General features: G+C 41.8%; 1 protein-coding gene and 1 pseudogene across 1 annotated transcript; both read right to left on the reverse strand.

Moving 5' to 3' along the window:
- Positions 1-30,855: 30,855 nt before the first annotated feature.
- On the reverse strand, positions 30,856-59,294 carry CTCFL (CCCTC-binding factor like). The gene is made up of 10 exons (XM_067468205.1): positions 58,752-59,294; positions 54,716-54,962; positions 53,124-53,291; positions 52,231-52,364; positions 49,712-49,832; positions 46,298-46,447; positions 39,268-39,428; positions 35,206-35,388; positions 33,804-33,921; positions 30,856-31,098 (listed from the first exon to the last, which is right to left on the reverse strand). The coding sequence occupies exons 1-10, from the start codon at positions 59,292-59,294 to the stop codon at positions 30,977-30,979; spliced, it is 1,947 nt and encodes a 648-aa protein (XP_067324306.1). The 3' UTR covers positions 30,856-30,976.
- Positions 59,295-63,166: 3,872 nt separating this feature from the next.
- LOC132780468 (V-type proton ATPase subunit B, brain isoform pseudogene) lies at positions 63,167-64,237 on the reverse strand (annotated as a pseudogene).
- Positions 64,238-72,089: the final 7,852 nt, after the last annotated feature.

The raw sequence follows: 72,089 nt of genomic DNA on the forward strand, positions 1-72,089 counted from the left end.
ATTTTAGATGTGATTGTGCCGTGTTGCAGTTCACCAATGCACAATTATCACATCACTCCATAAGTGTAAAGTTATATTCTATCTCTTGAAGGTAGGAGCTCAGTCCTTGCTGTTCAAATGGACATTTTCTTTTATACGGTTCATTTTTGACAGCCTCTCTGGTCCCTGGAGGGTCCCACAGGCAGAAAATGGGTCTCTGGCCCTGGTTTAGTGAACCCCTAAGGAGCGCTTCATGATTTCAGATGACCCCAGTTATAGTTGGCTGAACAAACCAGATTATCATCTCCCATTTTGTTGTGTTTTGTTTTCCATGCTAAGCTCAAGCACTTTTGCCGATCCTATTAGCAGATCATGGCGAGACCATCAGTGTATTCCAGCAAAGAGGATTATCCTTTGCTTGCCTGTTGGAGCTGAGAACCGAATAAGGATATTAATCTTCTTGAAACTGGACACTAGCAGAGCTCCCAACATCTAAGCACATTTATGTTTTTATTAGTGGTCTCAACAACCAGCTGTCTGGAATTAAAAGAGCTGAGGCGGGGGTGGCAGAATTGTCAATCTCCTGATCCTCCTTTGATATCAGGACCACAACTTTTACAGACGATCAGATCTGATCTCCCTGTGCGTCCAAACGATGCCTCAGGTAAACCCAAATTAATCTGGGGTAATTTCCCAGTTTACTCTGGATTAATTTGACACTGGAAAGATCCAGACCTTAATGTAAGGTCTGCATTATGCATGTATTGGCCTGTAGGGATTGACTACTGGCACCACATCCTGCAATTCCAGGGGTCAATCCCCATTGCCACCTTGGTTCTTCGAGCTCTAAGAGCCCAAAGGAACAGTGTGGCACCCTCATCCTCCCCTCCCAGCCCTTCATTTTGCTCCAAAACTTACTAGAGGGGCATGGCTACATCCAGCCTAAGTGTTTTCTATCTGACACCCTTGCACACACTCACCTTTCCTTCCAATCTGCTGTACCAAATTGTTCAGTAATATGTGACATGTGCTTCATACAAACCATATTTGGAGGGAATAGGTTTTAAACTGAATACTTCAGGAAAAAATAAATACTTTCAGGAAATAAAGCTCTGAAGATTATGATCAAACATTAATCATATGTTAAATTATACATCTAGGCAATCAATGAATAGTTAGCTGTATGAGCTGGTGAGAAATTGTTTTTCAGATCAAAGTTGTGAGCTGGTAATCCTGTAATGAACCATTATTTCTTGGAAATAATTATTACTACTGATGGTGATTTTGCAGTGAAATCCATCAAGTTGGTGTTACAAAATCACAGAGGTGCAAGGGACCCAATGGATTAATTCGTTATTTTTGCCCCAAAACCTTGTATGTGTATTATGTATGCCTTATGCTGTGTATACACTGTAGAACTAAGGCTGGATCTACATTACCCTATATCCCAGGATCTGGTCCCAGATTATCTACTTTGAACTGGATTATATGAGACTACACTGTCAGAAAATCTGGGATAAGCAAATAAACTGGGATTAGATCCTGGAATATAGGGCAGCATAGATCCAGCCTATTTCTGTTTAACACCACTTTAACTGCCTTGGCTGAAACGTTATGTAATTATGGGAACTATGGTTTTATAAGGTCAAAGAGTTCTTGTTCCTCATCAGACTACAACTGCTACACTTCCATAATATTGAGCCATCACAGTTAAACTGATGCCAAACTAAATTGATTCTACAGTGTAGATAAGTGGTTCCCAACCTGTGGTCCATGGACCACCAGTGGTCCCCAAGAATTAAAATATGGGCCGTGGCCTCACCATTACTACACCATTACAACGAGAGCAACTGGTCTCCATGAAACCTTCTAATAGTGCAACAGAGATGTTGGGAAGGGCTGACTATTACCCATGAAAGGCAACAACAAGCCTCATGACTGTTGCTTCTCCTCCTCCTCCTTCCCCAAGTGCAGCTATTCCATATGGTGCCTGGAAGAAGGGTGCCTTGGTGTCTTCATTTTTAGACCTGTTCCTGGTGTTATTTGGGATGCTGATTTAGAAAATTGCATTTGATAGACCACATCAACTCTAGATTATTAAATATGGTTTTCTGTGGGCAAGCACATGGTGACTACTGGGTGACATATTATCTGAATCAGAAACTACAGCTGATATGGTCTATCCAATGCAATTTTCTGAACTGGCACCTCAAATAACCAAACTGAATCTAAAGTTGGCCAAAAACAGACCCATAACCCTTTTAGTACTAATGTTGGAGAGTGGTCCCTGATCAAAGTGGCCCCTGTTTTTTTTTTTTAAGACTGGGAAGCACTGGTATAGATGCACTCTATGTTGATTTCCTTAGTTTGTATTTATAATTCAGGACATAAGTTTTTGAATGAGACATTAAAAGGAAAAAATTGATTTCTGTGGCAGATCATGGTATTTTACCCAATCACATCAAATTTGCCAACCTTCATCCCAAAACAGTATAATTTGACTCTTATATGGCCAAATCATAAATGGATATATACAACGACATCCTGGCAGGGCTTCGAGTTACAAAAAATCTTTCAAAGCAGAAATTGGAAAATACTGTGTAAGCAGCATTTAAAAAAGTAACTAGCTGATCAATCTCATGGTCGATGGCCACTTTTGATTCTGTTTTGAGTGAATCCAGAGTATTTGGTTCTTTGGGAATTCTAAAACGGGGACCCTGATCCGCAATGAACCTTTTCCTCCTTCTCTGAAGGCAAATTGAGTAAGATGAAGACAAAGGGGAAAAATGGGAGGTGCAAGAAACCAGGACATTTTAAAAAGCAGCTGAAAAATGGAATGACAAAAGATTAATTAATGTTGCCTTTGTCAAACAAGGACACTTGAGGGTATGATCATTGGCCAAGTCAGTACAAGCAAAGAATGAAACAATGTCCTCTTTGACTCCAGGTATAGAAGCTGAATGGACCGAGAACTTATTTGTTTCTCAAGCCAGGATGATGGGATAGCTAGCTTAGTAAGAACAGGACACTTCGTTGGGCATCTCACTTTGAAAGCAACCCCCCCCCCCCCTAAAAAAAAAGCCTACAAAAATGATTTAACAGTACAGTACATACAATTTTCCCCAAAGCACCATAAAGGAAAGTGGCAATGGTGACAAATCATGGCCAATATTTTTTTTTTCATGTCCCAGGTGCATATAGTTTACTAAGCCTTGACTCTTGTCACACATGAATAAATTGGAGGAAACAAACCATTTCCTTTACTGTTAGCCTGTTTCCTTTTCTCAGTTTCTTGTTTCATCACAATCCTTTCTTCTGGTGGTGAAATATAAGAATGGAGAAATAATTTCATTATATACATCAGATAGCTGAATTGCAAGAACCCTGAAAAACTTAAAATATCTCAAAAAAAAAGGGCATGCTTAATGGGAAGGTTATACTGCTTTGAACCTTCAGTGCAGAAAACTCTTTCAGGAGGAAACGATGGAATAGATCCAAAGTTATTTTGAGCAAAATTGCCAGAACTATCTAGAATCAATTGGACTCTCTCATGTAAAGGGACTATCTATATCAAGTTGATGTGAGATGCATGAGTGTTTGCACTAATTCAGTTTTGTATAGAATTTAGAAAAATAACAGTTTAATTTTGGACTTAATCTTCTGATCCTGAGAGTTGTGGTCCAGATAAGTAACTTTTTTCTAGATCTGGTTTTAACATAAACTATGGAGATGAACGGGCTTCCTAGGCTTGTTTTTAAGGTGATGGTGGTGGGGCTCAACATTTGCAGGCAGGAGTTAGCATCTTTTACTAACCCATTCATGAATTATATTTGGAATGTAGTCTAACACATCCTGGACCCCAGAAAACATTCCCTCCAACTACCATAATCCTCTCACAACAAACTGAAAGACATGAGGAGAACACATAATAGATTTGTGCCAGAGCCCAAGGTCCTTTTCCTATCTCCATCTGATATGATCTGGAAATGTTTCCTTCTCCTATGCACCAGCCAGACCGACCCTTGTGATGCCCATTGAAACGGTCATCTCCCTAAAGCACCCATTGTTTATCTTGGATCAACTTCATTGTACCGACCAATATTGATTGCAAAACCGCATTACTTTCTGATTGTGCCCCTTTCAGGAGTGTAATGATAAATGAACAGACACTTGAAATAATCCAATATGAAACAGTTTATTAAAATTTCCCATCAATGCAAGAGCCAATCAATGATTTTGGTGGGAATTTCTGACCAACCACTGAGTGGATCCTAGCCAGACACTTCCTGGACCAGTCAGGAGTTAGTGCTAGAGTCTCAAATAGCTGTCAAAATACAATACATATACTCTGTATTAATCATTGCTATATGTCAGTTCTTAGGAGTGCTTTGACACCCTTCTGACTTTGCCTTTCACCCACCTGTGTCTCATTCAGCTTTCTGGAAAGCTAGACATGCTGGGCCCCTGAACCCATGGTTCTTGCAGTAGCAGAACTCACGTAAGAGCATGAAGTTATTGTTTGGGTGTTGCACTGTGACTCTGGAAACAAGGGTTCAAATCCCTACTTGGACATTGAAACTCATTGAACAATCCTGAACATTGAACAACCACACTCTTTCAGTCTCAGGGAAAGAGGATGGCAACCCACTTCTGAACAAATATGGTCAAGAAAATCCTTGTGGTTGCCATAGATTGGAAAGAACAACAACAAGGACATTAATTTGGCTATTTTCCAGTATGTTTTCAAACTGAATAAAATACAATGTAAACACAATGCAAAAGACAATATAGTCAAAATACCATACAATGCAATTCCCTCCCCTCCCTCCCTTACCTCCTTCCTTCTTTCTCCCTCCCTCCTTCCTTCCCTTCCACCCGTTTGTCTTTCCTTCCTTCCCTTTTGTCTTTCCTTCCTTCTCTCTTTCCTTCCTCCTTCCATTCCCTTCCATCCATCCACCCTTCCTTCCATCCTTCTCTTCCTCCCTCCCTTCCTCCTGGGGGATGTTTAACTGGGAGAAGAGAAGGCAGAAAGGGAACATGACAACCATGTTTCAAGATGTTAAAGGGTGTCCCATTGAGGAGGAGGGGGAAAACTGACTTTCTACTGTTCTAGAGACCAGAACACAAGAAAGCAATGAGTTCAAATAGCAGAGAAAGAGATTGGACTGATTGGACTGAAAAGATTAGAAAGAACTTCCTGATAGTAAGAGCTGTTGGAGAGTGGCCTAAGCTGCCTTAGAGTGTGGTGGAGTCTCCTTCTCTGGAGACTTTTCCACAGGGGCTGTCTATTGGGAGTGCTTTGGCTATGCCTTCTTACATGGCAGGGGATTGGACTGGATGGCCCTTGGGGGTCTCTTCCGGCTTTAGAATTCTATGATTTTATATCAGAAATAAGCAATTCGAGGTCTAATAGATACACTTTTTCTCTTCCATCCACCATCTCATCCTGACCAAGGCTAATTTTTTTGGGATCCGAATGTTTCCCATATTTCCTTCACTTTCTCCCGCCAAAAGAGGAAGGGAAGGGAGGGGAAACAGGGGGCTTGGGGAGACCCTGGCCCACCCACCCTGCTCCAGCCCGCCATGTGGCCTCCAAGTTAGAAATTTTGCCCATGCCTATTATAGCTGAACCTGCCCTAGTTAAGATCATATTGGAGAATGAACAAGGCAACAGTGGCAGCAGGAGGTGGATGTGTTGCATTTGCATATGCTTGCTTGATTTTAGTAATTGCACATCATCATGTTAACATCAGTGGACTTGTTGCAACTGCCATTCAAATGATAGGGAAATTGCTACTGTATACCAAAGTTCCTCTTACATAACATTAGTTAGATTAGAAAATGATTCATCTCCTTTTTGTCTTCTGTCTGCTTCTTTTTGTTCCTTTTTTCTTGTAATAATGTCTACACAACCCCCATTGTGTCAAATAAAAAAAACTGTTTTACACATTTGGGGGGGGGGGTTAAACCCTTAATCCTCCCCCCCCCCCGGCTACAGACTTGAATGCATCCTGCTTGGCCAAATCGTAACAAACCTCTGTAGCTTAGCCTTCAACATGAAGCACCAGTACTCTGTCCTGGCTGATCTGGTTTAGCGAAGGCTCACCGGGCACAGATCTCTCTATCTGTGGTCCTAATTGAAATCACTACACTTCATCATGAAACATAGAGTTGGAAGAGGGTATATGGGCCATCCAGTCCAACCCTCTGCCATGCAGGAAAAAATGCAATCAAAGCACCCCTGACAAATGGTCGTCTAACCTCTGTTTGAAAGTCTCCAAAGAAGGAGCTTCCACTACACTCTGAGGCAGCGAGTTCCACTGCTGAAAAGTTCTTACTATTAGGAAGTTCTTCCTAATGTTCAGGTGGAGTCTCCTTTCCTGTAATTTGAACCTAGTCACTGGGACAGCAGAAAACAAGCCTGCTGAATGGAAGAAGGTCTCAGTGCAGAACCTAAAGGTACCTAGAGATAACATTCAAAATCAAATCTGTAAATAAACATATCCACAAAAGTAAAAAACTTCAGATGTGGAGGAATAAACATGCTGAACGAGGAGGTCCAGTTTTGTTACCTCCCAGTAGATTTAGGCAAAAGCGATCTACTGCAGCCCCTCCTACCATTGCTTATGTGTTGTTCCTCATTAACAATATTTACCATCCTGACTACACTCTGACATTGTTTGGGTAGAAATGTCCTGTTTTTCATCTGTGAACTATTGGTGTGGAGCATCCCTCTGCATTTCTCTCTCACACACATCCAGCACATGCATCACAAAGAAATAATGAAAGCTAGAGAGAAACCCATTCCACTTCAATAGATCAGGGTCTGATTCTTTCAAAACCTTTCTGGATCTAGGCTCTGCAATGTGTCCTTAAACATATCTACTACCTGTTTAGACTATGAAGAAGCAATATTAAACAAAGGCCTGCCATTCCATGGTCCTGGTGCCTGAAACGAACCTTGCCTTTCATTTGACCCTCACTGATCTTCTGGAGTATTTTTAGGAACAGTCTTCTGCTACGCTTCTGCTTAGCTGTGAACTAGCAACAATAAGAAGAGGGGAAAGATGAGAAAGAACAGACTTTTAAAATGCAGGATGAAAATAAAGTTCATTTGGCAGAATGAACTGCAATGCCATTTTATAGGTTTCCCCAGTTTTATTTATTTACATGATGCATATCTTGCTTTTTTTCACAGGACCCCAGGGCTCTTAATGGAAAAACACACATAAAATGATAAATATCTGAAAAGACAAATGACAATATCTGATAAAATTCAAAAGAACATCATAAACAAACAGGAAGAAGACAGCTAGAACACTTGATTATTTCTTCAGGCACGTACCAATACTTTGAAATCGTTCATCTTTAAGAAGATCCATGCCTCTCAGTTTTGTTGCTATTCTTTTGAATCAGATAAGCAGACAAACCACGAACACTCAAAAGCCATTACATTCCCACTGGAAAGATACCTATGGATACACTCACATTTGCATGTTTTTGAAATGCTAGTTTGGCAGAAGCTGGGGCTAACAATCAACTGACCAGAGCCTACTACAGAAGATATTAAATTAGAATTTAAGGATTCAGTTCCCTGGAATTTGTTTTGAGTATACAAACCAGGTTATGATTCTTCCATACAAAAAATCGCCTTCACTTTTGGCTACTCTCTTCTCACTTAGTTTCTGATGCTGTGGGTGCCTTCAAATAATTTCTGACTTGTGGCGACTCTAAGGCAAACCTATTATGGAGTTTTCTGGAGCTGAGAGAGTGTGACTCGCCCAAAGTCTCCCAGTGGGTTATGCGGCTGAGCAGGCCCGTAGCCAGGATTTCGTTTTGGGGGTGGATGAATTTTTTTCGGGGGGGGGGGGGGGGCTGGGAGGGCTCAGTTTCAGGGGGGGGGGCTGAGTCTGAGTGAAAGAGGGTCTAGCCTAGCAAACCTTTTGTATCATTACCCCAATACCCCCATGCATATGGGATATATTGAGTATGGTGATCAGATCATGATATCAATAAACATAACAGTTTAAATAATGCACCAGTAAGGCCTTTTCGAGAACCACCATGAGAATTTCAGGGGGGGCTGAAGCCCCCCGAGCCCCCCCCCCCCCAGCTACATGCCTGCGGCTGAGTTGGGAATCGGATCTGGTCTCCAGAATGTATCATAATCCAATGCTCGAAGTAATACAGACTCCTGTACAAAACAGGTATGTTTCCTCGCTGATATGGTTAAAGATGGCTGGAATTCAGCATTTCGCTTACATCTTAGTAAGTGGACATATGAATGTGAGAAATAGAATCATATGTGTTGTTGAAGGCTTTCATGGCCAGAATCACTGGGTTGCTGTGAGTTTTTCGAGCTGTATGGCCATGTTAGGGCAGCGGTGGTGCAGCAGGTTAAACTGCTGAGCTGCAGAACTTGATGACCAAAAGGTTGGCACTTTGAATTTGTGGGAATGAGCTTCCATTGTTAGCCCCAGCTTCTGCCAACCTAGCATTTCAAAAACATGTACATGTGAATATATCCAGTGGGAAGGTAATGGCACTCCATGCAGTCATGCCAACCACATGATGTAGGAGGCGTCTATGGACAATACAGGCTCTCTGGCTTAGAAATAGAGATGAGCACCACCATCCAGAGTTGGACTCAACTAGGCTTAATGTCAAGGGGAAAACCTTACCTTTACCTTAATGGCCATGTTCCAGTAGCAATGCTACTTCTTTAATGTCAGGAGCCACTTGAGAAACTGCAAGTCACTTCTGATGTGAGAGAACTGGCCGCCTGGAAAGATGTTGCCCAGGGGACGCCTGGGTGTTTTTGATGTTTTACCATCCTTGTCGGAAGCTTCTCTAATGTCCCTGCATGGGGAGCTGAAGCTGACAGAGGGAGCTCATCCGCACTCTACTTGGATTCAAACCCCCGACCTGTCAGTCTTCAGTCCTGCCAGCACAAGGATTTAATCCATTGTGCCACAGGGGTTACTGAAACATTGCCATACAGCCCGAAAAACTCACAGCAACCCAATCGAATTATCGATTACAATAAGAGACCAAAAGGGCCATCCATAACTTTATGACATGCAGGTGGCTGTTGCTTATTGTCAACTAATCGAATGGCTGATGTGCCATGACTCTGAATGTAATTGACATTGTACATGGGGGTTTTCCCAGCTCAGTAATTCAGGAATGCAACAGGAGTGCCCCCAGTACACATCAAAAGTGCCCAATATGTACTCTGATTAAAGTATATGTATCTTTAGCTTTGTATCAACTACGAGTCCAAAAGGTAGGGGCTACTATTCATTTGGACACACACAACTTTTAATTGTCCTTTTTAATGCCTCAATTGGGTACTACTGGAGCAATGGTGCCCTCAGCAGGTGGTATCTGGAAGTTAGGAAACCCTACAGCCGTCCATGAATTATACTCAAATTCACCTACTGAAAACTGGGTTCGATGACACTATTCTAATATAAGTGATCTGAAGACTGCAGTGGCAAATTTCACACAAATATCTTCCCCCTACAAAGCATGATTTTTAAAATGCGTAAGGTATTCATGTTTATTAACATTTATTTAATTTAAATTTTAAATTCTTCTTCTCCTTGCATTTGAACTGTGATACAAAAGTAATAAGCTATGTTCAAAATACAACAGTAGGAAAAAGAAAAGGAAAATGGTTCAAAATCAAGCTACACAATAAGAGCAGGTTAAAACCAATTTAATAACAGGAAGATAAATACTACAAGGCCTTTTTGGAAAAAAAACTAACAGATTAGGAGCATTAAGAGTTCAATAGGGCTTACTTCTGAATCAGCGGTTATACAAGCCTAATTCAGATTAAAATCTTGGTGAAATCCAAGTGACCTCAACAGTGTGTGTGCGCGCATGTATCTGTGTGTGCCTTTAAGTCAACTTATGGTGACCCCATTAATTTCAAAGGGTTTTCTTAGGCAAGCTTTGGTCAGTTCCTTCCTCCAAGGGTGCATCAACACTGCAGTAATAAGGCAGTTCGACACCACTTTAACTGACATGGCTCAGTGCTATAAAATCATGGGAGATGTAGTTTTACAAGGTCTTTAGCCTTCTCTGCCAAAGAGCCCTGGTGCAACAACAAACTACAATTCCCAGGATCCCATAGCATTGAGCTATGCAGATGCATCTTGTAATACAGCCCACAGCACCTGGTACTCATTGATGATCACCCATCCAAGTCTTAACCAAGGCAGGTCAATGCCTCCGAAGATCAGGCAGGATCTGGTTCCTTATAGCAGAGCTTTCCAAACCTTTCATGTTGGTGACATGCTTTTTAGACATGCATCTTTTTGCCACATGGTAATTTAGTTTTATTAGAACTATACAGTCTCCCTCTCCCCCCTCTTTCTCTGTTTCATATAATATTTACTGTTTAAACAAGATAAGAAATTTATCTTTTACACTTCTTCTGTACTATACTTTATTCTTGTGTAGTTTTCTCTATAGTTGCTCCACCTGTTTCATCACAAACTTCATTATCAGCAGATAGTCTTTATTACATTAGAAACCTGTCCATTTTAATTGCAATTACTGCAACTCAATCAACAAATTGTGCACATTATAAAAGTTCTAACAGTACCTATATTTGAAGAGCACCACTACTTCACTTCTGTAGTGATTAAACATCCCTGGGGGATTTTAAACAGATACTGGATGGCCATCCAGGGGTGCTTTGAGTGTGCGTTCCTGCTTGGCCAAAGGGGGTTGAATTAGATGCCCTAGGCTGGATCCGCACTGCACTATATCCCAGGATCTGATCCCAGATTATCTGCTTATCCCAGACGTTCTGGCAGTGGAGACCCAGGCTCCTTCCAGACTGCAATATGGAATCCAGATTATCTGTTTTGAACTGGATTGCATGGCAGTGTACTCATATAATCTAGTTCAAATGTAGATTATCTGGTTTGATAATCTGTATTATATGGCACTATAGAAGGGGGCTTAGGTCTCATCTATCCAGCCTGTCTTTGTGATTACATCTCCCCCTATGAACTGCAGGCTCTAAAATCTGGGGAGGCCCTCCTCTCAATCCCACTCCATTTCAAGCACAGTTCATGGGGATGAGTCTTTTTGGTGGTGGCCCCTCAGCTCTGGAACACCCTCCCAGAGAACTTAGGCAAGCCCTCACACTACAGCACTTTCGGAAAGAGCTAAAAACTTGGTTCTTTCAACAGGCCTTTGATAACATTTAAGATAGGAGCCAGACTACTATCTTTAGCCAGGGAAGGCTAAATTGATTGTATGGATCTTTTAGTCAATGGCTATTGCCATATTTTATTGATTCTTTTATTCTTGCTAATTTTATATGTCTGGTTTTAAATGTATTATTGGTTGTAATGCTGATATATTGTATTTTATATGTTGTATGGCACTATTGTGTGCTATTTGTAAACTGCCCCAAGTCCCTATGGGAGATGGTGGTGGGGTATAAATAAATAAATAATCTACACTGCCATATAAAATCCAGATTATCTTCTTTGAACTGGATGAAAGTGGAACCTCGACCTAAGAATGTCCAAATTTAAGAGCATTTTTGAGTTAAGAGCCATCACTCAGCTCAGGTGTCACTTTGACATAAGAGCAGCATTTTGAGTTAAGAGCTAGCACCAGAGGGAGTGCTAGTGTGAGAGTACAGGGCTTTAGGGCTTCAAGGGAGCAGCCTCCATGCCTCGTGCCTTCGTGTTCTCGTCTATTTTGGGAGATTGCTTTGCTCTTGTCTGGTTTAAGGAACATTGGGTTAGTTGGTTTTGTGTGGTTTTCATTCCTGGTATGTTTGGCTCCGTGAAGAAAGAGAAGAGAGCAAGAGAGGGAGGGAGGCTGGAATGCGAACAGTATGAAGAAACTAATGCTTTGGCCTCTTCACTTTGTGCTTCCTTACCACAACTTTGTGCTTTTACCATTTTAAAGTTGATCTTTCTTTTTTATTGTTCCATGTGAATGTGCATTTATATGTTATTTTTCCCCCCTTAATTTAACCAGATAACACAAAATGGGAGTGGGGCTTTGGGCCCCCGAAATGGATTGATAGCATTTCAGTGAGAGGTTAGGCAAGCCCCCACTCTGGCAGTCTTCAGGAAGAGCTTCAAAACTTGGCTGTTCCAGTGTGCCTTCACTGAATGAATGTACAATAATCCCTAGTCTTGACCAATTCTTGCAGAATGCCCTCGGAAGCACTTTATTTCTCCCGTTACTGCAATCAACCCTACTTTATCCTTCGGATCCCCTATTCAGATATATTACATTGCTGTCTCACCCAGAGTTTTAATTTTTAATTCCATTACAACTGGCCCTGCCCACAATGTTGAACTTCTGTGTTTTAAACGTTGTGATTTTATATTGTTGATGTGTTATTTATAATTGGTTTTGTATTGTATTCTTATTTTTACATTTTATTGCTGTGTTCTGTTATATTGATGTATTGTATTGCTGGGCTTGGCTTCATGTAAGCTGCCCTGAGTCCTCGTGGGGAGATGGTGGTGGGGTATAAATAAAGTTTTTTATTATTAAATTCACTTTGAGATAAGAGCATTTTTGAGTTAAGAGCTCTTAAGTCAAGGCATCAATAGGTGAGTCTACACTGCCCTATAATCCAGTTCAAAGTAGATAATCTGAATTTTATAAAAAAAAGGCCTCATATAATGTAGTTCAAAGCAGATAATATGGGCCATCCAGTCCAACCCCTGCCAAGAAGCAGGAATATTGCATTCAAATCACCCCTGACAGATGGCCATCCAGCCTCTGTTTAAAAGCTTCCAAAGAAGGAGCCTCCACCACACTCCGGGGCAGAGAGTTCCACTGCTGAACGGCTCTCACAGTCAGGAAGTTCTTCCTCATGTTCAGATGGAATCTCCTCTCTTGTAGACTAGTACAATGGCTTCAAATAACAAGAGAGGAGATTCCATCTGAATATGAGGAAGAACTTCCTGACTGTGAGAGCCATTCAGCAGTGGAACTCTCTGCCCGGAGTGTGGTGGAGGCTCTTTCTTTGGAAGCTTTTAAACAGAGGCTGGATGGCCATCTGTCAGGGGTGATTTGAATGCAATATTCCTGCTTCTTGGCAGGGGGTTGGACTGGATGGCTCATGAGGTCTCTTCCAACTGTTTGATTCTATGATTCTATGATTCTATAATATGACATCAGATCCTGGGATATCGCGCAGTATAGAGCCAGCCTTGGTGCCTCTGCTACATAGCTTAGTATAAAGTTAACTGTCTGCCTAATGCAGAATAAACTGGAGGGAGTAGAGTATATGTAATATTATGTAATGTATCAGGTCATATAGGAATCCAGTGGAGGTCTTTGGTTTGACACAATATTTATGGAACTCTCTTCCTAAACAAATGTGTTATGGCTCCTTTAAAAAGACAGCCTTAGAGTGTCTTTCCCAAGTAGTTTAAAATGAAAATTTTAGTAGAACCCAGTATTCTTAACACTGATGTTTCAAACTCCTATTTTCTGCTGCTTTGATCTTATATATAATTTAACGGAAGGTTTTCATATATGCAATGGACTCACTTTGTTCACTGAGAGCAGCAATGAGAACTGAGCACAGTATATGAATTTTTAAAAGGTTTGTATTGTTTCTATTGCTGCTGGGGTAACTTCTTAATGTTTTAGTGCTGGACTACAGAGTGTAGTTTCATGGACTGGGAGCATGGTTCTGATCAATGCTGCGGTTTTAATATGCTGCGAGCTGCAAGGTAGAACACAAATATCGAAATACAAAAGTAAACATACAAATTTAGCTCTGTTCCGTCTTCCACAAACTGATCTAATGCCTTCTTAAATCCATCTATATTAGAGATAATTGCTACATCTCATGGGAGTGAAACCCATCAGGCTTCGGCCAAAAGACGGAACTTTAAAGTCTCACTAAAATCAACAGGATTTAAATGTTTTTTGACTGAAGATGGATCATGTCCAAGATTCCATAATGGATGTTTCGTAAGATCTAATTTGGGCATGGCTGTTCTCAGTTGAGGCCATAGTAAGTTAATTGGTTATTTAAAAACAGTATTAAATTCTCGTTTTTAAATAAACTCAGCGGTACTCTGCATGGCTCAGTATAAAGTAGAGAGGGTAACCTTCAGTATCAAGGGCACTCCTCTTGTGAGAGACTCTATATGAAAAGAAAAGGAAGATGAGAAGTGGATGGACTTCAAACAACCAAAGAAGGAAGGAAAAGCAAAGGCAAGGCAAACATCTGGCTTCCCTGCAAAACAGCTTGATGACCACGTAATTGGTTAATTTGCAAAAAGTCTGGAACTTTAATGAGGAGTAGAGAGGAACCATAAAATTAAAGGGTTGGAAGGGAAAACAAGGGCCATCTAGGTTCAGCCAAGGAGCCCATTGTTATTGTACCCCTGAAAGATAGACATCTAACCTCTGTCTAAATATCAGGAGGATTGGCAAGGTACTTAAGGGGATGCATTTGGAAGGAGGAGTTCAATGCATAAAGTTATGTACAATCAGGGGCGGCTCAAGCCATTACGCATATGGGTTCTGTGTGGGAAGTTTGGCCCAATTCTGTTGTTGATGGGGTTCAAAATGCCCTTTGATTGTAGTTGAATTATAAATCCCTGCAACTACAACTCCCAAATGTCTGTTTTCCCCAAACTCCACCAGTATTCACATTTAGGCATATTGAGCATTCATGCCAAGTTTGGTCCAGATCCATCATTATTTGAGTCCACAGTGCTCTCTAGATGTAGTGAACTACAACTCCAACACTCAAGTTCAATGCCCACCAAACTCTTTCAGTATTTTCTCTTGGTCATGAGAGTTCTGTGTGCTACGTTTGGTTCAATTCCATGGTTGGTGGGGCTCAGAATGCTCTTTTATTGTAGGCGAACTTTAAATCTCAGCAACTACAACTCCCAAATGGCAAAATCAATCAAACCCCACCAGTATTCAAATTAGGGTGTATCAGGTATTTGTGCCAAATTTCAACCAGTGAATGAAAATACATCCTGCAGATCAGATATTTACATTACAATTCATAACAGTAGCAAAATTACAGTTATGAAGTAGCAACGAAAATAATTTTATGGTTGGGAATCACCACAACATGAAGAACTGTATTAAGGGGTCGCTGCATTAGGAAGCTTGAGAAACACTGAACTAGATTATATGAGTTTACACTGCCATATGATCTAGTTCAAAGCAGATAATCTGGATTTTATATGGCAGTGTAGAAGAGGTCTATCTCTTCTTTTCAAAAAGGAAACAAAGCCCACTGCAGTTCACTCTCCACTACCTTGGGTCTCACACTTGTGGTTTTGATTATTCCCAAGTTTGAAATCCACTGTCTCCTGAAGTTGGAGAGTTCAGGAGGTGTGCATGCTGTGAGTCTTTGTTCTGCTCAGACAAAGGAAGTGGAGTACTGAGGGCAACAGAAACACACTACACACATGAAGACAAGGGACAATCAGATCCACAGGGTTCCAGTTTTTTCTTTTCTGCCAGTTTGACACATGTTACTGGTCTCCTTTTCCTTCCTTTGGCGGGGAGAAAGAGACACCCGGACGATGGAGCAAAAGCAGTCAGGATTCGCAAGGCAAGCGAAGGGACCCGTGGGACTAGCTCCTTCCCTCGAAACCGCAGCTGTTGTGCCCCATCCCCTCTCCAAAATATTTACATTTTTTCCACTTTCATGTGGAAACTGTGTCCCTAACGCCTGCGAAAAGTGGAGGGATGACTGCATATGTGTGAGCAGTACAGGCACTATGCATCTGTCCTGTAGAGCAAAGAACAATCTGTTTGCTGTTGGCCTATGTCAAAGGCACACTACATGAAAATCTGAGTTGATAAAAGCCCATTATCTAAATATTGAGCCTGAGCACACAAATGGCTTGTCTAAACATATCTGCAATTTGCTGGTAAAAATTTCAAAAGCTGAAAACATGCCATTGAATACTCTATTGCTTGTTCATCACATTGCAATGTGTGCCAAAGTTTTGCCCTCTTCTTTTTCTCTGACGGGATCCTTCACATTTGTATACCTGCAGTTTTTCCATCGTGTCCCAAAGGAGGAGAGCAACAAAGGGGCAACCCAGTTTATTAAGGCATACAATGTTATGCAATACACACCAAAGAATGCCTTACAGTAATTTCCCTGGTGTCTCTTGCCTTTCATAGCCATCATTTGTTGCAGTGGGTTTGTTGGCATACTTTAAAACATCAGCTGCTCCATCTGACTGCCATACTCAATTTCACCATCCAAACACAGCCGTTTATTAGAATTCATCCACCTTAACTGGTTATTAAGATGTCTTGGTGTTAAATACCACTTACATGCAGAAGAGCTTTGCTATATCTGTAGAGCTCTCGTAGTAATTAATACATACTTCTAACAAGGCCCTTGACAGAAGGTTGAAACAAGAACCACTTAACTCTTTGCAGACTGAGTTAGCAATGCAAACTAGTCTAGATAACAGTGACTATTATTCTATTCTCAATACAGATTAAATGTGTCAGGAGGATGACGTATTTGTTGCTATAGTACCGAGTTCCCATTGTTGCCAAGAAGCAGGAAAATTGCATTCAAAGCACCCCCGACAGATGGACCATCCAGCCTCTTAAAAAGTCTCCAAAGAAGGAGCCTCCACCACACTCCAAGGCAGAGAGTTCCACGGCTGAACAGCACTCACAGTCAGGAAGTTTTTCCTAATGTTCAGGTGGAATCTCCTTTCCTGTAGTTTGAAGCCATTGTTCTGCATCCTTGTCTACAGGGCAGCAGACAACAAGTTTGCTTCCTCCTCCCTATGACTTCCTCTCAGATATTAATACATGGCCATCATGTCTCCTCTCAGCCTTCTCTTCTTCAGGCTAAATATGCCCAGTTCTTTAAGCCACTCCTCATAGGGCTTGTTCCTCAGACCCTTCATCATTTTAGTCACCCTCCTCTAGACACTACTCAGCATACTGACCATGCTGGCTGGAGATTCCAAGCTCTGCATATACTCAGCTGTATTTTCCTTATCTCCCCACCAAATACTGTGAGTTCTCTATTTTCCTTTAGCAACTGAGAGTATAGGACTTGCCCTGGTCCCCCAACAGATTTCTATGGCCGAACAGGAATTCAAACCCCAATCCCCGGTAGTCCTTGTCCAATATCCAAACCACTGGACTGCTTTAAAATGTCCGAATGACACTTCTGTTTTCTCAGACTATTTTCTGGCAATTCCACCCATGACCACACTCTATGAAATTGTATGGCTTGTAGTCTCTAACACTTACAGCCCTACGTATTCCTCCCTAAATCACAATTTCCAGGATTCTATAGTATAGAGCTGTGATAGTTAAAATGTTATCAAAGTGAGATAAATGTCGTAGTGTGAAAAGGCTCTTACATTGTGGAATTGCAGGATAAATTTTCATCATACTTTTTTTCGTGTCAGGAGCAACTTGAGAAACTTCAAGTCGCTTCTGGTGTGATCATACTGATCAGGAAAGTTTCAGAAGAAGTACACACTTTTCCTATTTTAGAACAGCAGATCACAATGGCTTTGTATACAATGTGATCAACATCCTCATCTCTAAAACACAACACTTTCCCATAAATGCACATATTAGGAAGCATACAAGCTTGCCAAGATTTGTTGCCATCGCACATCCACTTAAATCCACAGGGATCACAATGGTGTATCATGAAAGGATCAGTTTAAAACCCTGGGGAATTTGAATAAAGCATTTCAAAACACAAGTGGGGACAATTTAATCCGTGCAAGCCTTTGGTTATTAAAAAGAATGTTAATGTGATAGGAGTAGTGGAATTTCCTCTGTCATTATCAAGCTTCATCTCTCAGCCGACAAACTCCTTTGGTCAGTATCCTCGAGTGAACTTTCCATATATCAGTTAATTTGACCTTTTTTGTGGGTAACTGGATACAGTCCCATTAAAAATAACAAGACCAAGCGCTCCAAGTAACTGCTGCCTCCACAGAGGCTTTCCCTTCTGCATTCTGAAATATTTATTTTTCCTATTGCTTTTCAGACCAAAATCTCCAAGGAAATATCACCAATATCAGAAATGGGACAGTCATTTATCTGAATGTTTACAATCTAAAAGACAAAAAGAAATGTGAAAGGGGAGTGGTTTGCAAAAAAAAGCAGGTGTTTAATAATGTTTAATGTTTTCAATCAGGGGAAGGTCAATTTTGATGTTTTATATTGGTTTTATCGATGGCATTGAATTGTCGCCAACATTGTGAACCACCCTGAGTCCCCTTCAGGGTTGAGAAGGGCAGTATACAAATACCGCAAATAAATAAATACAATATGGATATAAATACAATATAAGGTTATGTTCCAGGAAACTCAAAACCACAGATAATAGTGAACCCAATTGAAATTAACCAATTCTGGCAGAAACATACTAGAAACATACTATAGAAACATGATCAAGGAACTAGAAAATGTCTAGAGGGAATACCTGTCTAGCATTTTGAAATCTTCCAACATGACTATAGGGTCAATTTCTGGCAGAAACATAACATGGAATCATGCTAGATGACCCAGAAAATGCCTAGAGAATTTTAAAAAATTGGGTATGTGAAATGGCTAGTGCTGATCCCATGGAAACTGTGACTGGACTGTACATTTTGAAACTAGATTGAAACTAGACAATTTCAGACCTTTCTAATATCTGGCAGTCAATAACATATTTTCAAAAGTAATAGCTGCAAAGTAACATCAACCTGTACACTAGCTGCTCTTATGTATTTCATGTGTGTTTAGCAAATCTTTTTTTAAAAGGTGTTTTATGCTGCTGAATATCACAGCTTCCTATGGAGTTCTAAAGTTTCAATTTGCACTACAAGTTGCCTGATATGGATTCATGCTGCTGTCCTTCAGGCTAGATAGCATCTACATCACAGGGAGGGAACTCGTGCCTCTTCAGAGATGTTTACTGTTTTATGAATTGTTTTAACTATATTGTGCCCCGTCTTGAGCCACAAGGAGAGGCAAGTAAAAAATAAATAGTTGTTGCTGTTGTATTGGATCACACGTCGGACATTTCCCAAGTGTCAAGGACTGTGTGATGTATTGGCGAATAATGCGTGCAGATCCCAGTAAGGTGGCCTTCTGCAGCTGGCAGATGGTAATTTTGTCAGCGCCAGTTGTGTTTAAGTGCAGGCCAAGGTCTTTAGGCACTGCACCCAGTGTGCCGATCACTACTGGGAACACCTTTACTGGTTTGTGCCAGTCTTTGCAGTTTGATTTTTAAATCCTCATATCATGTCAGTTTTTCCAGTTGTTTCTCTGCAATCCTTCTGTCACCTGGGATTGCGACATTGACGATCCATACTTTGTTGTTGCTGTTGTTGTTGTTGTTGTTGTTGTTGTTGTTGTTGTTATTTTACTGACACAAAACACAGTATGTCACAGCAAATAAGATATATATGATGGATTTCATATCACAAAATAACAAGTATTATTATTATTATTATTATTATTACTTCTTCTACTAACCATAGTCATGCTGGCCACAAGGCCTCGGGGAAATCTATGGACAATGCCAGCTCTTCAGCTTAGAAATGGAGATGAGCACCACCCTCCAGAGTCGGACACAACTAGACTAGCCTAATCTTTAACAGACAATTATGCTGGCTGGAGGATTCTCAGTCTGACAGTCCAAAAATAAACTTCTTTGAGCTTTATCCAACCTGACTTTCTGCATTCGGCTGAAATTCTACATGGCTCAACATAGGTTGGATCTACCCAGCCCTATAATCTATAGGGCAGTGGGGGCATATTGTGAAGGTAGCAGGATGAATCTGTCACCTGGCACCCCGCATTGTCTTCACCACCCACTTGCCCATCATGTTGTCCCTATGATCCGGTTTTGTCCCCCTGATTCTCTATCTGAACACGGGTAGTCTCCCAAGTTCAGGTTTCCCCCTTCTACCATGCTTTCTTGGTGCAGCTAGCACGAGCCCCAACAGAAGTAGATGTGCGTTGTGGAATGAGATCTGGTGGGCTCCGTCAAGGAAGAGTTGTAGGACAGGGAATTTATCTAATGTGATGAGGTCATAAGAAGGTGCTAGCCACTAAGTGCAGGATTTTCCTGAACAACTGACTTTACTAATCATAAGCATGCTTGTTGTCTAGTAGCTTCTTGTGTTGGGAGACTGAATAACTATTCCCTGTGTTCTTTGTCCCCAGTCATTGAATCATGACTCCAAGTTGTCTTTTGGACTTGCGGCTCAGAGCGTTCAGATCTCTAAACTATTTGAGCCTCTTTTGATCAGAGCCTGCCTTTGGTACTTGAGGTGGAAAATCCACTGCCCTCCAACCACTGTCTGGAACAGCGGGACGTTCTTCTGAGCACACAGCACTCATACGAAGAGCAGTGGAACCACTATGCCATGTTTTTAATCTTATTAATGTGTTCCGTTTTATTGTTTGTTAGGGATCTATACTTTTCAAGTTGCCTTGGGGTGTATTTTCACTGTGGAGTGAGTGCTGTTGACACCACTGACTAGCACGGCAAAATGCTATGAAATACAGGGAATTGTAGTTTTGCAATGCCATTAGTCTTCTCTGCATAGGAAGAGTCCTGGTTCATCATCAAACTACAACTATCAGGATTCCAGCGCACACATGCTTTTTAACATAGAATGTTATTTCTTTTTATTGGTTTGTCATGTTTTCATATACTCTGTGGCTAATATCATTTTAGGAAATGAGTGAACCTAAATTTCTCAATCTGTGTTTCAGGTATTCTGAAATGCATGGCTCTCATAATACCTTTGTCACCTGAGAAAGAAACATGTCTGAACATGCAAAGAATTTCAGAGTGTATTAGAGCAGAATAGTTAATAGTGCACAAGGTTAACAAAGCAAGTCCCATTTTCTCTGACATTCTCCAGTAACCAAAGCAAACCATATTATATAATATGGAGGTGGTTTTCACTATATGAAAAAAGAGCCTGTTAATAAAAAACAGGATATGATGATCATAGATTCTGGATATAATATCTGAAGCCAGAAAAAAAAATCTGAATTCACTGGAATACATTAAAATTAATTGACTAGAGTATACCAATGTATTGTGTTTTATCACATATTTCTAGAGACTGAATATTATTACTTGTACAGTATGTTGGAGAAATGATATAGGCTGAGAATCTCTTACCTCAGATGTTTAGGACAGAAGTGTTTTGCATTTCAGACCCCCACCTGGCTTGTGGAATATATATATATATATAGAGAGAGAGAGAGAGAGAGAGAGAGAGAGATCTTGAAGATTGTATCTGATTAAATACTCCCCCCCCCCCACTGTACATAGCCAGAAAGTAATTTCATACACTATGTTTTTATTAATGTTGTGCAGGACACAAAGTTTGTGTACATAGAACCACTAAAATTCAAAGATGACAGTATCTCAGCTACACATGAGGACAGCTTTGAGTTTGGAGGATTTCCTATTTTGAAATTCCAGATAAGGGAGGCTCAATCTGTATTTATTGTTTATTCATTCAGTTGCTTCCGACACTTCATGACCTCATGGACCAGTCCACGCCAGAGCTCCCTGTCAGCCATGGCACCCCCAGCTCCTTCAAGCTCAAGCCAGTCATGGATAAAATCCATACATCCATCTTGTCCTTGGTCAGCCCTTCTTCCCTTTTCCTTCCATTTTCCCCAGCATAAATGTCTTCCCCATTATGTGGCCAAAGTACTTCATCTTTGCCTCTAATATCTTTCCCTCCAATGAGCAATCGGGATTTATTTCCTGGAGTATGGACTGGCTGGACCTCCTCGCGGTTCAAGGCCCTCTCAGAACTTTCCTCCAGCACCACAGTTCAAAAGTGTCTATCTTCCTTCACTCAGCCTTCCTTAAGGTCCAGCTGGCGCAGTGGGTTAAACCCCTGTGCCGACAGGTCGCAGGTTCGAATCCGGGGAGAGGCGGATGAGCTCCCTCTATCAGCTCCAACTCCTCATGCGGGGACATGAGAGAAACTTCCCACAAGGATGATAAAAACATCAAAATCATCCGGGTGTTCCCTGGGCAATGTCCTTGCAGACGGCCAATTCTCGCACACCAGAAGCGACTTCTGACATGACAAAAAAAAAAAACAAAAAAAAAAAAACGCTCTCACATCCATAGGTTACTGTTTATTCAATATACCATCTGTATATTCAATAGAATATTCAATAGAAATGTTACAATCAGATGTCTAACTGCAATTCAGTTTCTGTAACCACAAGAAATTATGGTTCAATTGTACATTTCATGCACTGTGATTGTAATCCATTACAAAAACAATAGTGCTTGGAATACATTAAATCTGGGTAAGAGCGGCATAACATGTTTGTGACATGATATAACCGCTAGTAATGCTTTTTCTTTTTTTAATGTAATAGGTAACATTTGCCCAACACTTCGAAAATAATGGGTTGGAGAGGATTTTGGCAGGATCTTTTTTTAAAAAATATATATATATGGAAAAATAACAAGTTGGCCTTTGGTCACCTTTAAGCTGTTATTGTTTCAGCCATGCTACAATAATTATACCATGACAGCTTGAAAAAGTAACTCTTTGCTTTTCCATTTAACCACTTGAATCCTAAAACTGAAATCATAGCACCAAATGTGAATTATAGGATTGAGGGAGGACTCTAGGAAAAGGGGGATCTTGTCAAAATGCTGTCTTCTAATTCCCCTCCTAGATCTGTGGCTCTATTCCTAGTGGACTGTGCACTTTTCCCAATGAGTGGAACTTTTTTTTTTTTTTTGCATTTGCAGAGAAGGGGGAAAAGATGGGGGGGGGGGGAATCACACACAGCTTGGCCATTACAAAAAAATACTCAACATCTCTCCCTTTGTTTGTACAATAAGAGAACACTGCTGTTTCAAAGGCCAAGTATGGAAATTCTCTGTCAGACCCGTGTTTACCATCAGAGGATTATAGCATAAATGCATCTGATAGGCGCAGAATCCTCGGGATATAATTATAACAATTATCTGGACGGATCTTCTCATCAATAACCTTTGCCTTGTCCCCTGTAACCTGTCATCCCTCATCACGGGGCTGTAGGAATCATGTATTGTTCCAGCTCATTCGCCTGCTGTTGAGAGGGAGAAATCTTCGGCAGCGGGACGGTCGGCCTCTTCGGCTGTGTGTGCCTGGCCTCCCGGAGCGAGCAGCCATCTGCCAGATGGGATGGCAAGGCACCAAAACCCAGAGCAGCTCCTTACGGCCCAGGCCGCTTTCCCTCCTGACAAGCAAAGCACACAAGGAGCACAGCTGCAGCGCTCCTCTTGAAAACTCTGGACTGTTGCGCAAATTGGAGACAAGTCTGGAAGTCTGGTGGCCTGGGAGTCAAAGAACAAGGGCCCCTGGTTTTGTACACATTTCCCCTTTTGCCGGAAAACATAACTTAGCACAGATCTCCAATGATTTTTTTTTCAATATTGCAACTGGTTTGGTGCTGAATTCAAGAACAATGAAAATGCCCAACTACACAAAATTCTTTCACAAATGAAAGAGAATACTTTTTTGTGTGTCTGATATGCAAGCTGTATTTTCATTCACTTGACCATATTTGGCACAAAACCTGATACATCCAAATCTCAATACTAGTGGGGGGGTTTTGGGGGAGGGGGGAGTTGATTGATTTTGTCATTTAGGAGTTGTAGTTGCTGAGATTTATAGTTCACCTAAAATCAAAGAGCATTCTGAGCTCCGCCAACCATGGAATTGAACCAAACTTAGAATCATAGAATCATAGAATCAAAGAGTTGGAAGAGACCTCATGGGCCATCCAGTCCAACCCCCTGCCAAGAAGCAGGAATATTGCATTCAAATCACCCCTGACAGATGGCCATCCAGCCCCTGTTTAAAAGCTTCCAAAGAAGGAGCCTCCACCACACTCCGGGGCAGAGAGTTCCACTGCTGAACGGCTCTCACAGTCAGGAAGTTCTTCCTCATGTACAGATGGAATCTCCTTTCTTGTAGTTTGAAGCCATTGTTCCTTGTCCTAATCTCCATGGAAGCAGTAAACAAGCTTGCTCCCTCCTCCCTGTGGCTTCCTCTCATATTTATACATGGCTATCATATCTCCTCTCAGCCTTCTCTTCTTCAGGCTAAACATGGCCAGCTCCTTAAGCTGCTCCTCATACGGCTTGTTCTCCAGACACTTGATCATTTTAGTCGCCTTCCTCTGGACACATTCCAGCTTGTCAATATCTCTCATGAATGGTGGTGCCCAGAATTGGACACAATCTGATCCCAAGTCGGGGCTCAAATGTGCCCAGGAAATTCTGCTTCATGCCATCCAATACTTCACAGAACATATGTGACCAAACATGATCAAAGTGTGATCATTATTAATGTGGAAGGCATATTAAACAGGCTACAAAAGTGTGCTTTTGCCTTAGTCTATAGGAAAAGGCAACTATTCTGCTCCACCTTTCCTCTTCCATCTCTTGCTGAATTATGGGTGCACACATTTTTTTGCACTTAGTATTCTATAGCAACTGAAGGAAGCTGAGGACAAAGGAGGGACAAGGGAGGAGAGAGGAATGGGAAGTTTTAGAAACAAGTGTAAATGTGGATTGATAGAGGATTAATTGGGACCGTCCCTGCCAAATCAGTTGACGCTATCCTGTTTAACTTGCCCAGATGGCATGGAAACCAAAGTAAAGCAAGGAGGGAAAATGAGTTGGGGACAAGAGCTAAAAATAAACAGATGAATAAGCACCAAGGGGGCTGTTGCAAGGGAGTAACACAAATATGTGACAATGAAAGACCAGTTCGAAATGTTGGCAGTGTTCAACTGTCATGTTGAAAATGCTGGATCGCACATTCTTTATCTTTTTATTATTGCCACACTGCTCAGTGCTAGAGTTCAACTGTTTCAGTGGTTGACTTTAAACAATAGTGGACTATTTAAGTAAAAAACAGAACGAAACACAAAACTCTCACAGAAATGACTAGAGCCATTTGTTGGGAAGCGTTGTTAGTTTGGTTGCCCAGTCAGTAACAATGAAAGCTTCCTGAAAGATATTACTTACACTTTCCAAGTGGCTTTAGTGGAGGCTTCACAAAAACAACTGCTATAAAACGTCATCCATCCAGTGGAAATGGAACTTCTATTATTCAGGATCAAAATCCTAGGGAATAGACTTAACTAGTATAGAAGTAAAAGGTGGATATTACCTTCTGAAAGACGGTACAGTAGAGTCTTGCTTATCCAACCTTTGTTCATCCTATGGAAGTGGAAAAGTGTTCTTACCATTCTTACCATACATCAAGAGAACCACTGACCGCATAGGGAAGCTGATGAGGAAACACAACCTACAAACTATCTACAGACCCACTAAGAAAATCCAACAAATTGTACGTTCTGCAAAAGACAAGCGGGATCCTCTCACTTCTGCATCTCTGGACAAGTGTACATAGAGACCTCCAAATGTAGCATTGCCTAAACACGAATCAAGGAACATGAAAGGCACTGTAGACAACTTCAACCAGAGAAGTCAGCCATGGCAGAGCACTTGGTAAACCAACCTGGACACAGCATATTATTTGAGAACACAGAAATACTGGACCACTCTAACAACTACCATGTCAGGCTACACAGAGAAGCCATTGAAATTCACAAGCAAGTGGGCAATTTCTACAGAAAGGAAAAAACTATGAAAATGAACAAAATCTGGCTATTTAAAAAACCTCTAAAATTATAACTGTAAATAAAGAACAACACGTAAACACAGGTGAACTCCAGACAAGAAACAATCACCTCTCAACAAAGGATTATCCCGGGCTGTAACAAGCCACACCTGAAAGCTGTCAGGCCATCAAATGCTAATCAAGTGTCCAGTTGAAACATTCACACCTAGCTCCAACAGACAAGAGTTCTTTCTCCCACTTTATATATCCACAGATATATAAACCTAATTTTCCTAGTTTCCAACAGACCTCACAACCTCTGAGGATGCCTGCCACAGATGCCCTGGTAAGGGGGCAATGTGGGTGAAAGTTTCCCCCTGCGGCCCCACAGATTTGCCCACATGTTCCCACTTTGCCCTGACTTGAGTTGCTCAATGTGATGAGGTCCTAAGACTCAGAGAAATGAGTTCAAATTAGCGGAAAGGAGATTCCACCTGAACATTAGGAAGAACTTCCTGAAAATAAGAGCTGTCCAACAATGAAACTCTCTAACTTGGTGTGTGTTAGAAGCTCCTTCTTTGAAGGCTTTTCAACAGAGGCTGGATGGCCATCTGTCAGGAGTACCTTCACTGCGCTTTTCTTACATGGTAGGGAGTTGGACTAGATAACCCACGTCTCTTCCAATATTATTCTATGATTCTATTCCTCACCTACCTAAGGTTGATGGGAATTGATGTGTGGCAACATCTGGAGAGCTATTTGATTCCCCCTTTTGAATTATGTCATGAAGTTCTGAGATATGACACCTCAACATTTTTCTGCATGAGTCAAAGTTCACCTGAAGTGTTCTGTTCTAGAAGCTTTACTTGGGAGAAGGAAAGCAGGAAACACATAATGGGTTTAGACTGGAATGGGTTTAGACTGGAAGACACCAAGATTGATAGCAGCATGGGAATGAAGGCAGAGGAAGAAATAGTGAAGGAACTGAATACTTGATCCAAAAGAAAACCATGAATTAGAGAAGCCATAATGATAACGATGTTGCTGAACTATATTCCACCTTGTTTCCAAGACTAAAATGCAATATAGTGTATACATTACTTCCCAGATATACCCACTCACTCCTCTTGTCTTTATATGGTTGTGTCAAGAACAGCAGCATGCAAAGGGTGGGTTTACAGTGAGATTGCATCATTGTGTAAGGAAAGTATAAGACTTCCACAATGACCAAGAAAGAGAGAATTACCTATGTCACATTGATATCTATCTGCTTAACTTAATAAAAGAGTACCAGCAATTAATTTCAAATTACATTTTTGTTTTTGTTTTTCCTGCTATGAGGTCAAAGTAGTATACATTATTTTCTTCCTCCCCATGTCATCTTCAGGACAACCCTGTGCGATACGTCAGGTTGAGTGGCTGAGCCATGGTCAACAGTGGAGTATCACAGTTCAGAGAGTATGAAGAGCTTTATCTCCCAGGCCCGAACCATTACACCACCCATAGAAACAGATGTGGGAAGAGAAAATGATTGGAAAACTATCTTTCAGCCTCTGAGGGAACTGACCTTCAAGTAGCCATTCTGGAGTAATACTGAATGGAATGTGACCAAACAATAACAGACTGAAACACCTGAACTACAGTTCATAACCCTGTGAGCTTCCGGCCATTTGCTAAACTTAGGTTGCAACAAGAATCTGCTGTTTTTGTTGCATGAGGCTCAATGGAGCTAGACCTCTGAAAATAACAACAATTTATAGGTTGCTGTGGGCTTTCCAGGCTCTATGGCCATGCTCCAAAAGCATTCTCTCCTGATGTTTCACCCACATCTGGCAGGCATCTCCAGAGGTTGTGAGGTCTGTTGGAAACTAGGCAAGTGAGGTTTATATATCTGTGGAATGTCCAGGGTGAGAGAAAGAACTGTTGTCTGTTTGAGGCAAGTGTGAATGTTGCAGTTGGCCACCTTGTCTAGCATTGAATGGCCTTGCAGCTTCAAAGCCTGGCTAGTTGTGGCCTGGATAGATCCTTTGTTGGGAGGTGTTAGTTGCCCCTGATTGATTATTGTCTGGAATTCCCCTGTGTTTTGAGCGTTCCTTTTTATTTACTGTTCTGATTTTAGTGTTTTTTTTAATACTGATAGCCAGATTTTGTTCATTTTCATTGTTTCCTCCCTTTGTTGAGATTGTCCACATGCTTATGGCTTTCAATGGCTTCTCTGTGTAGTCTGATTTGGTAGTTGTTAGAGTATTCCAGCATTTCTGTGTTCTCAGATAATATGCTGTGTCCAGGCTGTTTCATCAGGTGCTCTGCTATGGCTGACTTCTCTGGTTGAATTAATCCGCAGGCTTCGAAGCTGCAGGCTTCGAAGCGAACAAATTGAAATTGAATCCAGACAAGACAGAGGTACTCCTGGTCAGTCGCAAGGCCGAACAGGGTATAGGGTTACAACCTGTGTTAGATGGGGTCGCACTCCCCTTGAAGACACAGGTTTGCAGTCTGGGTGTGACCCTGGACTCATCGCTGAGCCTGGAACCCCAGGTTTCAGCGGTGACCAGGGGAGCATTCGCACAGTTAAAACTCGTGCGCCAGCTGCGACCGTACCTTGGGAAGTCTGACTTGGCCACGGTAGTCCACGCTCTGGTTACATCCTGCTTAGATTACTGCAACGCTCTCTACGTGGGGTTGCCCTTGAAGACTGTTCGGAAGCTTCAAATGGTCCAACGTTCGGCAGCTAGGTTGCTAACAGGAGCGGCACTCAGGGAGCACACCACTCCTCTGTTGCACCAGCTCCACTGGCTGCCAATCTGCTACCGGGCACAATTCAAGGTGCTGGCTTTAGCCTATAAGGCCCTAAACGGTTCTGGCCCTACTTACCTCTCCGAACGCATCTCCTCCTATGAACTGACTAGGACATTAAGATCATCTGGGGAGGCCCTGCTCTCGGTCCCGCCCGCATCGCAGGCGCGGTTGGCGGGGACGAGAGACAGGGCCTTCTCGGTGGTGGCCCCCCGGCTGTGGAACGCCCTACCTGTGGACATCAGACAGGCCCCCTCACTGCTGGCATTCCGGAGGAAGGTCAAGACCTGGCTTTATGAACAAGCGTTTGGCTAATTGTGCAATGAAACACAGTAAGATGGTACAATCGAACACAGGAATTGGTATAAAGGATTCTGATTGCGGATTCTGATTTTGATTTGTTTGCTGAGGCGCACGTTTATGTTAATGATTGCTTGATTTGATATGTTTTGTATAATGTGTTTTAACTGCTTTTTGATGTTGTTGTGTTAACCTTTACTATGTAAACCGCCTTGAGTCGCCTTTTTTGGCTGAGAAAGGCGGTATAGAAGTAAAGCAAATAAATAAATAAATAAATAAATAAAGTCCATTAAATGGTAATAAAGGTGGCCAATTGCAACATTCACCCCTACCTCAAACAGACAAGAGTTCTTTCTCCCACCTTGGACATTCCACAGATATATAAACTCCAGTTGCCTTGTTTCCAACAGATCTCACAACCTCTGAGGATGCCTGCCATAGAAGTAGCTGAAATATCAGGAGAGAATGCTTCTGGAATATGGCCATAAAACCCGGAAAACTCACAGCAACCCAGTGATTCTGGACCTGAAAGCCTTCAACAACACATTAGGCAATTTATACTTAGAAGAGAAGTGAAATTATATCGCCATCTTGAGGCGAGCTCTGGTCATGACATTCAATAGGATGTATATTTTCAATTTTGTTGTAGATCAACACAGCTACCTCTATTTTTTTTCTTAGACACCTGGATTTAAGTTGGCATACTCTATTCATTAGGTCTACTTTAAATAGGACTAAAGTAGGATTTTGGCCCAGTAATTATAATTTGTGTCAGCTGCAAATATGGCCAGGCATGGCAACGTTCCTATTTCTAAATTTTTGGATTGAGCTCTAGATACCTCTTAGCAACCAGAACTAAATCATCCCAAAGCAACCCACTTTGTCTTAGTATTCGCAGTAACACTTTAAAAAGTTTTACACACAGAACAGAATTTCTGTTACTGTGAAAAGTCACTTTGGTGTTACTTCAAACAATGGAGCTTCTGAATGCCACAGAACTGCAACTGCTTAGGAGACATGCTGAAGAACATCATTCACAAAATCTTTTATTAAAGGAAAAATATCATTGTTCTTCCTACTTGAAAACAAACACTAATATTGTGATACCGCTTCGTCAGAAAATGACTGTAACTGTCTTACAAAACATGGACAAATCAAGCTCTCGGTGTAAAAAATAACAACATTTTGTCTTGGTGGAATTAAAATGTTAAAATACATACAAAATATTAAAATACATACCAAATCACACCTTCTTAAATGAAATCAAACTGACTAAATACGAGGAAATACGATCAATATGACTCGGTGTCATAGTGGCTGAAGCAACAGCACCCCCTGTGGCCGTAATTGAGCATAACCTCCAGGCACCGAAGGTGAAATGCCAAAAATACCTGTTTGTCTATAAATGGCATTGAATGTTTGCCGTGTATGTGTGCATTGTGATCTGCACTGAGTTCTCTTTGGGGTGAGAAGGGCAGAATATAAATACTGTAAATAAATAAATAAAGTAAACGCTTATATTTCGTTTTTATGATTTTAAATAAGTTTGAAATACAGTAATTTTAGAAGGTGGCAAAAATATTATGCCTGTCAGTCCACAATTTAATCTGTGCTGTATCTGAGTTCATCAATTTCTGTTGTTTTACTTAAGGTAGTTAGACCAAAGGCCCTGCATACAGACAAGAACTGACATTAAAGAAACACATTCACAGCACAGTTAAACTCACATGTATTTTAGGTCTTCAAAAGCTTTTAAATCTATTTGATTTGGAAACAAATTGAAGCACACGTTACCCAGATTACAATGTCTCTCAGGGCCATTCTTTGGGGAGAGAAAACGAAATCTATCTCTAGGCACACTTACTAAATAAGTCTGGATCAATGCCATTGATGAATAAATTCAAATCACACATTTGCTTCAGCTCTTTTTAGCTCAAGTTTAGCTCGGCTGAAGACAATGGAATCGATCTGGAATCCAACAGTTTACTCAGGACTGACTTGCCCTTGGCAAGAGAAGCAAAGTTATTTGAAACAATTCCAACTGTTTAACATCCATGGAAGCTGTTTGCAAGAAACAATGAAACTGCCCTGCTCTTGCAGGAAAAATGCCAATATTAATGCCCTCTTTAGCAACGTTTAACCTGCAAATAAAATTATATAGAAACACATAATAAACACCGGCATTTCTTGCTTCGATACAGTTGAGGCTGCCTCTTTGGACATAGAAGTAATGGGTGTCATCCATACTATTTGTCCAGTAGGTTGAAGATCATCTCACAATTAATTCCCTCCTTCCCATCTTCTTTTCTCCAAACTCCAGGAGGAACGGCGTATGAAGCACTGAACTGAGAGTTCACACAAGTTGCCACTTGAGGAGAGAGAGAATTGTGGAGTGTTATTATTATTTACTTTATTTTATTCCATCTTTCTTCTGATCCAGGGACTCATAAATGCGTTTGCCCTGATCTACCCATAAACACAGAGAATAAGTGGGGCAGCACACAAAACAACTCTCTTGAATAACATGCAGTTGTGCTTTTCACCAGGAGAGGACAACGAAATCCAGTCCTCTCCCAACTCCAGGATTATTGCTTCTTTGAGCTCAGTGTACACTTCCCTCAGGTGCTCAACTAAGTTGAGAAATCACAATGTGGATACATTTTTTGCAAGAGCTTTGCCATCTAGCTTGGAACAAGCACATTTAGAGATCTGTGGGAAGTGTTGTTCTGGAAGCCATGCCCTCTGAAGAGCAGCTTAGGGATCTGGGTATGTTTAGCCTGCCAAAGGGAAGGTTAAGAGGTGACATGATAGCGCTGTTTAAATATTTGAAAGGATGTCATTTTAGATGGAGCAAACTTGTTTTCGGCTACTCCAGAGACTAGGGCATGGAGCAATGGACTCAAACTACAGGAAAACAGATCTCACCTAAATATTAGGAAAAACTTTCTATGTGAAACTGGAATAGGCTGCCTTTAACACAATCTACACCAGGAAAGGGCAAACTTTGGCCCTCCAGGAATTCTGGACTCCAACTCCCATAATTCCTAACATTGTGGGAGTTGAAGTCCAGAACACCCGGAGGACCAAAGTTTGCCCTTGCCTGATCGACATTGATCAGGAGCTCAGACCTGATCCCATGTGCTGGATATTAAAGCAAGTCTGACTGGAGTCTTCACAGGGATTCCCAAAGCCAGCCGGGAGGCAGGAAGGAGTCTGCAACACACAGCAATGCCAAACACTATACTGCCCTCTGCGTCATGGTGCAACACAAACTGGCAGGCTGTATCAAGGTTACATCAAACCTCTTGGCTCCAGGAAACTGATGCTTCTGTTTGATGTTTTGTTTTGTTTCATGTTTGACATAATAGGTTGTGTTTTTCAATTTAATTTTAGTTGTTAAGTTACAATTTACTTTTATATATTGGGTTGGACATTTTTATTATTATGTGTTTATTGCTTGTTATGTTCAGGCATTGAATGTTTGCTTTTTATGATTGGAATCTGCCCTGAGTCCCTTCAGGAAGATAGGGCAGAATATAAATAAAGATGATGATAATTATTTGAAACACAACAAGATGACTCCACAGCAAACAAGATCACTCTGCTGGCTGTTGTACTGGACCACACGTCGGACACTTCCCAAGTGTCTAGGACTGTGTGATGTATCAGTGAATAATCCCAAATCCCAGTAAGGTGGCCTTTTGCAGTTGGCAGATGGTAATTTTGTCAGCACCGATCATATTTAAGTGCAGGCTAAGGTCTTTAGGCACTGCATCCAGTGTGCCAGTCACCACTGGGACCACCTTTACAGGCTTGTGCAGGAGTCTTTGCAGTTCTTTAAATCTTTGTACCGTGTCAGCTTTTCCAGTTGTTTCTCTTCAATCCTGCTGTCCCCTGGGATTTGGGCACACATCCAGTATCAGACTGTCAGCCAAGAACTAGTTTTGCTAAGTACATAGAGGATCATCCACCAAATGTTGGCCACCAAGTAATGAAGTAACTAGAATCACAGAATCAGAGTTGGAAGAGACCATAAAGGCCATCCAGTCCATCCCCTGCCATGTAGAAACACACAATGAAAGCACGCTCAAAATATGGCCATCCAACCTCTACTTAAAAACCTCCAGAGAAGGAGACTCCACCATGCTTCGAGGCAACATATTCCACTGAGGAACTTACCATCAAGAAGTTCTTCCTAATGTTTAGGTGGAATATTTTTTCTTGCAATTTGAATCCATTGCTCTGTGCCCTAGTCTCTAAAGCAGCAGAAAAGCTTATCCCCTTCTCAATGTGGCATCCTTTAAAATATTTAAACATTGATATCATGTCCCTCTCTGCCTTCTTTTCTCCAAACTAAAATACCCAGCTCCCTCAGCCATTTCTCATGGGGCTTGGCTTCCAAACCTTTGATCATTTTGGTCTCCGCTCTGGACACATTCCATCTTGTCACTATCTTTGTTGAACTGTGGTGTCCAGAACTTGACACAGCATTCCAAATGAGGTCTGACCAAAGCGCTATAGAGAGGTACTATGGCTTCCCTCAATGTAGACCTATACTTTTATTGATGCAGTCCTGAATCTCATAAGCTTTTTCGTTGCTGCATCATGCTGTTGACTCATGTTCACTTTGTGGTCTGCTTAAGACTCTTAGATCCCTTTCACAAGTGTGTTCACCTGTGTGTTCACTATTATGAACACACTGGTGGAGCATAGGGAGGCAGCTCAAATGAAGAGAGGGTCCACTTTGGAATGGTGGTATGAGGTAGCCCTGCCCTCAGCTTAAGACCATAAGCTGCCTGTGGTGGCAGGATGACCCACACGTATGAAATCACAGAAAGTCAAATTATCACAAGTACTGTAATGTGTTATTTGTGATTTCCAAACATTGGATGTGAACCTTCTAACACTATGATTAAATTTGCTGAAAACCCAAACGGAATAAGCAGGAGCTATTGGTTATTACTCAAGACTGATTGAGCATTAGATTTTCATAACAACACTTGTTCTAATTATCTTTGGAATGGCAGCTATGCACGAGCTGCAAGTGCCACTTAAAACCACTGCATTGATTACCTTCTTGCTTGTCGTCGTGGCTTGATCTCTTGTCTTCTTTCTTTTTTGTCAGGCTTCTTTTGCTGGGCTTAACAACACTTTTGCCTTTGCAGCTTGCAGCATGCTTACGCATATTATTCTGTTCAGAACAAAAGTTAAAAACAAAACAGGACTTACTAATCTGGTTACAACACTTACGTGTGCTAAAAAACTTCTAGAGACCTTTTATAAAGAGGAAAGGGTCTAGCATTCAGGTATCAAGGTGGCCAGTATACTAGCCAATTGGTTGTTGGGTTCAATAGCTACAAACGGCAAAAAACGCAAGATTTTCAGGTGCGGAAATATCCCGTTTCTGAGGTGAAAATCCGCATCTTCGAATGTATGTCCCTACACTCAGAAATTACAACTTTTTTATCTGGGTTTGTTCCTGGATTTTAGATGTCTGTTCCTGATGGGTTGTTTCCTAAAAAGAAGGTGACAGTTGAGTAGAACACGAAAACTTTGTTTGTGTGCCAGAAACTTCAAGAAATGTGTGGAGGGCACATTTTTTCTGGCCAGGACAAAGTTGTGGCCCAGTAGTCAACATTGTACATCTTTTCACAGAAAGAGCAATCAGGAACAGACATGGATAACCCAGGAACAACACCCTGTCTGCACAGAGGGCCCTGCAGCTTATATAACCCAGGAACTGAACTTAATTATTAGCATGTTCGCACCTTAAGTTTTTTCTTTTTTAAAAAAAAAACACTGAAATTTTCGGTGGAAGTCCCACAGCGGCCATTTTGGGGGCTGCAAAATCCCACAACAAAGCAGCAAGTGTGGACGACAGAGGCACAAATCCTGGGACCAACAGGCCTGTATCTGGACCTCTTCTCTAGTTGCGAATTTTTTTGCCCCTAAAGCGTGCAATTTGGTGCTGCCTGGAACTGCCCTCAGTCATACTTGTCCATGAACTCCTTCCACATGCTGAGCTCCCATAACCAGACTGAGATCTAATCAGTTCTACTCTTCCTTCTGCCTTCAAGCTGTTTCTGACTCATGGCAATCCTTAATGTAAACCCATCACAGGCTTCTCTTGATAAGATTTGTTGTGGGTTTTCCTATTTGACCCTAACATATCTTTCCCCTCTATAGATCTATTCCCACAGCATTTAATGGAGAGAAGGGACCATTATATATCATACATCCAGTGCAGGATCTCATCCCAAATCTGTGCTATGGGTGCTACTATAACCTATGTATGAGTCCTACTTAGAACTTGACCATTATTTTTATGGGCCACAACTCACAGAATTATGGATAGATTTGACTGTACAAATCTGGAAGGCTCTCTAAGGCTGGATCAACACTGCCACCATATAATGCAATTTGAACTGCATTATATGGTCAGTGTAGATCCAGCCTTCAAAGCAAGTCACCTTACCCAGCGTGAATATTCCTTGCCACACTGAGGGCATTCAAAGACTTTGGGCTGAAAGCTGGAATCGTGGTATTTCTTGACGTGGATGGCCATAAGTTGTTTCTGTCTAAAGCATTTGTTGCAGAAGATGCAAACAAAGGGTTTCTCTCCAGTGTGGGTCCGTTTGTGCACAACCATGTGGCGTCCCTGGGAGTTGGAAGAATGAAACCAGAGTTGATCAAAATGAAGCCAAGCACTTACATAAAGTCCCAGAAATGTGGAGAATCCATCATTTAAGAAAGTAGTGAGGAAGATATGGCCAATAATACACTTTATTTATATTCTGCTTTATCTCCCCAGGAGGACTCGGAGCGGAGTACTATACACATGAGGCAAACATTCAAAACTCCTTTGTGCCTCTTACTCTAGAGTAAGCCAGGCACCAGCAGCAATGACCCAAGGTCATTGCAGCAGGAGGAGGAGAGGGTAAGAGCCATTGCCAAAAATGATGGGAAGAGGAATTCCTCACTGTCACCAATTAAAGAAGAAGTGACTGGGGCTGGGCACTGGGCTGTGTGTGTGGTGTGTGTGTGCGCAGAGCTGTGGTTCTCAACCTGGGGTCCCCAGATGTTTTTGGCCTTCAACTCCCAGAAATCCTAACAGCTGGTAAACTGGCTGGGATTTCTGGGAGTTGTAGGCCAAAAACATCTGGGGACCCCAGGTTGAGAACCACTGGTGTAGAGCATCATTTGGAAGGAAAAAACTATGCCCTCCCTGTCCTGCTGCTGCTGCTCCTGGAGAAGTTAGAGGGGTGGGGGACAGCAAGGGGAGGGGGGAGAGGAATGTTTTAAGGAGATTTTATTTATAGAAAGAAAAAAAATCCCTAAAAATCAGGGGATGACTCAAACATTATAAAACTTGGTGGGCTTGGGAGATGTGCCCTCCATGTGTGGCAATTTTCACCCCTCTAGCCCTAAAACTGAGGGGAAAGGGAGCCTGGGAAGGTCGCCCATGTTGGCCAATGGCTCAAAATTTTTATTCTTTTGGACCCGGAATGGAAAAGGTCATTTGGAAAGGTGCCCTCACACACGAAAGCAGGGCCTTATGAATGAAACAAACTGAAACTGATAGTGATTCTACACAAACGCACAAGACTACCCAGTAGTGAGAAATGATGGTAGTCCATCAATCTGTCAAGTGCCAAACATTCCTCTTCCTCCCAACCCCACCACCCTCACAAAGAGGCCTTCTTGGTGGCTGCCCCCAGATCAGGCATGGACAACCTATTGGCTGTTAGGAATTGTGGTAGTTGAAGTCCAAAACACCTGGAGGGTTGAAGTTTGCTTATGCCTGCCCTAGAGTCTAAAACTCCCTTCCACGTCCTCTTTTCACTATCCTGCCTTTGGCAAGCAAAGGCCTGTTTATTCCAGCAGGCTTTGAAGATGGGATTTTAATAGAATGGTGCTGTATTGTAGTTATACACAAAACTGCTTTCAGGATCATTGTTCAATGTACAAATCAATATACCACAGTGGCTCCCCAACAATAAGCGATGGGAAAGGCTTGTGTGGTACTGAGGTTGACAATTTTTAAAAGGAGCTCTCCAAGGTGCTAGGGCCCATTTTATGAAGATGGTTCAGCACCTTGGATAGCCTCATCAAAGGTATTCTGGACACCACCACACTGGCATAGAACCCTTCAGCTTCCACTGTGGCTTGACTTATCTTTAAAAGAGGATCCATTCTGCTAGATAATAATAATCTCCCCAAAAGGACTCTGGACGGTTTACAGAAGCACTCCAAGTGTCACATGCAGACAACAATACATAAGTATAAATACAATGACATGCGCATAAAAATCTCATTAAGAAAAATGATAAAAAATTGAAAATTATAAAATTCCAAAAACATAGTGGAGCCAGCCAGCTGGCTATCTGTCATAACAATCAATCAAAGTGCAGGCCAGCACTATCAATGATTCATCACATTGGCCATGGATTATTCAGGATCAAAAGCCTGTCTGAAGAGCCATGTTTTTAGACCCAGAAGGCCTGAAAAGAGGGGGCTAATCTAATTTCTTTAGGAAGGGTATTCCAGACCCGGGGAGCTACCACTGAGAAGGCCCTCTCTCTCGTCCCCAGCAACCATGCTTGAGACGGTAGTGGGACTGAAAGAAGGGCCTTCCCAGCAGACCTTAATGCCTGTGCTGGTTCATAGAAGGAGATGTGGTTTCGAAGATAGGTTGGATCTGAAGCGTATAGGGCTTTATAGGTAATCACCTGCACTTTGAATTGGGCCCAGACACTTATTGGGAGCCAGTGAAGCTGCTTTAAAAGACGATGGGGTGGTATGCTCCCTAAAGCTCACCCCAGTCAATAATCTGGCTGCCGCTCTTTGCACTAGCTGCAGTTTCCGAGTCATCTTCAAAGGCTGATTCTATCCCAATACCCTAGAAAACATTTCCTCCCACCCTAAATCTGGCACTCTAATTGTGTAATCAGGATGGGAAAGTATGCTACATATTCCCAAAGGCACTTTCCAATCTAGCTGTTCCTTAGATCCTGCACTTAAAAAAAGAATCAACATATATAAATGTGAGCAGCTAAGCTATATAAGGGGAGAACTCTGGCTCATAAAACTGCAGATGAGTTAGAAGAGTCATTTGGCCAGTGATTCTCTTAACCTTTGAGGCAGAAAATGTTTGAGATGTATAGCAAGTGTGTAGCTCACGGTGGCACTTTAAAAGATAAACACACACATATGCTTGCAATAATGGCAACCCATGAAAATTCAGTTTACAAAAGCCTATGCTTTAAGGTAGCCTGAGATTCTTTTTTACTTTGCACAAACATTAATTAGATGCCTGGGGAAATAATATAGGATGGACTTGTTACTTCTCAACTGCACCATTCTCTGCTGCTGAATTGCGCTCCTTTTTCAGTAATCTCATTTAGAAAATACCAATTAGTCAATCATGTTATTGCATGGCAACAAAACTTTGCCTGTTTTCATTCTCAAAGTTCAAACATGACTTTTGACACAGTGGTGAAGAATAACTTTCTGTCGAGTTTTCTACAACTACTGAGAGAATTGTAAAATCCAGGATGAGAAAGAGGGACTATTTTCACCCCACGTTATTTGCGCAAAAGGTCTTTTTTCAGGACTAGAATTGTCCTTAGTTATGCATGTTTGTGTACACAGACATAGTAAAGGTAAAGATTTTCCCTTGACATTAAATCCAGTTGTGTCTGACTCTGGGGGTTGGTGCTCATTTCCATTTCTAAGCTGAAGAGCCGGCGTTGTCCATAGACGCCCCCTAATGTGCCCAGGATGATTGCCTGGAGCGCCGTTACCTTTCCGCAGAAGCGGTATGTATTGATCTACTCACATTTGCATGTTATCGAATTGCTAGGTTGGCAGAAGCTGGAGCTAACAGCGGGAGCTCACCCCGCTCACCACTGACCTTTTGGTCAGCAAGTTCAGAAGCTCAGCAGGGGTAGACATAAATATATGTATAAAGGAAGCACAAAATATAAGCTGATTCATCAAAAAGATGAAGCCCATTCAACTACTTTTTAATAGACCATGAAACAAGAAGACATCTACCATCATTCTGAATTTACAGAATATTACAGCTTTTTAAAAAATTCACCAAAATCACTCTTAGAAATGTGCAAAATACCTCTAACACCAACAGAAAGACAATCTCATGGAGGTTGTTTTGCTAGTTCCTTTGAAACATCCCCTACAGCACCTGGTATTTGTTGGTGGTCTCTCATCCAAATACAAACTGTGGCTAACCCTGCTTTGTTTACAATATCAGAGAGGGTCTGGTGCCTCTGGGGTGTCTAGGGCCCTATATTCTAAAAGTTTCCAATGGAGCATTTCTCATTCATTGACAATGAAAGCAAAAACCTCTGCTGTAACAACAAAGTAACACAACACAAGTCTTTTCTGGCATTTGCACCAGCAAACTCCAATGTTCTACAGGGGTTTATCTGCTACAAGCAAATGTTGATCAAAGCAAACGCCGGCCCCCTACTAATCCCATCAAATCAACAACCAAGACCCTGGCCATCTTAAATACCTGCTTGCATGCATAATTGCACTGATCACATTTGAATTTCTTTTCATTTCGGTGTGTCTTCTTGTGCTGTTTGAAAGCATGCCGCTCATGGAAGGCGTCTTCACAGAAATTGCACTTCAGTGGCACTTTAATGTAAGAGTGGAGATTTTGCAAGTGGATTCCTGAAAGAGGCGTACCATAATGTAAGGTTTCCTTTACAGGAAAAAATATAATGGACAACTTTTTTTAGTCTTTCTGTGGAATCCCTCATCCCCACCCATAGATTACACCTGCAGAGTCCTGGGTTGATGATGTACTATTTCAAGAGGGGAAAAAGGTACACTTCAGAAAGGAGCACTTCCCTAGATTTCACTACCGGAATCCATTTAGTATCTGGACTCATTCTAGTTTATGCTAGCCCAGTTACCATCACTGGCTACACAACCAACCCACACAACTTGGTGAACAACAGTAGGCTTCTATAAATCAAGGCAAATGCTTTTATGCTCAGATTTTTGCCATTGCACATTTTTTGTTTAATTATGTTGGGTTTAATTCATTGATGTTAGGCTCTCATGCTGTTTTGATATTTAGAGTTCCTCTGGGATTATTATATTACTATGTTGATATATGTCTGTCTATGGCGGCACTGATGTTAGCCGTTGTATGCTATCTCCACCCCGGGGAGATAGTTGTTTATTCGTTCAGTCGCTTTCAACTCTTCGTGACTTCATGGACCAGCCCACCCCAGAGCTCCCTGTCAGCCGTGGCCACCCCCAGCTCCTTCAAAGTCAAGACAGTCACTTCAAGGATTCCATCCATCCATCTTGCCCTTGGTCGGCCCCTCTTCCTTTTTCTTTCCATTTTCCCCAGCATCATTGTCTTCTCCAAGTTTTCCTGCCTTCTCATTATGTGGCCAAAGTACTTCATCTTTGCCTCTACTATCCTTCCCTCCAATCAGCAGTTTAGCTTTATTTCCTGAAGTATGGACTGGTTGGATCTTCTCATGGTCCAAGGCATTCTCAGAATTTTTCTCCAGCATCACACTTCAAAATTGTTTATCTTCCTTCACTCAGTCTTCCTTTTGGTCCAGCTCTCACATCCATAGGTTACTACAGGGAATACCATTGCTTTAACTATGCAGATCTTTGTTGCCAGTGTGATGTCTCTACTCTTCACTATTTTATTTTGGTCATTGCTCTCCTCTCAAGAAGTAAACATCTTCTGATTTCCTGGCTGCAGTCTGTGTCTGCAGTAATCTTTGCACCTAGAAATGCAAACTCTGTCACTGCCTCCATGTTTTCTCCCTCTATTTGCAGTTATCAATCAATCTGGTTGCCATAATTTTGTTTTTTTATGTTTAACTGCAACCCAGCTTTTGCACTTTCTTCTTTAACCTTGGTTAGAAGGCTCCACAGAGTATAAATAAAGATTTATTTATTTGTTTGTTTATTTCCAGTTCAATATTGGATTCAGAACTAGGACTGGTATACATGGACACCAAACTCAAGAAAGAGTTTGGTATTCATGTACATTTGCATTTACGCAGCTACGTTTGCATTTATGTGGATGTTTGGTGAATAGGAAACTATGGAATGAGACTTCAATGGCTTGAATAATGGATTATGGATTTTGGAAAATAATTTGGATATGAGCTCATGACTTGGCATTTTATATGTGGTTTTAATCTATTCGATACATTGTTATGTGTTTTAATTGTTTATATGCTTAGATTGTTTATATTTTTAATGAGATGTGTTTTATTCTTTACCTGTGCGGCATTGAATTTTTTTGCTGCATTTGCAAGCCACCTTAAGTCCCCTCCCAGGTTGAGAAAGGTGGAGTAGAAAAGAAGCAACTAAATAAATAAATAGCTAGACTGATTGCTAATTATTTTAGCACTTTATATCTACATTTTGATTGTTATACAGCTGGGATGCTAAATCGATGGTATGGATCTTTTTAGTCAATGGCTGTAGCCACTTTTTACCAATTTTATTTAATAGAGGTTGCTTTTGTTAATTTTATACATGTGGTTTTATGTAACTGTGTCATTGATTTTATATGTTGATGTATTATGTGTAGTATGGCACCATCATGTGATATTTTGTAAGCTGCCCCAAATCCCTATGGGAGTTGGTGGTGGGGTTTTGTTGTTGTTCATTCGTTCAGTCGTCTCCGGCTCTTCATGACCTCATGGACCAGTCCACGCTAGAGCTCCCTGTCAGCCGTCACCACCCCCAGCTCCTTCAAGGTCAGTCCAGTCACTTCAAGGATGCCATCCATCCATCTTGCCCTTGGTCGGCCCCTCTTCCTTTTTCCTTCCACTTTCCCCAGCATAATTGTCTTCTCTAGGCTTTGCTGTCTCCTCATGATGTGGCCAAAGTACTTCAACTTTGTCTCTAGTATCCTTCCCTCCAGTGAGCAGCCGGGCTTTATTTCCTGGAGGATGGACTGGTTGGATCTTCTCGCAGTCCAAGGCACTCTCAGAACTTTCCTCCAGCACCACAGCTCAAAAGCATCGATCTTCCTTCGCTCAGCCTTCCCTAAGGTCCAGCTCTCACATCCGTAGGTTACTACAGGGAATACCATGGCTTTGACTAGGTGGATCTTTGTTGCCAGTCTGATGTCTCTACTCTTTACTATTTTATCGAGACTGGACATTGCTCTCCTCCCAAGAAGTAAGCGTCTTCTGATTTCCTGGCCACAGTCTGCATCTGCAGCAATCTTTGCACCTAGATTGGTGGGTATTAACAAAATTTTATATTATTATTATTATTTATAATGGCCACAATAGACTTTTTCACCAGTGCACAGCAGTAAATTATATTTTAATTAATTATATGCTCAACTTTAAAGTAGGTGACGGAGATGTTGATCTTGGCTCAGTCATTAATGGGAATGGAGATTGCATCTAAGAAAGCAAAAGAAGACGAGGACTTAGAAGGGCAGCTGTGAAGGAACTAGGCAAGACCCTAAAGTGTACAGATAAATAATTGAATGCCCAAGTCAAACTATTCTATGTCACTGGATTTCAAACCAAATCACAAGTGGAAAAGTCCAATCAAGGAAGCCATGGCCCTGAGCTTTCAAGACCTGAGCAGGGCTGGTGATGACAGGGTGACTTGGTGGTCTCATTCAGAGGGTCAGCTCAGCATACATTGAAGTTGACTTGATAGCAATTGACAGCAACAATGCTCTACTCCTTGAGTAATATACTTATATTGAGCACATTTTCATTATATACTTTATATATTTGGATGTACACAATAAGTATTTTAGCTTTATACATGAAACTATAACTGGTCCTACTATGTCAGGCGATCTTCAGACTCATTTGCTACAGCTCCAAAGGCTCCTTCTTTGTTTCCTCCTTATCTGGCTCCCTACTTTCAATTGGCAGGTGTATCTTCTCTCTAGAATTTGCCTGACTAATATGGTTTGAATTTATACATTGTGCAAATTTAATATTGAGCTGCCTTGTGTCTCCTTGAGAGAGAGAAAGTGGGATGCAAATACTATAAACAAACAAACAAATGTGAAAGCAGGGAATGGGAATTGACTGATTCCTCAATCTCAACCAAGAAGATAACTTTCACCAACTTGGGCTGCTCTGTCACATATATTCATTTAATTCAGAACGACCACAAGGTGGTGCCACCTCACTTTATTATTATGAAACTAAATAAATTTGGGGATCTGCATGTTCTTACCAGAGGTACTGCAAGTGAAGCCAAACAGCCTTGCAGAAGAAGCGGTCAGGCACAGTGGGATAGCAAAGTTACTAGATATGCTTGCATGCAATCAATTGAAGATGCAACACAGCCCACACTTAGGAGATTGCTTGGGATCCATCATACTATCAAGAACATGTCCACTCTCAACCAATTTTAGAAGATAAGCTGACAGGTATCCTCAAGTAGAGCTTGCTACAGGTGTGTAGTTATTGGGGGGGGGGGGGTTCATATGAGGATACTGTCCCTCTAAATGAAAATCCTACCCTCCCAAATGAAATTTCCCTCCAGTTCTCAAATGTTTAGCATTGCAGAGAGCTGCACTGGGGGAACTAGAATAGCATCCTCTCTCTTAGAATGTGTGAATTTCTCCAATGAAACTCTATAGTAGGGGTGTCACTCATTTTTACTGAGGGTTAAATCAGTCTTAAGGTAGCCTTCAAAGGGCTGCTGAATCCATGGATGGAGAATCTGTGGACACAGAGGGCCAACTATAGTTCTTTTTTTACATAGTGGTTGGTATTCTTTAGTTTTGACCCAGTTTGGGTTCCCAGATGTTATTGAATGACAACTCCAGTCAGTTTTTATTATCCGCCATTAGGATTTGGAATAATGGGAACTGCAACCCAACTGAACTTGTGGCTCTGAGATTGGGGAAAGGTTAAATGATATTTTAAAGCAGTGGTTCTCAACCTGTGGGTTTACCAGCTGTTAGGATTTCTGGGAGTTGAAGGAAAAAACCCATAGGTTGAGAACCACTGTTTTAAAGTCAGGCAGTATATCCACAAGCTTTGTATCTAAATTGAAGGCCCACTGCAGTTTTTAAATAACTAAACAGAAAAAAAACTGCAGCCTTCCAGATGTTACAGTATCACAACTCCCATTAGCTCTAGTTATGATGTCTAATAAGAATACAGGAGCTGTAGTTTAGCATCTAGTGGGCCACATACAATGACATGCCAGGCCTTGAGTTTGACACATGTATTCTATGGTAAGTTCCAATAATAATAATAATAATAATAATAATAATAATGAAACAATAAACATATGGAAATAATAAACATCGACAAAATCACGATCTGTCAGCTGCAAAAGGCCACCTTACTTGGATCTGCGCGCATCAATCGAAAATACATCACACAGTCCTAAACGCTTGGAAAGAGTTTGACTTGTGATTTTTTAATACAAAATCCAGCATATAGATCCCGTTTGCTGTGACATACTGTGCTTTTGTGTCCGTAAAATAATAATAATAATAATAATAATAATAATAATAATAATACAACAACAATAATAATTTTATTTATATTCTGCTCTATCTCCCCAAAGGGACTCAAGGCGGATTCCAAACATAAAAGGCAAACATTCAATGCCCGAATACAACAATAATACATCCATACTAACACAATTTAAGCACCCCAACATATAAACACGAATTATAACAAACTAAAATTAAATAAAAAACACAGCCTGTTATAACAGGCATAAAACAAAACATCAAACATTGAATGGAAACGATTATTTCCCAAGGGAAGTATGCCATAGAATCACCTGGAAGACTTAGCAAATTCTAAGACTATTCCTCCCTGGATGCATGTAAGTGAAACTACAAGTTCTGTGGTTATGGGGGTCTTACTGTGGCTTGTGCTATTAAATAGTTACTGAAAATTCCTCTCCTATTGGGAGTTATTCTCATTGTTATCCTTGAAAAGCCTTTAGACTATTTTAGATTGGTGCTGTTTTTTAACTGGGCTTTACTATTTTGATTCTAATCATGTTGCCTTTTTTAATACAGCAAAATCCAAAACACAACACTATGGCTATAAAAGAAGCAAAATACAATCAGACTAGCTTCCAAAGACAGTAAAAAAACATCATGTAGGAGAAAAAGGGACAATGTCAAATCGCAGGTCTGCGCCTTGCTTCAGATGTTTGCTTACGTGCTGTTTAAGGTGGTCTGGAGGCCACGCGTTCTATTGGTCTTAAAAGGACTTGACACAAAGGCAATAAAAGAAATGCAATAAAATCTCCCTCTCTCTTCACACCATCCTTTGAGATCAGGCCTCTTCTATTTCTCATTTGCAGGTTAGAAACCACCTCAGAATGCAGAGTGACTTTCTTAAACTCAATTTTGTTTTTAATCTGCATTGTGAGTCACCCTGAGTCCCATATTAAGAGGAAGGCACAGTATTAAAAAGGATACATTACGGTAAATACGTTAGCTTTATAAGTTCAGCAGTCGGAATTTAAGAGACAATTGAAGACCTGTTTCTTCTGTTATGTGAACCCAGTCCTGTATTGTTGTGTGTTTTCTGGGCTGTATGGCCATGTTCGAGAAGCATTCTCTCCTGACGTTTCACCTGCATCTATTGCAGGCATCCTCAGAGGTTGCAAGACCTCACAACTTCTGAGGATGCCTGCCATTGATGCAGACAAAACGCCAGGAGAGAATGCTTCTGGAACATGGTCATACAGCTCAGAAAACACACAACAACCCAGTGATTCTGGCCATTAAAGCCTTCAACAATACCTACCTAGTCTATTTGTAACTATGAATTTTAAACTCATGTCCTATGTTTGCTGTATTTTAATCTTTGTTTGTGTATTTTAATACATGTATCTCACAGACATACATTTTAATATATGCATTTTACATAATATTTTATGACAAAGTGTTTTAACTATGTTGTGCCCTGCAAGTAAGGACAGGCAAGTAAGCAATAAAATTGTTGTTGTTGTTGTTGTTTTCAGTTCTCTCCTCCCCCAGGCATTTATCAATGCACATCAGCACATATGTACTACGATTAAATGAGATCACAATACTGGATATTGGATCTAGCTACACTTAGCCACTGGTGATTGAAAGGAGAAAGAAGACATGATCAAATGAGTGGTAACGTTACAGCTGTTGTTATTGGAGCCCCAGGTGGTGCAATGGGTTAAACTGCTGACTGAAAGGTCAGCAGTTTGAATCTGGGGAGTAGGGTGAGCTCCCATCTGTCAGCTCCAACCTCTCATGCAGGAACATGAGAGAAGCCTCTCACAGGATGGTAAAATATCCAGGGTCCCCTGGGCAACGTCCTTGCAGACAGCCAATTCTCTCAAACCATAAACGACTTGCAGTTTCTCAAGTTACTCAAGTTGTCGTGTCAGGAGCGACTTGAGAAACTGCAAGGCGCTTCTGGTGTGAGAGAAGTTGCTCCTGACACACACACACACAAAAGCTATTGTTATTGCTGTGTACCTTCAAGTTATTTTTCACTTATGGCAAACCTGGACTTTGTGATGAGGTCAAAAAAGGCCAAAATGGAACTTACTTAAATCGCCCTTCCTGGCAACAGCCGTGTTACAGTGTGGACACTGATATTTCGGCACATTCGTTCCATGTTTGTGCAATTTGTGGAACTTCAGAGTTCCAGCCTGCGTGAACCTGGCCTTACAGATCAGGCACTCAAAAGGTTTTTCGCCTAAAAAGAAATGAAAGAGAGATTAAGATGCATATTAGAAGTCTAAAGACATTACTGAAAATGGTGGCACAGTTAAATATGCGCAAAACACAGTCTGTTTTCTTTGGTAAACATCACTTACATAATCTCTCATCTATTGCATCCCAAGAAATATGATTCCTTTGAGATTTTATTATTGTTTTGTCTACAGCTCAGGCTCAGACTGAACATGATGAAATCTTTTCATCCTCTTTTGTCATGCAACTTGGTTCCCGGCCATCTGAAGAACAACATTCTCCTATATGAGCATGCCAAGGTTTTGAAATCAATGGGAAAGGCCTTTTCTCAGCCCTGCAACCTTCTGAAACACACTTGGTTTCTGAAGGTGCTATAAGGGTCTTTTTGGTAGTTGATCCCAGCACATGAAATTCCTTTCTAAGGGAAACTTCAGGAGCTCTTTTTCCTCTTCTATCATCCAAGATATTTTATTCAAGGAGGCTCTTAGCAGGTGGAAAGAGGCATATTAAAATAGGATGGAAACCAATAATAATAATAATAATAATAATAATAATAATAATAATACTTTATTTGTACCCCTCAACCATCTCCCCAAGGGACTCAGTGCAGCTTACATGAGGCCAAGCCCACAATATATCAATAAACAAAAACAATAACAAAACAATCAAAGCAATACAATTAATATAAATCACATAACAAAAAATAAACAATACATCAACAGTAACACACAAGCATTTAAAACCAATGGCCCGGCCAATGTAATAAATTAAAATTATAAATAATGCTGGACATGAACAAGGTAGGATAGAACTGGGATAGAATTTTCAAGGAGAGATGAAGGAACGCAGTCAGTCCTAAATCAATGGTAAAGTGCCTTTTGAGGGCATATTGCTGAGAGTTTTCCTTATTCTGGGAAGGCACACTGGAACAACCACGTTTTCAGGCTCCTCCTAAAGACTGCCAGAGTTGGGGCATGTCTGATGTCCTTGGGAGTTCCAGAGTCGGGGGGCCACCACCGAGAAGGCCCTCTCCCTACCTACCACATATACTCCTGTTTAATTCTAGTTATTTTAGTAAAAGAATCAGCCCAAAAAACTCGGATAAACGTATTCACAACATAAATATTGTACCTTCTCTTACATGTAAAAAAGAATGATCTCTTTCTCTGAATGACATTTCCTTTCATCAGTTTCCACTTTTCTTATAATACCCATTTTGATGGCCATCTCATGCTCTGCTTATTGAATTGTTTACTGAACATATATGTTTCTCCAGCCCTCCTTCATCATCCTCCTAAAAATCTTCCACTAAACAGAGGCAGTTATGATACAAGCTGAGTATATCTTATTTGGAAATTTTAAATGGTTTGCTGTGAGTTTTCCAGGCTGTATGACCATGTTCCAGAAGCATTCTCTCCTGATGTTTTGCCCACATCTATCGCAGGCAACCTCTGAGGACAAATTGGGCAAATTGTCAGGAGAGAATGAGTCTGGAACATGGCCATACAGCCCGGAAAACTCACAGCAACCCAGTGATTCTGACTATGAAAGCCTTCGACAACACATTAAATCTAAAATGCTTCAAAATCCAAAATTGTCCACATGGATGGTCAAAATAGTTTTGGGGGGCTCTTAGCAGGTGGTAAGTAGCATATTAAAATAGGACAGAAATGTATCCCATATACTCCTGTTTAATTCTAGTCATTTTAGTAAAAGAATTAACCCAAAAACATGGGTAAACTTTTGCTTTCTGAAGTGTCAATGTACACTACCTGTTTCATGCACAAAGTTATTTAAAAGACTGTGTCTATAATGTCCTTTAGGCTTTGTGTGTATACAATGTACATAAAACATAAATTGATTTTGCATTTACACTTGGGCGCTACCTCCAAGATATCTCATGATGTATATGCAAATATTCCAAAATTTGTGGTGGGGGTGGGAATCTGAAATTGGAAACTCTTCTGGTCCCAAGCATTTTGTATAGAGGATGCTCATCCTGTAATGTTCAATAAAATGGAAGACAGCAGGAAAAATAGGAACATTGCACTACAAGTGGATTGAATGCAGCCTTGAGTTTGCAAGACCTGAGCAGAGTAGGTGATGATCATGGCTCTTGGAAGCCTGTCATTCACAAGGTAATCATAAGTCAACACTGACTTGATTATTTTTTTTCTCATGTCAGAAGCGACTTGAGAAACTGCAAGTCACTTCTGGTGTGAGAAAATTGGCCGTCTGCAAGGATGTTGCCCAGGGGACACCCGGATGTTTTGATGTTTTACTATCCTTGTGGGAGGCTTCTCTCATGTCCCCGCATGAGGAGCTGGAGCTGACAGAGGGAGCTCATCTGCACTCTTCCCAGATTCAAACCTGCAACTTGTCAGTCTTCAGCCCTGCCGGCACAAGAGTTTAACCCACTGCGCCACCGGGTTGATGATAAACACTTGATGATAAATGTATTGTCGAAGGCTTTCATGGCTGGAATCACTGGGTTGTTGTAGGTTTCTTCGGGCTATATGGCCATGGTCTAGAGGCCTGCATCTATGGCAATCTATGGGTTTATATATCTGTGGAAAGACCAGGGTGGGACAAAGGACTCTTGTCTGCTGGAGCTAGGTGTGAATGTTTCAACTGACCACCTTGATTAGCATTTGATAGCATGGCAGTGCCTGGAGCAATCTTTTGTTGAGAGGTGATTATATGTCCCTGATTGTTTTCTAAACAGCAGAGGGAAAACAATCAGGGACATCTAATCACCTCTCAACAAAAGTTTGCTCCAGGCACTGTGAGGCCATTATATGCTAATCAAGGTGGTCAGTTGAAACATTCACACCTAGCTCCAGCAGACAAGAGTCCTTTGTCCCACCCTGGTCATTCCACAGATATAAAAACCCATTTTCCTAGTTCCAACAGACCTCACTACCTCTGAGGATGTTTGCCATAGATGCAGGCGAAACGTCAGGAGAGAATGCCTCTAGAACATGGCCATATAGCCCAAAAAAACCTACAACCCACTTGATGATAAACCTTAGGACTCCCTTGAGAATAGGGATACCCTTTCCCACATTTCTCAGAAGTCTTGTTTTAACTTTTGTTAGCATTCATCACCTACATCTGCTATTCCAGGGAATGATCAAAGTACAGTGCCAACTGCTGCTAAATGTTTTTTCCTTGCTCTTTCCTCTCAATGGTGCAACAAAGTCTGACGTGAACAAGCACTGCACAAACAAAATATTTTAATGACAGTCATCACAGTTTAAATACTTACCGGAATGGGTTAGCATATGCCGTTTCAGCTTGTAAGTGTCTCTGCTTGCATAGCTACAGAGAGTACAGTTGTAAGGGCGTTCTCCTGTATGTGAGCGATTATGGCGCTTCAGTTTGCTGGCCTAGAATCATAAATGGGTGAAAATGTCTATTATGGATAGGAGTCAACAGAGTATGAACATATGCAAAATACTTCTACTTCTGGAATGGTTTTGCACATACAGCAAAATGAGGGGGAAAGTTAACAGTGCTGTTAAAGGATAAGTTACTGGACATATTCTTAGAAACTACTTCGGCAATATATGAGTGAAAGATTTTATGAACAGGTTTGGAGACATAAAACATTGGGCTATTCACCTGTTAAGGTTTAAACAAGCAGAAATAAACAACTTGTTGGCTATAAAGTGGAAGAAAAAATGTTTAATTTTAGAGAAACTGGAAAGAGAAGGAGGAAGTTCACTTTCTCTTTGCGCCTCTGGTGGCACTGCAATTAAACCGCTGAGCTGCTGAACTTGCTGACCAAAAGGTCAGCGGTCTGATTCTGGGAAGCAGGGTGACCTCCCGTTGTGAGCCCCAGTTTCTGCTAACCTGAGTAGATCAATATGTACCACTCCAGCGGGACGGTAACGGCGCTCCATGCAGTCATGCCGGCCACATGACTTTGGAGGTGTCTATGGACAACACCGGAGATGAGCACCACGCTCCAGAGTAATACATGACTAGACTTAATGTCAAGGGAAAATCTTTACCTTTACTTATGTTGGTAGTTCAAGAGTTATATGTAATTAGAGACGTATGTCGTTTAGTTGTTATGCAACATAATAATAAATAATAAAACTTTATTTATACACCGCCACCATCTCAGCAGCAGGGACTCGGGGCAGCTAACATGAGGCCAAGCCCAACAATGACAACAAATCAAAATAAAATACATGCAGCAAAAATACATACAGCAAATAATAATATCAAATGAAAACACAGAGAAAGTAAATTAATAAGCAAACAATACAGGAAATGAAATGAAATAAGAATGTGCACCACGGGATGTTTATGTACACATAAGTATTGTGGGGTTTTTCCTCTTTTTGTGGTTTTTTTCTATTATTTTTTAATTAATTTTTTGAAGAATGAGCTGGGAAACCAAAGTCAGCAAGAGCTGGGCTTTAGCACAGATGGTTAATCACCAGCAGCAATAGATCTTACCAATCAGAAGGCTGGCAGTTCGAAGCCCGGGTCAGGATGAGCACCCAACCCTCAGCCCAGTTTACTGTCCACCTAAGCAGCCCGAAAATAGCTGTGAGCTGAGAAGTTGGGACAGTTGCTGACATAATACCTCTATCTGTTGTTTGTTTTGTCTGTTTGACGGTGCTGAATGTTTGTCATATATGTGTTCTGCGATCTGCCCAGAGTCCCCTTCAGGGTGAGAAGGGCGGAATATAAATGCTGTAAACAAATGCCGTAAACAAATAACAAAACATTCCCTTGGTCCATTTTTAACATTATTTCCCCAGGTTTCTATATTATTGCTGATTACAATATTAGAAATTAGAGCCATCTTTGTTTTCCTTCCTGTACTAGGTTGACACCTCTTCTATGTCCCTATATAGTTTCATATTACTCTTGCATGTTATTGTACTAGTGTATCTTAAGAAATGTTTACAGCCCTGAAAACTCACAGCAACCCTGTTTCACTTGAGTTTAAAATTTCAATCCCCCTACTTCCCAGTAAGGCTAAACCAGGAGCGGAGCTCAGGGAGCATACAACTCCTCTGCTGCATCAGCTCCACTGGCTGCCAGTTTGCTACTGGGCTCAATTCAAAGTGCTGGCTTTAGCCTATAAAGCCCTAAACGGTTCCGGCCCAGCTTATCTATCTGAATGCATCTCTTCCTACGAACCCTCCAGGAAGGCCCTGCTCTCAATCCCGCCTGCTTCGCAAGCACATCTGGCAGGGACGAGAGACAGAGCCTTCTCTGTGGTGGCCCCTCGGCTGTGGAACTCCTTGCCTAGGGATATTAGATCAGCCCCCTCCCTCCTGACCTTTTGGAAAAGAGTAAAAACTTGGCTCTTCGAGCAAGCATTTGGAACCTCGGAATAATAGACAAACTGAATTGGAAAATGACCCAGGAACGGTCCAAGACGATGGAACAGACAAGGACTTGAATGAGAGGATATAGTTTTTTAGTTTTAAAATTGTTATTATGCACTGTCTTTATGTTTAATTGTGCTATAATGTTCTTTTGTTTATCAATGTATGTATTTTTATGGCATCGAATTGTGCCGACTGTGTACGCCGCTCTGAGTTGCCTTCGGGCTGATATGAGTGGGGTAGAAATAATGCAAATAAATAAATAAACCATTCTGAAAGCTTTGGCTAACCAGGAATGACAATGTTTCAAATAAAGGGTGTTCCAAATAAAAGAGCGTCTCTTTAAAAAAAATCCTCCATTTTTCTGTCTGGAGATAGAGAGATTACACACATATAATATGAAAACTAATTTTGTTGTGAATGCCGTCCTTACCTCCACACTAGAATAGTTACAGAGTGTGCACTTAAAAGGTTTCTCAAGGGTGTGCTTATACCGCCGGTGCCGTGAAAGTTCACCCCCAGTCACAAAGGCCATCTCACATTCGCTGCACTTATATGGCTTGGTCCCTGCAAGAAAAACACATACACAGAGATGTTCTCTCTTAGAGGACAATTGTCTCAGAAAACATATTAATCAATTCTATGAATAATCAAATTTGAAAAAGTTAAACCCACAAATGTGGCAGGCCAATTTTAGTGTGAATGCAATGAGCCAAGACAGTGCCGCAATGGTGCATGTTATGGATGTGCTTTCTTATGGGATGGCTAAAGGACTCAGTGAAATAGGCCACAGTGTTTGGCTTGGCTAACACAACTCATCAACATTTCTACAACCTTCACATGTGAAACCCATTCCTAAAACCAGCCCACTCACATTTTTTGCAATCAAAAATCAAGAGATTAGGTATTCCAGTATTCATACTGATAAAAAGGTAAAGGTTGTCCCCTGACATTAAGTCCAGTGATGACTGATTCTGGGGTGTGGTGCTCATCTCCATTTCTAAGCCGAAGAGCCAGCGTTGTCCATAGACACCTCCAAGGTCATGTGGCCAGCATGACCGCATGGAGCGCCGTTACCTTCCTGCCGGAGCGATACCTATTGATCTACTCACATTTGCATGTTTTCGAACTGCTAGGTTGGCAGAAGCTAGGGCTGACAGCGGAAGCTCACGCCGCTCCCTGGAATCGAACCTGCGACCTTTTGGTCAACAAGCTCAGCAGCTCAGTGCTTTAACCCACTGCGCCACCGGGGGGGGGGGGGGCACTGATAACATTTGTTATAAAGTGATGAAGATAACCAACAAAACAAATGCACACCACTCATACCTGTATGTGTGTTCATATGGTTGCGCAAAAGGGAAACTGTGTGGCAGACCTTAAGGCAGAGGTGGCACATGTGGGGCTTCTTATCTGAGTGTCTTTTCATGTGACGATTCAGGCCTGTGATGCTGGAAGAAGTGAATGTGCAAAAGCGGCAATGCTGTGGCAAGTTCCCTAGAAAAACACAATTTTAAAATATGTCAAATATTCCCCAGTTTCTACTCCTTTTATGTCAAATAGCCCATAAGGAATTCCAAAATCACAGGAAATACCAAATAGCTGGCTGAAATAGTGACCCACTCTACACTGCCATTATAATACAGATTGAATTGTATTATATAGTCAGAGTAGCCTCATATAGGTAAAGGTAAAGGTGTTCCCCTAACAGTAAGTCCAGTCGTGTCCAACTCTGGGGGTTGATGCTCATCTCCATTTCTAAGCCAAAGAGTCAGCGTTGTTCATAGACACCTCCAAGGACATGTAGCCGGCATGACTGCATGGAGTGCCATTACCTTCCTGCCAGAGCGGTACCTATTGATCTACTCACATTTGCATGTTTTCGAACTGCTAGCTTGGCAGAAGCTAGGGCTATCAGTGGAAGCTCATGCCGCTCCTCAGAATCGAACCTGCAACTTTTCGATCAACAAGTAGACTCATATAATCTAGTTAAATGCATTGAACTGCATTATATGGTTAGTGTCCTGTGAGTCCCCAAGTGTTTTGACCTACAACTCCCAAAAATCCCAGCCAGTTTACCAGCTGTTAGGATTTCTGGGAGTTGGAGGCCAAAACATCTGGAGACCCACAGGTTAATCTGCCTTATAATGGCAGTGTACATGGGGCCAGTGACACCTTTGTTTTCTGATGAGTCAGTGTATATAAACTCTTTCAAACAGTTTATAAATAAAGGGCCCCCTTGGTTGTGCAACGGGTTAAGGTGCTGAGCTGCTGAATTGGCTGACCGAAAAGTTAGCAGTCCGAAGCTGGGGAGTGGGGTGAGCTCCCGCTGTCAGCCCCAGCTTCTGCCAAACTAGCAGTTCAAAAACATGCAAATGTGAGTAGAGCAATAAGTACCACTTATGCGGGAAGGTAATAGCACTCCATGCAGTCATGCTGGCCACATGACCTTGGAAGTGTCTATGGACAACGCCTGCTCTTCGGTTTAGAAATGGAGATGAGCACCACCCCTTAAACACAACTAGACTTAATGTCAAGGGAAAACTTTACCTTTTTATATTCAAAAGTTTAAAACGCAAAATTTAAACAGTTTTAAAAATCAACTCTGATATTAGGAATCAGAGACGACAGAAAGTATTGGATGCCATCGCTTGTCCCTGCTAACAAAGGACTCAATGGACCAATGGGATACACCTATATGTTGAATTATCAATCTAGTTTGGACTCTATTTACCTCTTTAAAAAGGTTCAGTGGTCATGGTTAGCTGACATATTCTGGGAGTACTAGATAGAGGAAGAGTGCCCCAAGGAGTGCTGAACGTATTGACCTGCCCTATCAAATCAGTTCAAAGATTCTCCTTCTCCAGCCTTGTTTCCTAACAACTGGACCAATTGCATCATGGTGTTTACGCCGGACATACCTTCTCCCCACTGGACTGTGTTCTCATGGACCTTTGATGTAACTTCTGGACTTGTTAGAGCAGGATGTTGGGGTGCACACTTTGTGCTTTGACCTCCTTTTTCAGAATTGTGAAACAGTATAGCATCACCTTTAATTGTGCCATTCAAAATCTTTGTTGACTCTTCAGAAAAGGAATTGTTCATTTTGACGTCTTGAGCTGCAAGAAACTGCTGGCCCTCACATTTGCTATCTGTAACTATGTCAGTCTGCGGAAGCAGGAGGTAGAGAGAAACATAACTTGAAATGAGATAATCCTAGAGTAACTTTAAGATAATGTTGTACTCCACAATTGTATTTCTATGCAAAAACATAGTGAGATCACAAAATGCCTTCCAGGGCACCAATTCCACAATTATATATACTTTGCATTGTTGAAGGCCTTCATGGCCAGAATCACTGGGTTGCTGTGAGTTTTCTGGGCTGTATGGCCATGTCCCAGAAGCATTCTCTCCTGACGTTTCATCCACATCTATGGCAGGCATCCTCAGAGGTTGTGAGGTCTGCTGGAAACTAGGCAAATGGGGTTTATATATCTGTGGAATGTCCAGGATGGGGGAAAGAACTCTTGCCAGTGTGAGGCAAGTGTGAATGTTGCAAATGGCCACCTTGATTAACAATGAATGGCCTTGCAGCTTCAAAGCCTGGCTGCTTCCTGCCTGGGGGGGGAATCTTTTGTTGGGAGGTGTTAGCTGGCCCTGATTGCTTCCTGTCTGGAATTCCCCTGTTTTAAGTGTTGCTCTTTATTTACTGTCCTGATTTTGGAGTTGTTTAAAATTGGTAGCCAGATTTAGTTCATTTTCATAGTTTCCTCCTTTCTGTTGAAATTGTACACATGCTTGTGGATTGAGCTAAAAAATCTGATAGGATTTGGGGACGGAAATTCTAATTTGGGGTAGATTGGGCACCCCAAAAAAGCATTTTTTTTTAAAGCTTAAAAGTCAGTTAAATGTAAATCCCAAAATAGTGTGCACAAAAGCTTCAAAAGGCAGCTGATAGCCCTTTGGTCTCCAGTGCATGCCCAGCCCTGTTCCAGATACCCAGAGCTTCTCTGCCTGGTCAATGCTGATCCTTACCAATTAAAAGTAAAGGTGTGAATATAATTTAGCAATGCAATCGTTTCAGTGTGAACCCTTAGTGAAAAAGATTTTGAGGAACAGTTCTAGCCCAGCTTACCTGTCCGAACGCATCTCCCCTATGAACCAGGTTGGACATTAAGATCTTCTGGGGACGCCCTGCTATCGGTCCCACCTCACAGGTGGGGACGAGAGACAGGGCCTTCTCAGTGGTGTCCCCTCGACTATGGAACTCCCTTCCTAGTGATGTGAGATCAGCCTCTTCCTTCCTGGCATTCAGAAAGCAAGTAAAATCCTGACTTTTGGAACCAGGCATTTGGAGACTAGCTACAATGCAATACACAGCTGAGAATTAATGTGACTGTAACTGGAATGGCTCATGGACTCAGATTATGGACTATGTGATTGTTCTAATTGCTGCTTTAAATGTTGTTTTCACTGTATTTATGTGTCATTCTTTTATGTCTAATGGTTTACTGTTAAATGTATTTATAATTTGTTGTTTGTGTTTCAATCCAGTATTGAGTTGTGTCAAAATGTAAGCCACTTTGTGTCCCCCTTGGGGTGAGAAAGACAGGATAGAAATATGGTAAATAAATAAATAGGGGAGGCTTTTGGGGTGTGGTGCAAACCTATGGGAAAATGAAAATACCAGTATAATAATAGTAATAATAACAATAAACTTTATTTATACCCCGCCACCATCTCCCCAAAGGGACTCGGGGCGGCTTACATGAGGCCAATCCCAGCAATACAACAATGCAAATATGCAACATAAGAATACAACAACAAAATATAAAAAATAATATAAAATACAAGAACAATATAAATAAACACACCAGGACAATATAAACAGAAAGAGAAAGTTGATCACAGTGGGCAGGGCCGGTTGTAGAGATTAAAAGTTTAAAAACACTGGGTGAGAGAGCAATGTAATGCATCTGGACAGGGGATCTGAAGGATGAAGTAGGGTTTAATTGCACTAACAGGTAAAATAAAGTGCTTCTGAGGGTATTTTATGCAGGGTTTGGTCAGGTCAGAGATTATATGCAATACATATTTTCTGACCATACTTCCACTTAACAAAACAATACACACCCTTTATACCTCAAAAGCTGGCGTTCAAGGAAGGGGTGTGCCATCTGGAAAATCCCAGAGAGTGCAGTGGATTTCAGATTCAAGTTTTGGCCCTAAAGGACATCCCCAGTCTGATGGGATATACAGCCAAGTTACCTTCACTACGAAGTAGAGCCAGCCATGGTGCCACATACCTAAAGCCTCATCTACACTGACCATATAATACAGTTTCAAACCAAATGGCTGGTTGATGGGACCTTACACCTGAGACACATCCCTCATTTACTGAAATTTGCAGTATGTGGGCCTGCTTTTGCAGAGTGTTTGGACATTTCAGCTGGTCCAAAGAGCTGTAGCCAAATTAGGGCCTTCTCGGTGGTGAGCCCCCCGCTTGTGGAATTCGCTCCCCAGCGAGATTAGATCGGCATCCTCTCTCCTTACTTTTAGGAAAAAACTAAAGACGTGGTTTTGGAGCCAGGCCTTTGGCTAGTGGGCACAGCAGCACTTTAGGCACTGAACTTGGACAATAGGATTGTTATGAAAATTGGAAACGGTGATATGACTTGTGATTATGTGATTTGTTCTATGTGATTGTGTAATGTTAATTAATATCACTGTTTAATTGTTATGTAATGGGATTTTATATTGTGGGTTTATATTGTTGTTATTGATACTGTTGGCATTGAATTGTTGCCTGTGTTAGCTGCCCTGAGACCCTCCTCAGGGGTGAGAAGGGCGGGGTAGAAATGTTGTAAATAAAATAAATAAATAAATAAATAAATTGCCTGCAAGGAGTACACAACTTCCTGGTTGCAACAGCTCCACTGGCTTCTGGTCTGTTTTGGGACACAACTGAAAGTGCTGGTTATGCTGGTTATAAACAGTATAGTTTGGGGGACCATATTCACTCGGTTGAAGCTGCCCATGTTTTGAGATCTTCTCTTTGACCCATTATCATAGCAATACATCTAGTATAAACTAAGAGGGCTTTCTCCTTGGCTGCTCCCAGGCTCTGAAACTCCTTCCTCAAAGAGTCTGGACTGGCAGCCTCCTTATCTTTCTACACACAACTAAATAATATTTTATTCCAATATCCTCGGAGAACTTTTTTTTTGGTGGGAAATAAGCTTTGTACTGTATGATGTGCTGGATTATTATCCGATGTGTTACTTGCTACAGTATGAACCCTATTATATCTATGCAGAATACATTCCTAGACTTTTCACAAAACTATGGTTAACAGTGAATGCTATTAATATTAAGGACTTCCTCCCCAGGAACACCACAAAGTCACACTGGAGAAGCTAGGAAATGCTTGGAGAGACCATACACAAATACAAGGGTTGTGCTGGAAAACGGAATGTTGGTGGACAGGAAAAGAGATTTAAAAATGGGCTCAAAGCCAACCTTAAAACTGTGGCATAGACACCGAGAACTGGGAAGCCCTGGCCCTTGAGCACTCCAGCTGGAAGTCAGCTGTGACCAGCAGTGCTGTGGAGTTTGAAGAGGCACGAATGGAGGGCAAAAGAGAGAAACGTGCCAAGAGGAAGGCAAGTCAAGCCAACCCTGACTAGGACCGCCTTCCACCTGGAAACCAATGCCCTCACTGCGGGAGTAGATGCAGATCAAGAATTGGGCTCCACAGTCACCTATGGACCCACTGACAGAACACCCACCTTGGAAGACCATCATCCTCGGACTACGAGGTATTGCCTAAGTAAGTAAAGTAAGTGTATATTTTTTGTAATTTAATCACTTTTAAAATGTTTTATGTTATGATTTTTCACTTTGTTTTAGCCACACTGAGTCCCAAACTGGGAAAACATAGAATAATACTAACAATACCTTAATCCCAATGATATTTGTGGTCTTCGTAGCTGACCTTGCGTCTTCGTTGAATGTGTGCTCCTCCTTCAGACCACTGACATGCATTACTTTCATCTCATGGATCGTATACACACCTTCAGGCAAACTCAGCGCTAGAAGTTGTTCAGGGTTCTCCTGAATGCATAAGTGTTGTGGCATCACTTCCAAAGGCTGTAAAAGGTTTTGCTCTCTTTGCATCACGTCTTGGAATCTGTCTTGCGGATGGTCCAGAGGAGCCCTCTGGAAATCATCCTCCTCTATTTTCAAATGCACCGTCTCCAGCAAAACAAAGTGTTTCTCTTCTTCTCTCAAAACCTGGCGCGGTTCACTATCTACATCTGCTTCCAGCAATTGTCCAAATGAATTGGGATGCAGGATTCTGGCCTCTGCTTCGCCATTAATACAGCTCCCCATTCTCTCATGGGATGAACTGTCGACTTCATGGCTTTTTTGCGCAACAATTTTAGCAACTTCAGTTTGGTTGCATTGCTCACCATGTTTGGGGGCTTTTGTGCTCTCCATTTTTAGGCTGGACCTACTGAAAGGAAGAGCAAGAGTTACCATTCTTCAGGTCACAATGAATTATTTCATACTTGCAGGCAAGAACAAGTAACTCCAAATGTTTTCTCCTTCCTGAGAGAAATTACAAAAATTGGCATTTGTTTGAAAACTACTTTTTTCACACTTTGGCCTATTTTTGCAAATGCTGAACTACAAAGGGGGTGTTTTGTGCAGAAAACAGTATCCACGAAATAATTTTTCACAAAAAATATTGCCAGAAATATAAAAAACTTCCTAATAGCTGACCCTACAGCAGGGTATTTCAGTATATCACAATAAGATGAGAGAATTCATTATATTTCTGCAGGGTAGATGCTTTTTTTTATCATGTCAGGAGCGGCTTGAGAAACTGCAAGTCGCTTCTGGTGTGAGAGAATTGGCTGTCTGCAAGGACGTTGCCCATGGGATGCCCGGATGATTTTGATGTTTTTATCATCCTTGGGGGAAGCTTCTCTCATGTCCCCGCATGAGGAGCTGGAGCTGGTTAATGTGAGTATTAGTTCTAGAGGATTTGGTAAGTGGGAGTTCATGGGGGAAAGCAATTAGGGGTGGAGGTGTGCAGGAGATGGGTTGCAGCTGGGTGTTACTGAATTTAAGGAGCTAACCTTGAGACTGATCTTTGGGAGAAAAGTATCTGTTGCATTTTGGTGGTGGATGCTGCTGGTTTTCCCCCCAGGTCTGTTGGATTTTTTGGTATCCTGACCTGTCTCCTGTAATCTTGGAATCCTGGAACCTTGAACCTTTGGACTGGTTTTTCACTACGGTATAGACTCTTGATCCCTGGACTTTGTTTATTGAACTCTCGGCATTTGACCACATGCACAATGGAGGACCTTCTTGCAGCAACACCAGAAGCGCTCCAAGTGGCCAGCTAGTGGTCAAAGGACATTTAATCAACTACCAAACTCACAAATTTTGTATTTTGTCTGTTTGTTTGTTTTGTTCTGTTAGAAATATAATACAATTGACTGGTTGCCCTGAAACGACAAATGAATAAATTTGACCACTGGACTGGACCCTTTTGACTACAGAGTTGTTTTTGCTATCAGTTTTTGTTTATTCTGTGGCTGGGTGCTATCTTTATGTTTTATGTTTTGGGTCTATTAAAACAGCCAGCAATTAAGTGCTGTTTTAATTAAACTGTTTGATAAAACTGGGAGTTTGGTTCATCTCTACCTAAATAAGGTAGAGCCCTGGCAACGTGATAGGCAGTGACATTTCTGGCCGACCCCGTTTGGGCATCAGTCAGCATGCCAACGACTTAAATCAAGAAATAGTTTTCTAAGATCTACAGAGACACTCGCTGGAACACCTCAGCAAGCGAGAGTCCAAAAGTGGCAGGCTAAAACCTAGAACCTCAATCAATGGCTGATACCAAATGAGAGACTCCCCCCTGGGCACACAGAAGACTGCGGGACTTGGAAGGCGCTGAACAGACTGCGCTCTGGTACGAGATGCAGAGCCAACCTTAAGAAATGTGACCACAAAGTGGAATCCATGACATGGAGAAGAGCAAACCACAGATCACCTACTGCAGTGGTTCTCAACCTGGGGTCCCCAGATGTTTTTGGCCTACAACTCCCAGAAATCCCAGCCGCTTCACCAGCTGTTAGGATTTCTGGGAGTTGGAGACCAAAACATCTGGGGACCCCAGGTTGAGAACTACTGACCTACTGCAATGCAACCTAAGCCCTGCCACATGCGCAATGGAGGACCTTCTTGCAGCAACACCAGAGGCACCCGAAGTGGCCAGCTCCTGGTCAAAGGACATTTAATAGAATACCAAGTCTGCAAACTTTGTGTTTTGTTTGTTTGTTTTTTAATGCAATACAACTGTTTTGGTTCGCTCCTGACACGATAAATAAATAAATAAATTCCTGTTCAGGCGCGCAACACTGCAATTGCTCAAAGCCAGTGCCAGGCCCATAGCCAGGATTTTGTTTCGGGGGGGGGGGGGGGGGAACTGAGTCTGAGTGAAAGAGGGTCTACCCTAGCAAACCTTTTGTATCGTCACCCCAATACCCCCATAGGTAAAGTAAAGGTAGTCCCCTGACATTAAGTCCAGTCATGTCTGACTCAGGGGTGTGGTGCTCATCTCCATTTCTAAGCCGAAGAGCCAGCGTTGTCCGTAGACACCTCCAAGGTCATGTGGCCGGCATGACTGCATGGAGCGCTGTTACCTTCCCACCGGAGCGGTACCTATTGATCTACTCACATTTGCATGTTTTCAAACTGCTAGGTTGGCAGAAGCTAGGGCTGACAGCGGAAGCTGACGTCGCTCCCCGGAATCGAACCTGCAACCTTTCGATCAACAAGCTCAGCAGCTCAGTGCTTTAACCCACTGCGCCACCGGGGGGGGGGGGGCATATGGGATATATTGAGTATAGTGATCAGATCACGATATGAATAAACATAGCAGTTTAAATAATGCACCAGTAAGGCCTTCTTGCGGACCACCATCAGAATTTCGGGCTACATGCCTTGCCAGTGCATAGGACTTGCTCCAAACTGCACCATTTAAGAATGGAAAAACTTGGCCTGCAATCCTATGTGAATGACATGTGAGCAAAGGATTTAAGCCATGTGGGCCTTCAGGGTTCCTGCCCTGAGCGTTTCCCTTCCCCAAAGTAAGACCTACCAACCCATTCACTCCTCAGCGTGCATTTTACAAATGGGCCCGACGATACACCTTTACTCCAAAGTCTATTCCTTACCAATGGAGAGGGGGCTTGAAGGCGCAATGCCATTTTACGCATGGGTTTGGTTTTTTCAGGTGCAAAACGCTGGGGTTTCCTTGCCACGGAAGTATGCCTATAGGATCGGGGCCCACATCCCTAACCGACCCTTCTTTCCCCCATTCCTGGTGTTTAGCCCACTATCTGCGACTTTTAAGGGGCAGTTTCAGGGTGTCAAAACTTCATCCCGCCTGCGCGCAAAAGTCCTTCTTTGGAGGCGCACAGCCACCCTGGGGCCCTTTCTCAGCTCTCCTTCCTTCTCCTCTCCCATTCCGCTCGATGCCAGACCCCCGCCCTTCCCTGGATGCCCCACCGGACCTGCAAGACACTCCTCCGTCCTCGGGCCCCCTAGGGAAGCCTGAACTGGCCGCATTGGGCCAGCAGGGACAGCGGGAAAGGAGGCCAAAGCAAGGCGAGCGGCGCGCTCCTGGAGGCCCTGCACTTGGCCAATGCTGCAAAGAGGAGCGGGAGCCTGGGCTGCGCGCGCGCCTCCTCCAGGGAAAGAAGGCTCCTGTGTTTGGGACAGAAGGAGGTCAGGACTTTGGGGGCTTTGGAGACTTTTTGGGGGGAGGGGGCTCTTACTTCCAAGTAAAATGATAAAATGATTAAACCCTGGATGACATAGGAGTGGAAAAAGGGTATTTGTGAGGGAGAAGCCCCAAAAAGGACCATCAAAATGAACAAAATCTGGCTACCAATATTAACTCCAAAATCACGACTGTAAGTAAAGATGTATTGTCGAAGGCTTTCATGGCCGGAATCACTGGGTTGTTGTAGGTTTTTTCAGGCTATAGGGCCATGGTCTAGAGGCATTCTCTCCTGACGTTTTGCCTGCATCTATGGCAAGCATCCTCAAAGGTAGTGAGGTCTGTTGGAACTAGGAAAAAAGGGTTTATATATCTGTGGAATGACCAGGGTGGGACAAAGGACTCTTGTCTGCTGGAGCTAGGTGTGAATGTTTCAACTACCACCTTGATTAGCATATAATGGCCTGACAGTGCCTGGAGCAAGCTTTTGTTGAGAGGTGATTAGATGTCCTTGTTTGTTTCCTCTCTGTTGTGCTGTTGTCATTTTAGAGGTTTTTTTTAATACTCATTGGGCATAGTAAGGATAGGAATCTGGGTAATGGACCCATTCCGGCCTTCAACTCGCCCGGCTCATTCATAGATAGTGGCCAAATCTGTGTACATGTAACCAGGGAAGCCACGTCGGCCTGGCACTTCTTCCCTGGCTGCTGAGACCTCTCTCAGAGCTTCCACATAGGAGCTCATATCCGTCAAAATGACCAAGACATGCTTCTCACACTGATAAGCCAAGAACTCCGCTGTGGTCAGAGCAAGGCGAGGGGTGATGATGCGCTCAATGGTTGGATCATTAGCCAGGTTCAGGAACAGACACACATTGTCCATGGAGCCATTCTCCTCAAAGTCGGATTTGAAGAACCGAGCTGTTTCCATATTTACTCCCATAGCAGCAAACACAATGGCAAAGTTCTCTTCACTATAGTCCATCACGTCTTTAGATTTCTTCACCAATCCTGCGTGGCGACAGATCTGAGCTGCTATCTCATTATGGGGCAACCCAGCAGCCGAGAAAATTGGGATTTTCTGTCCTCTGGCAATACTGTTCATGCTATCTATAGCGGAATTGCCGGTCTGAATAATCTCTTCTGGGTAGATTCGACACTGAGGATTGATTGGTTGACCCATGATACCCAAGTAGTCTTCAGCCAAGACCATAGGGCCTCTGTCGATGGGTTTCCCTGATCCATTAAACACACGCCCAAGCATATCTTCAGATCCTGGGGTTCGAAGGATATCCCCAGTAAATTCACAAGATGTTCTCTTAGCATCTATTCCTGAAGTTCCTTCAAAAACCTGAACTACAGCTTTGGATCCACTGACTTCTAGCACCTGCCCGCTTCTCTTTGTTCCATCTGGTAACGTCAAATGCATATTCTCTGCATACCTAGGAAACTTCACTTGATCCAAGATTACTAGTGGCCCATTGACTCCAGATACCGTCTTATATGTGAGGCGGGGCTGGGACAGGTAGTCGCGGGTGACGGCGGCCGCCTGCTCCTTGGGCGCCCCTCCGCCACTCAGCTCGGACACGGCCCCGTTCACCATCCCTCGAATGGCCCGCAGCGCCGCCATCTTGTGCCCGTCTGGCTTTTTTTTAACACTGGTAGCCAGAACTCTAAACTCTAAAATGACAACAGCACAGGATCAGAGAGGAAACAAACAAGGACATCTAATCACCTCTCAACAAAAGTTTGCTCCAGGCACTGTCAGGCCATTATATGCTAATAAAGGTGATCCGTTGAAACATTCACACCTAGCTCCAGCAGACAAGAGTCCTTTGTCCCGCCCTTGTCATTCCACAGATATATAAACCTCTTTTTCCTAGTTCCAACAGACCTCACTACCTCTGAGGATGCTTGCCATAGATTTAGGCAAAACGTCAGGAGAGAATGCCTCTAGACCAGGGGTCCTCAACCTTTTCAAACAGAGGGCCAGGTCACAGACCCTCAAACTGTTGGAGGGCCAGATTAAAATTTGAAAAAAAAAGAATGAATTCCTATGCACACTATACATATCATTTTTGTAGTGCAAAAACACTTAAAACAATACAATAATTAAAATGAAGAACCATTTCAACAAATGCAAAATTATTAGTATTTCAATGAAGTGTGGGCCTACTTTTGGCTGATGAAATAGGATTGTTGTTATTGTGTGCTTTCAAGTCATTTCAGACTTAGTTTGACCCTGAGCGAGGGCCAGGTAAATGACCTTGGAGGGCCACATTTGGCCCCCGGGCCTTAGTTTGACGACCCCTGCTCTAGACCATGGCCATATAGCCCGAAAAAAACCTACAACAACCCAGTAAGTAAAGAGCCACACTCAAAAAGTAGGGGAATTCCAGGAAAGAATCAATCAGGGCCAGCTAACACCTCCCAACATAGGATTCCCCCTGGCAGCAACCAGCCAAGCTTTGAAGTTGCAAGGCTATACAATACTAATCAAGGTGATCAATTGCAACATTCACACTTGCCTCAAAGAAGAGTTCTTTCTCCCACCGGGGACATTCCACAGATATATAAACCCCACTTGCATAGTTTCCAACAGACCCCTCAACCTTCTGAGGATGCCTGCCATAGATGTGGGTGAAACGTCAGGAGAGAATGCTTCTGGAACATGGCCATACAGCCCAGAAAATTCACAGCAACTAAATTTAGTGATGCTTTTCTCCAAAGAGGGGTGTTTAGGATACAGTACTTCCAAATGAGATTGGGTTCAAGGCTGACTGGAGCTCAAAATAAGTCTGGAAATTTGGAAACTTCCAGTTGGAAACTTCTAGCCCTACTTTAAGCCTACTTAAATTTTCCCAGCCCCAAATATCTTCTGCTCTTTACTTCCCTTCCTTCATTCCCAATTTCCAGGCTTATTTTGAGCTCCAGTGACATCTCTCCTCAGTCAAAACCGTGAAGGATGTTCGGCAATGTCCAGCTTTCATTTGTTTTTGTAATTTTTAAAAAGGTTATTTGGTACTTTTTTTTCTTTTGCCATTTCCAGGCCTGATGTGACTTGCATCAGGCTTTGGGAGGGAACATGTAGCTGCCATAAAGCAAAATCTTCTCTGGTCATAAAACAAAATCCAAATCCTGTAATAGGGTAATATATTTCTTAGCTCAGTCCAAAAAACCACATAATTACTTGCACAGTGTTGAGACGGCTAGATCTCTTTCAAGCAAGGTGTTGCAAGAGATGTGAAGTGGATAGACTTGGTTTGAGGGTACACATGGTGATAAGAAAAAAGGCACAAAAAGCCCCAAACAAATAAAGCCAAAGCAAAAACAGTGGGCTGCAAAACACTCTGTAGGTGTGTACGGGCACGTACGTGGGTTGACTGGTTCTCTGAAGCCCTTCTTCTTTTACTTTTGGTCTTAAGGTTCAATCAATAAATGGTCTAAAGCCCTCCGCTACCCCAAAACTGCAGAAAATTGGTGAAAAGTGGTCAGCTTAATCTATATAAATAAAAATGTAATGTTCGTTTGTGGGTTTAACATAACTCAAAAACCACTGGATTAATTGGCACAAAATTTGGACACTACACCCCTAACAGACCAATGAGTGACCATCACTCATAAAAACACTGAAAAACACAGCAGAAAAGACTTAAAAAGCAAAAACAACCTTACAACACATGTGCAAAACCACATATATATACAAACACACACATATATACATATACACACATACACACACAAAACACATACAAACAGACGGGGCCACAGCAACACGTAGCAGGGGATGGCTAATAATAATAATAATAATAATAATAATAATAATAATAATAATGACTGTGGCACAAACCAGTAAAGGTGGTCCCAGTGGTGATCGGCACATTGGGTGCAGTGCCTAAAGATCTTGGCCTGCACTTAAACACAATTGGCGCTGACAAGATTACCATCTGCAAAAGGACATCTTACTGGGATCTGCACGCATTATTCGCCGATACATCACACAGTCCTAGACACTTGGAAAGTGTCCAACGTGTGATCCAATACAACAGTTGTGGTGTTTCTAATAATAATAATAATAATAATAGTGCGGTTTTCTGGCATTGTATATTTTTGCCACTTCTGTGACCTAAACGCTTGAAAGTGTTTGACTTGTGATTTTGTGATATGAAATCCAGTATATATATCTTGTTTGCTGTGACATACTGTGTTTTGTGTCAGTAAAATAATAATAATAATAATAATAATAATAATAATAATAAAGACTGTGGCACAAGCCAGTAAAGATGGTCCCAATGGTGATCGGCACACTGGGTGCAGTGCCTAAAGACCTTGGCCTGCACTTAAACACAATTGGCGCTGACAAGATTATCATCTGCCAGCTGCAAAAGGCTACCTTACTGGGATCTGCATGCATTATTCGCCAATACATCACACAGCTCTAGTGTCCAACGTCGTGTGATCAAATACAACAGCCAGCAGAGTGTCTGCTGTGGATTCATCTTGTGATGTTTCAAATAATAATAATAATAATAATAATGATTATTATTATTATTGTGCAGTTTTCTGGCATTGTATATTTTTGCCGCTTCTGTGACCTAAATGCTTGAAAGTGTTTGTGATTTTGTGATATGAAATCCAGTATATATATATATATATATATATATATATATATATATAGTTTGCTGTGACATACTGTGTTTTTGTGTTAGTAAAATAATAATAATAATAATAATAATAATAATAATAATAATAATAATAATTCCGTGGACTCATATTGTTGTGTTTCAAATAATAATAATAATATGATGGCGGTGGGTGAGGAGAGCAGTTTCCATATCGGTTGCCCACCCAGTGCCAGGTGATGGTTTGAGATGTTAAGAAAGTGTGTCAAGCCTCACACTGTATTTGTCCCTAAGAGAATGTCAAGCATATCACTCTACCCGGGCAATAGCAAGTGTATGTATAAATACATACTGAAGTTTTGCTTATTTTACAGCATGTTTTGGACCTGACCAAGATCAAGTGTATCAAATCTATTCATGTAATACACTAAGATGTCTCATTCTGGCTCATGGACCATCTGTAACAGTGGTTCTATACCTGTGGGTCCCCAGATGTTTTGGTCTTCAACTCCCAGAAATCCTAATAGCTGGTAAACTGGCTGGGAGTTGTAGGTCAAAACACCTGGGGATCCACAACCACTGATCTATAATATACAACATTTTCCCCATAACAATAGATGCTGGGGTTGTGGTTTAATGCATTGCCCAGAGTGGGGTGGGGAGACAGATCTTTATGCCATGCATTATTAAATCATGGCATTCTCTTCACCATGCTGTTGTGTTGTAGATACCAACTGTAAATGCCTTTCTGGAGTGAAAGGCTGTCAGCATCTACTAGTTATCAATGTTATCTCCACAGTATCTGAGTCAATGAACTATGCTCCTGAATATCAGTTGCTATGGAGCATGAAGATCAGTCTGCTTTTGTAAGCACGTCGTTGTGATGGACCACTCATGAGTATCTGATTGCTCGATGTGGCCTTCTTATATCTGTGGTGTAATCCAACATGGTTCCTAATATAATAATAATAATAATAATAATAATAATAATAATAATAATATATAATAATAAAACTTTATTTATATACCGCTCTATCTCCCCAAGGGGACTCAGAGCAGTTCCCAGGTAAAAAAACACAGAGCATACAAAGTAAAAACAACATAACCACAAGATTAACAAAACAAAATATGCATAGAAATTGTCGCCATAACACACACATATTAAAAGTAATCCTGCCTGTTCAAGGCAATTTAAAAAAAATAAATCTTTTGTTTCTTACAATTTGAAAACATCTTTTTGCATTATGACTGAAAACAGAATGTTGGAGGACAGGAAAAGAGATTTAAAGATGGGCTCAAAGCCAACCTTAAAACTGTGGCATAGAGACTGAAAACTGGGAAGCCCTGGCCCTTGAGCGCTCCAGCTGGAGGTCAGCTGTGACCAGCAGTGCTGTAGAATTTGAAGAGGCACAAATGGAGGGCGAAAGAGAGAAACGTGCCAAGAGGAAGACGTGTCAAGCCAACCCCGACTGGAACCACCTTCCACCTGGAAACCGATACCCTCACTACAGGAGAACATGCAGATCAAGAATGGGGCTCCATAGTCATCTACATACGCACTCAACCAATGGGATTTCTAGACCTTTATTTATTTATTTATTTAAAACATTTATACTCTGCCCTTCTCACCCTGAAGGGGACTCAGGGCGGAGCCCAACATACAAACCGCAAACATTCAATGACCTTTTCCTGCTCGTTGTGAAAGCTTAATACCATTCTCCATTTGTCACACCAGAAGTGTAGTTTCTCAAGTCGCTTCTGACACGAAAGAAAAAAGTTTGGAGGAAGCTGTTACTAATATCTATATGATCCTTTTTAAAAAAAAAAAAAAACCAAAAACCCTTTGCCTCTGTTTTCCAATTGCTGCTTTTCTGCAAGCGGAAACCACCCATTGACATTTCTCTGTTTTCAGTATGAAGTCCTTTCTCTCTCTGATCTTTGACACTGATGAGCAACTTGCTAAACAGTCCAGAGAAAACATTTTGTTTGTGAAACTGTGACTCATAGTTTTTTTCCAGTAAGCCCAAGGACTTTTTATGCTGCATAATAATAATTCAGATTGGAGGTACTTCAGTTTTTTTTGTATTTTTCTGTGTCAGGAGTGACTTGAGAAAGTCACTTCTGGTGTGAGAGAAGTGGCCATCTGCAAGGACGTTGCCCAGGGGATGCCTGGATGTTTTTGATGTTTTACCATCCTTGGATGGAATAAAGACACAACCATGGAGACGTTTTGTTACCTCTGTGTGGAACAATCACAGGAGTCGAGCATTCATTAAGATCCGCACTAAAAAGTACCCGCTTATAACATTACAGCTGCAATCCTTTTCAGTACCACTACTCATAGAATCATAGAATCAAAGAATCAAAGAGTTGGAAGAGACCTCATGGGCCATCCAGTCCAACTCCCTGCCAAGAAGCAGGAATATTGCATTCAAATCACCCCTGACAGATGGCCATGCAGCCTCTGTTTAAAAGCTTCCAAAGAAGGAGCCTCCACCACACTCTGGGGCAGAGAGTTCCACTGCTGAACGGCTCTCACAGTCAGGACGTTCTTCCTCATGTTCAGATGGAATCTCCTTTCTTGTAGTTTGAAGCCATTGTTTCGCGTCCTAGTCTCCAAGGAAGCAGAAAACAAGCTTGCTCCCTCCTCCCTGTGGCTTCCTCTCACATATTTATACATGGCTATCATATCCCCTCTCAGCCTTCTCTTCTTCAGGCTAAACATGCCCAGCTCCTTAAGCCGCTCCTCATAGGGCTTGTTCTCCAGACCCTTGTCATTTTAGTCGCCCTCCTCTGGACACATTCCAGCTTGTCAATATCTCTCTTGAATTGTGGTGCCCAGAATTGGACACAATATTCCAGGTGTGGTCTAACCAAAGCAGAATAGAGGGGTAGCATTACTTCCCTAGATCTAGACACTATGCTAAATGTGTTTAAACTTTAAACTAGAAGACATCTGTTCATCTCCAGAGAACAAGCAAATACATATATGTATGTATTTTATATTTTAACTTTATATTTGTAATTGGAATATTGTAGTTTTAAATATGCTGTAAACCGCAATGAGTCGCCGTATAGGCTGAGATATTAGCGGTATATAAGCGTACCAAATAAATAAATAAATAAATAAATATTAAAGAATTGGTCTCCATATGGTAGCATGGTGGGACAAAACTAAATGCAGTTAAATTACGTATCAGAAACAAGTGCACCCAATACCCCTCAAATCAGTAACCACCAGTATTATTTGCTATGCATTAGGTCAGGCATGGGCAAACTAAGGCCCAGGGGCAGGATGCGCCCCCCTAGGTGCTTACCTCAGGCCGTCCTCATTTTCCCTGTCCTCTTGGCAGAAGGACACAGCAGCCTGCCATGTACTTATGGCAAAAAGATGTTGGAGGAAGGCACATAGCAGCTGAGAGCCCCCTGGAGCACTCTCAGCCACCGTGTCTCACCCTCCTCCTGGTATAAGACCAGTGTGAGTGGTGCCGTCCTTATGCCAGGAGATCAGCTCAAGGAAGTCACACAGTGTCTGAAATCCCCCCAGAGCACCCTCAGCCGCCATTCTGTTTTGCCCTCCTCCTGGCAATGCCAAGAGGGCAGCCCAAGGATTAATGGAAGAGGAGTCACTTTGTGTCCTGCCTTCCTCCTGGCATAAAGATGGGATGAGCACCCCCGTCCTTATGCTGGAAGGACAACTTGAGGATGACCCGGGCCCGGCCCTCCCAATTGAGCCCACATTGTGGACCCAAGGCAAAAAAGTTTGCCTATGCCTTCATTAGGTTGATTAATCAGGACATTCATAGGTATACCAAGATACTTGTTTATATGTTTAAAATAATCTTTATTAAATTTTCATACAGGGTAAAAACAAAGACATAAACAGTCTGGTGAGGGGGGGTAGGGGAGAGGGGGTGGGAGGGGTAGGGGGGGTTAAAAAGCTTAGAAAGAATAGAAAGCAAAGTGGTTTCTGAGTATTTACAATGGATGGTGTATTTGTCACTACTGTGTGCCGGGTGAAGAGACAGGGAATTTGGACAGAATTGTGGGGTAGGAAGTGGGGGGCAGGAGGTATGTGTGTTCTGTTCTGTCGTTGACTTCCCGGTATCTTTGGGAGGTTCTTCCTATTCCTTCGGTCTTTCCCTCTTCTTACTTTCCCTCTTCGTCTCTTTACAGCTCTCCCCTTATTTGTCCTTTCTTTCTCTTTCATGTAAGTATTTCCATGTTTTTTCCTTCTATTAGGTACGTTGTTACATCTTTCCAATCTGTTTCAGCTGTCGGAGTGCCCCTTCTTTTAGAGAGTATGAATGTTAATTTATCCATATTTCTTATATCTAGGATTTTCGTTAGCCATTCCTCTTCTTCTGGAGGATCTTTTCCTTTCCAATGTCTTGCATAGACTATTCTGGCAGCAGTCAGCAGTAGAAATAGTATTTTATCTTTATTTTTTTCCAGTTTTATATTATGTATTCCTAATAGGAAAATTTCTGGTTTCCACGGTATATTGGTCTTCAGTATTTTTTGTAATGTTTTTTGTATTTTTCTCCAATAGTTTATTGCTTTTGGGCAGGTCCACCATAGGTGGTAATATGTCCCTTCCTGTTTTCCGCATTTCCAACATTTGGTGTTTGTATTTTTATTTATTTTTCCTAATCTATGGGGCGTTATATACCACCTGTGGGCAACCTTCAACCAATTTTCTTTAAGTTCCAAGATACTTGTTTATAAAGTTGTTGTCCTTTCAATTCTGTTTTACACCTGCAAAATTTGGACCTTTTGCAAACGTCATTCTCAATTTCTTGAGTGATTCCATCTGTGTTGCCTCTGAAAAATCCTACAAATCTCTTGGAAGAAGCACAGACCACAAGCATTG

Source organism: Anolis sagrei, chromosome 4 (assembly GCF_037176765.1).
Source record: "Anolis sagrei isolate rAnoSag1 chromosome 4, rAnoSag1.mat, whole genome shotgun sequence".
Classification (NCBI taxonomy): domain Eukaryota; kingdom Metazoa; phylum Chordata; class Lepidosauria; order Squamata; family Dactyloidae; genus Anolis; species Anolis sagrei.

Coding starts and splice junctions, on each gene's coding strand:
- CTCFL (XM_067468205.1), bottom strand. CDS start 59,294: ATGGAGAGCACAAAAGCCCCCAAACATGGTGAGCAATGCAACCAAACT. Junction 54,963..58,751: donor CAAATATCATTGGGATTAAG/GTATTGTTAGTA, acceptor CTGCTTCCGCAG/ACTGACATAGTTACAGATAG. Junction 53,292..54,715: donor CACAGTCCAGTGGGGAGAAG/GTATGTCCGGCG, acceptor GTGTTTTTCTAG/GGAACTTGCCACAGCATTGC.